General features: G+C 39.7%; 1 protein-coding gene across 1 annotated transcript; it reads left to right on the top strand.

Moving 5' to 3' along the window:
• Nucleotides 1-282: 282 nt before the first annotated feature.
• ELP2 (elongator acetyltransferase complex subunit 2) lies at nt 283-32362 on the top strand (the record flags this gene model as incomplete). Its single annotated transcript, XM_010075595.1, has 18 exons — nt 283-360; nt 4605-4669; nt 10006-10072; nt 10980-11114; nt 12031-12126; nt 13946-14046; nt 16009-16140; nt 16329-16478; nt 19708-19896; nt 21588-21657; nt 23116-23211; nt 23342-23399; nt 27357-27429; nt 27864-28050; nt 29643-29764; nt 30263-30405; nt 30938-31051; nt 32051-32362. Coding segments are annotated over 18 exons (2033 nt in total), but the record flags the coding sequence as incomplete, so codon positions are not given.
• Nucleotides 32363-67792: the final 35430 nt, after the last annotated feature.

Here is a 67792-nt window from a genome sequence, read left to right on the forward strand (position 1 = left end):
CAATGGGTTCAAGCTGGAACATAGGAGATGAATATGATATTCTCTTGAATATGAGAAAAAACTTCTTTATGGTGAGGGTGACAGAGCACTGGAACAGGCTGCCCAGAGAGGTTGTGGAGTCTCCTTCTCTGGAGACATTCAAAGCCCGCCTGGATGCGTTCCTGTGTGATCTGATCTAGGTGTCCTGCTCCGGCAGGGGGTTTGGACTAGATGATCTTTCGAGGTCCCTTCCAATCTCTAACATTCTGTGATTCTCTAACACAGTGTGTTCTTGTTTTCCAGCTAAATGCATTGAAGTTCTGCAGTTTGGAAATGGATTTGTTATGGATGTCTGCTTATCCTTCTTGCCTGGCAGCAATGGTAAGCACAGCTGCACATTTTGAATATCAAAGCAGGAAATGCTAAGAAATCCTCCAAATAGATTTTCATTTGACCGACTCCAGATTCTTGTGCCATATTTTTTTTCTGTGGTATCAGTCTAAGCTGCTGCTTGTATCTAAAGATTTTCACAGAACTCTTCTTAGCAATTAGAAAAATACTGGCTGATCACAGTGTCTTCAAAATTGTTCTCAAATGGAGTTCTTCAGTTGAACTCTTGAGACAGAGCTCAAAAATAGGGTAACGGGGCTATAAGTGAATGCAATAGGATGATGTTGGTTTCACCCACTCCTTGTGGTGCTGCTGCATATTTTTGTTCTTGTTGTTTGGACTGAAGGGCAAGATCCAGAAAAAGAATCTGCAGGCCTGCATCAAAAATTGAGAATCAACCAGCAGTGTTTAACACCTGTTCAGTCTTAAATGTGAAAAACTGAGATATTGAACATGTTTAACCTCCCTGTTCAGCATGTTTTGCATAGCTTTCTCAAAATAAATGTTCAGATTTTATAGCCTATCACAGAAACTTTCTTCTCTTGCAAATATGTGGAAGCTTTTATTTTAAAATTAAATGTATCCTCAAGTCAGACACACATGTTGAATTAGGTTTGTGTTTAGCATTAGAGCCTTTCACCTGGATGGAGGAGTGCCAGGCTTCCAAGAGAAAAAGTACTAAAGTTTCTTATTGTACCTAGAGTTTTCAGATATTTGCCGCATGTATTCCGTGCTAGTGTGTTGTTGGATTGTATGCCTCCAGAGCAGTTATACAGGAGCTTATTTTATTCTTTGGTTTGTGATAATTCTGGGAGATGCGAAAGCTCTGTGAAGATGTGTTGTCCCATTTGGAAATGCTAATGTCTGTTTCTAGAGTGTCTGTTGTCAAAAGCAGCATCTGCACTGCTAAAGAACTTTAAACCTCTCTATTTTTCCTATAAATATACTAACAGGTGGTTGTTGAGATGAAGTTAAAAGGCTTGAGGTAAATTAAAATCATTACCTCCAGTGTGATTTTTTTCTTTTTTTTTTGTTAGAAGAAGTGTCTGTGGTGCCAGTTAATGAGTATAAAATTCAGACTGCAAAGCACTAGATTATTTCTTCACTTATGATTCTGTAGAAGTAAGAAATTCTCACTGTAACACTCTGGAGTGGTGCATCTGTTTAATGTTGAAATCATTTTGTATGTAAGAGAAGTTACCGTCCATTTCAGAAAAACCTTAAATGAAGTTTATCATATTAATTCTTAAAACTAAATGCTTCTGAAGCCAAAATTGCATAGAGTCCTTGAAGCTTCTTTAAATGGTGGAATAGCAAGTATTTTGTTTTGCTGTGAAAATCTCCCAGAGTCCCCAAAACTCAGTGTTGCTTAAAGTTGCATTCAGAGCAGGACAACCCTTTATTATGGCCTCTTCCCATCCTAATTTAAGTTAGTTATCCTAAACAACACTGTGCTCATAACCTGAAAGAGAGTACTTTACTTTTCTGAAGAACTGAAATTATTTTCAAATGAGAAATTATTTGTGTAAGTTTTGTACAGAAATCTTTAAAAAATTCTGTACATGTGTTTTTAATGCCACTGCCAATAAGAATGATCTGTGCTGCTAAAATTGTCAAGAAACAGTTCAGATTTTGAACCATAGATGTATGGTTAGAAATGTTTCCCCTAGAAATCTATCAAGGGGCTTTTAATATAGCATAGCCATGGTCTGTGTTTCCTCCCTAAACCTGACATAGTAGTCCATACAACTGAACTGCTTTTGTTCACAGGGGTATGTTAATTCTGAAATCTAAATAAAGTAGCTTAAAATATATTATTAAAAATCTCACTGCTGATCACTTTGTCAGAAACATTAATCTGTAATGGCAATTTGGAATTTTAATGAGCTTCAGGGAAAAATGATCTACGATAACTTCAGCAGTTGCTCTGAAATCTTATCAATGCTATGTTGGCAGCTGTATTAAGATTTAAAGAAGCTTTTCTCTTGAGGACAATCTGCAGTTCTTAAGTCAGGAATTAAATACAGAATTACTTTTCTGAAAGTCAAAAACTACTCTCCTGAACTAGAAGCATTTACAGTAACCTCTAATTTCACCAAGCAAAGAAATTTAAAGCTTGCATGGAAAACTGATTCATACGTAATGGGTACTTTAACTTTCAAAAGACATTGAGTTTCATGAAGCCTAGTATTTTAACTGATTGTCCTTGAAAATAAATGATTTTTTTAAAATAAAAGTTGAACTATTTTTTTTGAAGATGTCAAATAGACTGCTCATAAAAACGTGAACAATCATTTGCAGCTGGAGTATGGCTTAAGCAGTTTACTGGCACACTCTTAGTAGTTAAGGAGTTTCTTTACAGTTGTTTTCTGAGTCTTGAATAAAAGCTCTGTACTGTTTTGTTTGGTTGCTTTTAGCCTTGCAGTGTCTGCAGAAACTCTGCTTCTAAAATGCTGGGAATATGATTTACTATTTTACAGATCTTGACCGCCTCTTTTGTTATATGCTGTGATTCCTCCTATCACCTGGATAATTGTGGTGTGCCATAGCTTGGCCCCTGACAAATAAGAATTATCACCTCTGAACTGAATTGCAACAGGTGAAAAAAAAAAAGAGCAAGCAAACTTGGAAAAGCTTCACTGTTCACACTGTCCCTGTTGCAGCTGGACCACAGTTTCCAACTCCTTTCTATTTCCTTTGCAGGACTTCATCTCAATTTATCCAAATTCTAATACTCTGGAGCATTTATGTGAAAAACTATGTACTAGCCTGGTTTTGCCAGTTATATACTTTTTGATAGAACTTTTTGAGTGAAAGCTTTTGCATTTGTTTGATACAGCAACTAGATCATAATTCTCTCCTTGTTTTTCTTAGTCAAACTTTTATTCTGTTGAATAAGTATGTGGTTACTGTAATGGCCCATAAAATCTATTTCTCAGAAAAGGATGATAAAGGCTCCAAGAACATGCATTGTATCATATTTTGTGGAAAAAAACCCCTCACTCTTTCAAAATTTCCATGGACCTCAATTGAAGACCAGGTCTTCTTTCAAAACAGCTCATTACTTTCAGTCTGAAGCAGTCTTTTTTGTCCCCATGTAAGGCAAGGAGGAGATGGAGGTGAAATGTGAGTTAAGAGGTTGGAGAGAAGAAGCAAGTGATGAAGGTGTACGAATGTGAAATGTAACTTAGAAGTGCAAGAGGCGCAGCAGATAACTAGGCACAAATTTGATACAGGCAGAAAGAGGAAATTAATGTAGAGCATAAACTTATGAATATTCAAGTTCATTTTTTGGTCTATTGGTAATAAAGATAAAATTGTCTCTTTAAAAGAATGGCATTTTGTTTTTTTTAAAGTGAAGTAGTTGATCTTAGTGAAATTTAGTATTTTGTTTTCTATCTAGACTTGAGAAATGCGAATGTCTAGCCCTGATAATGAATGAATTAGAAAATTATGAAGAAATGTTTTCATGTGCTGTTCAGTCCCTAGCAGTACTACTTCATCGTTAAGACCCAAAAAGAGTGGAGTAAGGGTTAACTATTTTTCCCCATCTTCTGTGGAAGAGATTTAACTAATACACTGCCTAACTTCTCTTGTTTTCCCTTAGTCATGACTTTGTCTGGTTTGATTCAATAGACTTGAATTGCGCAAAAGACTAATTTTTTGCACATTTTCTGGATAGCTCATGGAAGTAAACTACTACTCAGGACTTGAGTAGGTGTATAATTATGTTAATTGCTTACATTGAGTGGTCTGTCTTCCTTTTCTGGTCTGTGTTTTTATTTTCTATTTAACAGACTACCTCCGTCTATATCCTTATTTCAGTAGATTAAGGACTTGAACTGTATTACTTCCGAGTCATTTTGTTTTGCTGCTTGCTCCCTCTGTATTTAGAGCAAATGCCTGATGATATCAATAAAATAAACATAATTAATTAAAAATGTCTAATACTTGATCCTTCTAAACTTGAAGGATATTACTCTTTAGCATCTTCAGTATTTGTAGATATTATTTACATGCCAAAATAACTTGTAGGTTTTGTGTTCATTAATAGTACTTTATTTCAAACAGTATTAGGTGTCTAATTTACAAAACATAAAAAAGTGGTATCATGCTTGCCTTGTATTAATGTTTATTGATACTATATTAATTTTTGTACTATATAATTTTTCATATCTTAGAATATTAGATTTTGTAACTTGAATAATGAAAATGTTTTGTTTTTTCTTTTCTAGTGCCAATACTAGCTTGTGGTGGTGATGACTGCAAAATATATTTGTTTATACAGCAGAATAGCCAGGTAATTACAGTTTTTGTCTCTTGCTCAGAACATTACTCAGTTCTGCTTCTTTCTGTATGTACTGCTGGTTCTTTTTGAGGTTCTTCAATAATTACTATCTGTTTCTAGATAGCCATCATATTACAACTACCTCTGTTCAAACAGTCATCCGTTTTCATAGGTAGTTATGAAACATACATACAGAATTCTGAAGTTGGATTCAGTGCATAAAAGTGTTGGTTTTTCTCCTTTTTTTTTCCCCTGCGTGAAGACAGCCTGTGTTTCTGTTCTCGCTGACATAAAATAGATACAACTGTACTTTATTCTGTATCTATGTATTGAATAATTCATATGGAAATGATGTTACTTTCTGTCTATAAATTCTTATAAAACTGATATGACTTCTGTCTGTGGAATTGTATGTTGGTTGCTAAATATGCGTTTTGTGCTGAATGCTTCTGAATGTTGAAAGAAATATTTGAAGGAATGTCTGATTTTCTAAAAGCATTCACATTTTTCATGTATTATTTAGAAGCTATAGCTATTTTTAGTTTTTCATCCAGTTGAATGTTCCTTTGGAGCCCAACAAAGAAATTCTGTCCTCTCTTGCGTCTGGTCAGAAGTTTTCTTAGACTCTAAAGCATGTGTTAGATGACTGTTTTCCAAAACAGAAATCAATGTCTCTTCTTTCGTTCTGTCCCTCCCTTTAAAAAAACCCCTCAAACCATGAACACTGCTCCACAATGCCCCAATGAACCTACCATTCGGAAACCCCCATTGAAACTAACATATGTGGGAACTACTTTTCTGAATTTGTGGAGGCACAGTCCCCTTAGAAACTGAAGATTTAGATATTACTTTTTGCTTTTTTTGAGAGAGATAAAAGCTACTTTATAGATAATTTTGCCTGTTCATGCTGCAACATACAATAATAATTTTTTTTGTTGTTCATAAAATAAATATTTAATCCTTTATCTGCTATGTTCAATGGTTTCTTGACCACTAAGCAGGAAAAAAGGGTTGCTTTCTTCATTTTTGTGTTGGTTTTTTTTGGTGTGGGTTTTTTTTTTTTTTTGCCATGTAGGTCATGAATTAAATCAGTTTAACATTCTCTGGGAATTAGTGATGGCAGAATGCTACTTACGATTCTCAGTGTGCTAAAGAAAGACTTTTATGTCGGGGGTTGTGAAGTTGATTTTCCTCATTCAAAATCTGGAACTTGTTTTGTATGGTTCAGGTTAACAAATAATATGCAGTTTGACTGCCAAAAGCATTCAGAGATCTATAACGTATTTTGCCAGTTGTTGGCCGAGCTTTTGAATATAATAGCAGTCTTAGCCATTCCTAAATGCAGTCAGTCTGTGGAGGATAAAGGAAGGTAATTGGAATAAACAAGCTTCGTCTTTGGCTTCGTAAGCAAGTTTATGCTGCTGTCTTTTTTTGGAGGTAGGAAACTTTAATTGTACAAGGGATGAGTTTTCTCTTACTTTACATGTGTTATTTTTCACACATTTTTCTTCAATTTTAAGAAGTATTTTCACCAGCCGTTCTGGCAGAGTTGGGGTTCAGAGTCTGTCTTATTTTAAATGAGGTGGGACTTTTTTTAGTGTCTATCTTAACTTTACAGAACATCTCTTTTAACTAAGACTGTACAGACCTCAAAGAGAAGAGCCCAGATTTTATTCCCTGTGCAGTAAAAGTGCCCATGTGGTGCAGCACAGCTATTAACAGTATGAAAGCATCCTTGACAGTCTTCTGATTGTAAATTCCTTTATAACTACTAAAGGGAGGTTCTCCTGTTTAGTTGGGTTCTCTCAGATCTGCTGACACCTTTTTATGGCTTCAGTAACTCTACTTTTAGAGGCATTTGAAGGAAATGTTGGTGTCATCCTGATATTTTTCACAAGAACTTAGTGTAGAAAAGTGATTAGAATGTAAACTTCCCTAACTGGTAAGGGCCTGTAGCTGTGTCCTGTTAATTGTGACTCCTGGAAACCTCTTCTTTTAGTTAATGCCTTAAAAAAGACTGTATGAACCCCAAGGTAGAATGTAAGTTCCTAATGGGACATTCTAATGAAACTTGGAGGGCACTGTTACGCTCTGGGGGAGGATGCGGCGTCTTCAGTTAGCTGGTAAAGGATGCCTTTTGGTAAACTCATGAATTTTACGGTTTAAATGTATTTATTCATAAAAACTGCTTGGTTTTTAAAATGGAGTGGGCAGGCTTCAAATCCTTTAAGATTCTCTACCCAGAGATCCCTTACTGTGTTAAGCAGTAGAGAAAAGGGTTGCTTTGCTTTTTTGAGCTCTTAAAAGAGGGTATTGATTTATAGAAGTACCCAGGGAAAAAATCTTTCAGAAACCATTATATGACTTCCTGCTCAATATATTACAGGCCTGTGGAGGGGAAGTAAATAAACAAGAAGATCAAAATAGAGATGTGTTGTTTTAAAGTTCTATGTTGAGCTTGGCTTCTGTGAGAAGGTTTTGCTGTGCGTGTTTGAGTATGTTTCCTCCAAATAATCAGGCTTAACTGAAAAGTGGAATAAGAGACTGAAAGATAATTTGGGCTCTTTCTAATTCCACAAGACTAACAACTGGATGGAAGAGGGGTATTATGCCCAGTGGAGAAAAACTGAGAACAGTTCCTCTGTTACATTATGTGGCAGTTGCAAAATTTGCCAAACAATACTACCAGCTTGGTCCTGAAGGATATGTACTCAAAGAGCGGGCAGAGTTAGTTGTGCAGAGTGTGCTGGGCATGTCCACAAACAACCAGGATTTATCAGTTCTGCAACCTACAGAACAGCTTTGTTCTTTGCTTAGAAAAGAGACCAGATTGCTGCTATGTAAAAATGTTCAGAGGTTAGTTAAGAGGCATGGGGAAGCCTCTGAAGTAGGTGACTTGGACCATTACTTTTTGTTAGGTTCACTTGTTGGTACTGTAACTTCTAATAATCATTATGTATGCAGTAAGGACTAAGGGGAAAACTGAAATAGAGGAGAAATCTGAGACTATAGAAACAAAATCTGTAAAAATGAGAAGAATGACAGCTCAAAATGCTTGCAAATATAACCTAGGCAATAATAAAGACTTTGAATAACTTAAAAATAATGATCCCATGCATCTGCTAGAAGCTTTAAGTGGATGCAGTTTTAGAACAGAATACATGTGAAGAGACTGAATGTGTGATACCAAGAGATACTTCAAAGAAAACAGCAAAACCAACACAAAAAACCCAAGCAGAAGGCATAACAGCAACACTACTTGCTCTTACAGTGGACAATTTTTATTTTTATGGGAAACAATATCTTGAAAATTTTGAGTGAGTGCTCTTTCTATAGCACGAAAGAACTGTGTGCTTGACTAAAGGCTGAGTAGTGCCTAGAAGCCCAGTTGGGAAGTGAGTTAGAAACCTGGGATGGTATTAATAACCTCAAAGTAGTTTAGTTTTACTCTCTTTCTTTAAAGAGAAAGCAAATGTCTGCTTTTCTTAATGGTTCTCTTTGATGTGAGAAGATGAGGGAAATTAAAAAAAAAAAAACAAAACACCCAACACCTTGAAATGAAAAATTATTAGATGTGTGTTTAGATTAGTATTAAAGTCAAGTTTCAGGAAATATGCACACTGTTCAACATAAAAGGAACCGTAAAAGATAAGAATGTTAGCAAAAGTTCAGCCTGAACCAGTCTTTCAGTTGGGAATAATTTTACCACCTGATGTTGGTGAGTGTAAAATACAGAGCATTATGTCAAAGATCATATAAATGAATGAATAAATAGGTGTTTTATCTTAAATGTGAATTGTTAAAAAGTTTGTTTTTTGATGTGATGCCAGAGATATGAAGCCTTCAGAGGAACCTTTAGGTCACTGTTTGATCTCGCTTCCTGGGCTGTTCCTGCCTTTATTTACACATAAACAGTTGGATGTTTAACATAAAAATCTATCTCGAATGCTGCATCCAGAAGTGCCAGGGAGTGCAGAAGTGACAAGCCAAATGAGGCTTAGGTGGCTGTGAGAACACATTCTTAATCAAGACCAAAACTTTCTGACTTGGAAGTTTTTATTAAACTGTTCTGGTGATGTGTCTCATATACAGTTTGTTCTCTAACATAAAGAATGCAAATATAGAATGAGGAGAAGCTGAGTAATGTTTTTTGACGGGAAGGTGATTTTGGGGAATACCCTGGGAAGTATGGACAAAAGAGAAGAGGCACTGATTTCCAAGTATGTTCAGTTAGCTGTAAAATTGTTTGGATGAATTATTGTTGCTGTCTTCTCTGAAGCTGAAGACAAAGATTTTGAGAGAGCCTTTTTTATGGTGTCACTCTTTTAAAATGTTTTTAAAAATTATTTTTTCTTACAGATAGGGAAAGCAAACTCAGTTGCAGTCTTGTGCTGAGAGCAGACTGTTGTTTAATCTTAACTCATAGTAGGCTTAGGTAAGGGATTTAGCAGAATAGAATGCAAGAAATAATGTGATAGTTATTAATTTGTACTAAACTACAATAATGTTTGTACTGGTTATTTCAGACATTTTAAGTCAACTTGGGATCAAAAGTGTCATGGAAGTAGGGCTTTTTCTGGGCAAAGAAAAATATAAACTGTTTAAATGCTAATTAAGTAATAAACACTTCTGCCTTATTTGAATTGAAACAAAATGGTAATATTATATATGGTATGAATGAAAATATACTACTAATGAAGATTCTTACTAGGAAATCTGGACTGTTTGTGTTCCTGTGTTCTTGAGCCTGTGTTCATGAGAGGTTTCCATCAGCAGATACAGTTCTTCATGTATGCCTTCCTTAGAAACTTGGTCGTTAAACTTAAGAAACAGAGGAAATATTTCTGTTGCCATAAGTAATTAATTTGTAATATAATACTATTACTAAGAATTTTGAAATAATTTCAAAACATCTACCCTTTTTACATTTGATTTTACCTGTATTAATTTTCCACATCATCTGCAGCTGCACGTTATATAAATTGTTTACCACATCACACTTGCATTATGCTATTCTTTGTGTACCTGCTATAAGCCTGATAACCTTAAAATTTTTCATTTGTATCGTAGAGAGACTATAGTCTCTTGAAGGTGAGCACCTTAAATTCTTATTCTTTCCTGCTTGTATATGGGAAGTGCTATGATGTGACACATGCTTACCCAATGGTGGCAAAACTAAAAAGACCTATTTAGAATCTATCAGTAAATTACAATCCTTAGTAACAGTTTATTTTTCTAATTTCAAATAAGAGAAGCCGTAAACATAAGACTTGAAAATCCAAAGGTAATTTTCATATGTGCATGGTAATTAAGTTCATTTCTATGATATAACTGGAATTTTTATTCAGTTTCAGAAAACATTAATGCTCCCTGGCCATGAAGATTGGATAAGAGGTGTTGAATGGGCACTCTGTGGTCAGTATGAAAGATGAATAGTGGAATACTAGTTTAAAGGAAATACTACTGTTTTACCTCTCCAGCAGATCACTTTGATATACTGTAGTGCCTAAACTCTTGGGTTGTGAATTTTTTTCTGAGATAGTGCTATAAATATTAAAAATCAAGATAGAACTTTATGTCCTGTTAAAAGATAAGAATTGTTGAACCTGTAGTACAGTTATATTTTAGTTAGCAAAAGTACAGCTACAGTTGGTTTGGTACAGAACACTCATATCTCCTATTTGCATCCCTCATTTTGTCTTGCTTGCTTCGAGTATGTTTGCCTGAACTGGTAGCTAAATGCAAACAAATATGGGTTTTACCAGCTTGTCCTTTTCAATATGCAAATGTATGTGTCTGAGTGAGGAAGAGTTGGCTGCTTTTTCAGAGGAAGGGAAAGTGAGGGAAAATAGTACTTTTCTGCCTCTTTTTTTAACAGTAGGAGATTAAGAGGAGAGTCTATTCAGCCGTTAACTAATCAACTAGTTCTTGCAATGGCAAAAATAAAATAGAAAGAATTAGGATGATACAACCCTGAAGAAAGAAAAGGAAGAAGGAAGTTATTGAAGAGTATTGAGGCTGTCAGAATTTTGAGTGTGAAGGCCATAGGTATTAAGAAGTATATGTACAGTATTTACCATGTCTTCCATGTCTTACAAGCAGAAAAATGTTCATAGTGTGTTCTAAACTAGTGGAGATATTGAAATGGGAGAGTAAGTTGATGTTGAAATAAAGCAGTTTATGATACTGTGTACAGTATGAAAAATTAGGATAATGCTATAGTACATGTTTGGAAAGATGATAGGTTAGTCATGGTAGTGGTTGCAATGAAAACATGGCTCTATCTTTTTTTTTTTTTTAAAAAAAAAAACCAAACAAATAGGTGAAGACCTCTTCTTAGCAAGCTGTGCTCAGGATTGTTTGATAAGAATTTGGAAAGTGTGTACTAAATCAAAGCAACTTCCAGAAACTGAAGATGATTCCGTAAGACTGAAAGAGAATGTTTTTACTGTCAAAGGTAGGTAACAGCTGTAAAATTCTCTTGCAGAACTTCTCACTTAGGTGTGGTTTCAGTGTGGCTAACACGGTAGTTATCATCTAATTTGTTCTGTTTATTGTATTAAAAGATTCTGAGACCAGTTTCCTGCATTACTTTTATTCGCCTGTTAGAAAAAGTGGAGTTACTGTTTTAAAGCTCTAGCTATGTAAAGTTAATTATTTGTTAGAAAAAATGGTAAAGCAGTGAGAGAGCTTAATATCAACATGCATTGTTACACATAGTCCAAATGCAGTACATAGTCAAGAGATATATTCTTCTGTCGGAGGTAAACTGTTGTGCAGTTCTTCTCCAGTTTAATAATGTACCTTTAATTTTCTTTTGAATTCAGTGCATTAAGTTGTGCTACTATTATTTAAACCTTAGAAAAATACTGAAGGTAACAGATTTGAGGACTAATTTCAGAGGCTCGCAATGCTGACATTGTGGGGCACATTATTAGGCAACTTAGGTAATACAATGAAGTTTGCATGATGTTATGTGAAGAAAAAAAAGAAGTGCTCACGCTACTTGCTGCAAATCCTGATTCATTATTTGAAGTACCTTAATGCTGATATTTACAGTCGTTTGGAGATGTAAGTTAAGAGTATGGGTAGAGCCAGAGTCAAGAGAATGCATTTTGGAATTGCTTGAGGGTTCTCCAGGAATTCTGGATACCACTCTGAGGCAATAGGCTGACCTCTTAGTGTCAATCTAGTACTCAGCACTTGCAGCAAAGTAGGTTTTTGAGGAGATGTTCAATGTCAATAGGCTATTGAGATCTTGGTAGGTGATGAAAGCAGGGTTTGGTTTTTTTTTTTTTTACTGAAGGTGTCAGAAATGGCCTGGTCTTTCTTGTTTTTTAGAAAGAAATGTGCTTTTCTCTGATTTGTGGTAGATAATGATACAACATATGCAATTACTTTGGAGTCTGTGTTGGCTGGTCATGAAAACTGGGTGTATGCAGTTCACTGGCAACCTTCATTTTCCAAAGGTAAAAAGATACCAAACACTTAGCAGTTGTGTTAAGTGTTGTATGTGCGGAGAACAGTCACGTGTCTTTATATTGTGTTTGTGTTCACTTGTTACTGTAGACTATGAAAATGTTTAAATTCTGTAAATGGATGTTTTGGCTGAATGTGCCGCAATAGCACATCTTACAGTACAGGCTCTGTCTGTCATTGTGTATTGTGTGATGCTGTCTCTTACTCGTTTTTTGTTTAATGACTGAAGTAAAATAACTGAGCTGTACTGGCTTTATTGTAACTGATTTGCTGTGTGTAGAATAAAAATTAGTTTGTTTAATCAGTATGAATTAGTAGCTCTAATATTTTACCTTGATACACGTATTTGAGATGTCTGTTCTTTGAAAGGTCAGCATTGACTCAAGAGCACTCCTTTCTTTTTGTTGGACTAGAAAGGAACAAATAGCAACATTCAGAAGACTAATCTTCAGTCATCCATGCATTAATATAATGTGCTGGTGATTCTTTGATTTTCAGTTTTCTCTAGATAGTATGTAGCTTTAAGGCATTAATGGAGACTCTCATTAAAAAAGATGTAATTTACAGTTTCATTTTGCATTTTGTCCTAGTCTTTATTTTTCTTTTTAAATCCTTAAATTCTGACAGCCTTGTTTGTGGTTTGCTGTGATTTGCTGGTGCATGTCTACCTGGAGTGTAAGGGAAGGACATCCTTCATTTGACATGCTTGCACCATCAGTATGGTCTTGTGTATTTGTATTGGCAAAGATACTTTTTTTGTGAGATATTTTAGAGTTACTGATGGCAGGTGACTTCACCAGTACAAAGCACAGCTTTTTTTCCAGTATATATATAACACTTGAACAGTAGAGTACAATTAGAATGTCAAAATACCTGTAGTGAAAGACACAGGACTTAACTTCAGAAATACTGGCTTGATAATCTGTTCTTTCACTTTTTTTTAAACACCAATAAAAGACTTTGCCCATTAAAGCCATGTTTAGGCAAAATTTAGTCAATCTATCATGTTAGACCATTAAGTTTTCCATGTGTCTTACATCATGCTTCTGCATATAAGCAGCTACTTGCGGTCTGTGCTCTGCCCAGTCTTGCGTTCCCCAAACAGTTTTTCCTCTTCAGTAGAGGCAGACTGATCCGAGAGAGGCATTCTCAATGCAGAAGATAGAGGATTTAGTGTGACATAAGATATTGCCTCAAGAGATGCCCACCAATGTATCTATTCTCAAACGCTCTCCAGCAGTTCTAGGGGTTTCCCAACTGGGTGATGAACCAGTTCCATCTTCTCTGTTCTGGCTGTGTTGGGCGGTTTCTGGAGTGTTTCACTGGGTTTTGGGAAGCAGTCCTTACTGCTGCATGTGTTACAAGATCCTAGAGTCTATTGAAGTCTGTAGTGAATCTTAACACTTAATTTTGAAAAAAAATAGGGAATACTGGCATAGAGATTATAAACTCTCTGTAAAAACTATTTTGATTAATAGAGCTGAGAATTTCTCTGCAGTGTCTCTGTGGAGCTCTATCTTTTCATGCAAATTACATTTGTTTCAGTGTCAATTTAGAGTGGATAAACAGTAGAATATGTTTGTTCTCATGTACGTGTTTTATATTTCCTTTGAGAGATTATGTGTGAAAAAGACAATACCTCCTAATGAACGCCTAGTAAGAATGTAGAGCCGGTTAAGTCTTGCATTTAAGAGCTGCATTGCATGTCTCTGCTGAACAATTTTCTTAGTGTTTGGATTTCAGTATGACCAAATTCTTTTAGAATGTATTCTCATAGGTCGTAGGTTAATAATTTTCCTTGTACTGTAGATGGCAGCATGCGACAACCAATGAGGATATTGTCTGCATCAATGGACAAAACTGTGATTATCTGGGAACCTGATAAGGAATCTGGAGTCTGGCTAGAACAGGCAAGTGTCAGTCTTTCTCACAATATGTACTGTGTTCAAGTTGTGTTTCCAGCATCGTATGTGTACTGGAGGGAACAAAAACTCTATAAAATGCTGTGAGAGAAAGGCAAAAACATTTTCTTGCAAAAATGCTCCTTCTGATGCTGTGTTGCAAGTAAAATTATGTTTTTCAGAAATTGTGATGCAGTATGATTTTTATTGCTTGTTTGCTTTCTCATTACCATATTGGGGAGTTCTAAGGGGAGAACCTGGCATTCATGGTATAGCAAGCCAGGTGCTGCATAGTAACACCCTCTGTGTACTCCTGGTAAGAAGAGGAAGTAACCATCCTGAATTATTTGTAGTTAATCATTGTGGGAATGTGCACCCCAGCAGCTACTGCAGAGCAGCTGACTTGCAGTTCACAAGCCTGGTTTTAATCACAGGAACTTGTTCATGGGCTGTGTCATTAGGTTTTTCTTCCATTTGAGCTGGGTACTCATGTTTCACTACAGTATTTTTGAATGCTGTTCTAGTGGGGATCATCTTAAATAAACAAGTAGTACAACCAGAGTTATCTAGTCCTTTGGTAGATGTCTTTGTTTTCAGTTGACCTGCTTTTTCAAGTTTCAGTAGTTCAGATGAAATTGTTTGTGTTGGGTTGTGCCAACCATTGCTTATGTTTTTCCTGTCACAAAGAAAGTTTTAATCCTCTCTTGGGAGAAAAGAGATAATTACAGAAGGTAGATTTAATTTTTTCCCTGTTCCAATGAAAGGTTCTTGTGCCTTTCTACCCGAGGTAGAAATTATTCCATTATAGAATGATTACATAGAGATGCCGTTTGTTATTCTTAGTTTTAACACTTGGTGGTGGGTGGCTAAATTTACAACCTTCTAAAAATGGGTTGTGCAGTAAAGCTTGCTGCAAGTTGTTGCTCTTTCTTTGTACATTGTGTTTGTATTGGTTAGACCTCAGATGTGAAGCTTGCAGTTTGGGTCAGGCATTTTGACTGCAACGATCATTTTTGTGTTGAGGGAGGGAAACCTGAGCTGGAAGCCTACAGGAAGGAAGGGTGCAAGGTTTTCTCTTTCATTTTGGTATGATGAACAGGAAGTCTTCACAAAATCATTCCCTTGCTCAGAGGTGAGACTAGAATTCTGTCTCTAGCATGGCATATCAAAGTCACTTCCATATGAGCAGTATTTTTTGAGCTAAGTGCTAATAAAATGGGCATACTAGTCCGCATAGCCATTTAGAATGAGGTATAGATTAATTTCATTGTGATCTTGAAAGCATCTGTATAATAACGAGAGAATTGTTAAGAGTTTAGCTTGAAAGGAATTGTATTCTTCTCTCTTGAAAAATACTTGAAAATGTAACTTTAATAATTTTTTAATGTAAATAAAAACTTGGTAGAGTACTAGAGCAACTGTAAGCCATGCACAGATACATGCACAGTCACACATACAAGGGAGGCACCAAACAGGCCAAAATATGCCACAGAAGGAATGTGGAGTAAGTTGCAGGGCTTCATGGAGAAAGAGGGGAGTGGAAATATGGTAGTAAATCTTGGAAGTTAAGGGGGGAAAAAAAGTAATTGGAAATAGCTCTTCACCTTTTTCGCATTTTGTGCAACAGAGCAATAGGACAGCAACAGATGACAAGAAACTGTTGTGTCCAACAGACGGGACTGAAACAGAAAGATTGGGTTCTCATCTCATCTAGCATAGTGTTTTCTTTCCATGACTAGGCAAGATCCTATTCTGAGATGTTTGAGGGGAGGCTCCATTAAAGTGGCATGCTACTTTAATTCCCATGATATTTTAGTGCTTAGCTTTGCAATTAAAATATTCTTTAAATGTGTTTTTGTGTGTAATGTGAATTGTTGTCTATAGCTACATTTTCATCTCGTGGGATTAGGATGAGTTTATATGAATGGAGTGACCTTTTCATGGATATTTCACTTCTGATCATTAATTCAGGTGCGGGTAGGTGAAGTGGGTGGCAATACCCTTGGATTTTTTGACTGCCAGTTTAGTCCAGATGGCTCAATGATCATTGCTCATGCTTTTCATGGAGCACTACACCTTTGGAAACAGGCTACAGTTAATAAGGTATGTTGTTTTATTATTACTATTATTGCTTATAAGAATTACACTTGAGTTCTAATAGTTTGGTCTTTTCAAATGTTTTTGGGTTTGTTTTATTTTTTTTTCTTAATAAGGATGTTGATACTTTTTGGTTAGATTATGCCAATTAGTCAATTGAAAATGTCTTGCTTCTTTGGTGACTTTTTTGATAGAAAGAATGGACTCCAGAAGTTGTAATTTCAGGACATTTTAATAGTGTAGAAGATGTAAAGTGGGACCCAGAAGGAGAGTTTATCATCAGTGTTGGTTCTGATCAAACTACTAGACTCTTTACTCCATGGAAAAGAAAACAAGAGACAGAGGTACGATCTTCAAAGATTTTGTGAGCTTGGTAAAGAGGGCTTGTCTGTCCTGAGTTTGGAACAAGTCACCTGAATATAACTCATACCTTAATTTTCCCCAGTCCATGATCTGTTCAAAACTGCTTGTGTAAACACTTGGTTTGGTCATTCAGTATGTGCTGTTTTCACTTCAAAAATACTAGTGGTGGAGTTTTAGCAATCACATAGCATAAATGCTGTTTAATCCTGAGTTCACCTCTGGGTTACCTTCAGTAAGTGTTCTTCCAGGGTCTTAAAAACCAGGCTGTGTTGTAATTTAGGAGGAACACTTAGCTGATTTGAGTAACCATTTGTTGTCCTTGTTTAACTCTTGGCTAAGCACTGCTGCAGGTAATCATAAAGAAACTCAACTTTAGTTGTGGTTTTGTACACAAGCATAATCTAAGGAAAGCTCTCACTGTATTTTTTACACTCTTGTTTATGACTGACTGTTTTACTGTAATGGTTATCTGAACCGTCTGAGTGCAGTTGGTACCTGCGTAAGCAACTTTTCAGGAAGAATTATTCCTGAATAACGTTGTGTGTTCCAAAATAAGTCTAATTTTTGGTGTGGGAAACCCTGTCTAGGAATGCAAAAGTTCCTGTTTCTGGTTGCTTATGCATTTTCCTCATCTACAAGTACAGCTTTTTCTGGCAGAACAGTACTAATGTTCCATTCAGGAAACTGGCAGAAACTAGACTAATTGAAGTCATGGAAGGTCCTGTGCAAGCTGTGGTATTAGTTGTGGGAGGCAAAGGGCAGCTATTACAACTGTCTCATCAAAGCCTTCTGTAGGGCAGACCAGGACAGCATGGCTGATGTTTTTGAGAGTGAATTTGGCATCAGTTCCTTGATTTCCTTCTTCCAGGCCACATAGAAGTGGTGGCAGTCCCAGCTCAAGTGCTAAACTTTGCGTTGTGTTGTAGGAAGGGCATCTCCAGTTTCCTTCCCTGCCTCTTCCCCTAATCTCTAGTCTGCAGGGTACAACAGGTCTGTGGAAAAGATAGTATGTTGGATTTGACATATGGAAACAAAGTCCAGGACCAGCACATGATGTATGTTGGCAGCATTCAACAGAGTTGTCAATATCGTGTTCTCTGTGAGGTGCTGAAGTATTTACTCTTCATTATGTATGCTGCTTGCTAAATTTTTAGCCTGTTCTGATAGAACTGAGCTTTGTATGATTTACCTGTACTGCTGTTTCTGCTGTTCCTGAAACCTTTGAATTAATTGATTTAGCAGAGTGATTGCAGTCTTCATATCTAAGTTTGCCAACTGAATTATTACACTTCCTCTTCCTGTTCTGACAAAAAGCAGCCACTTGACTGGTTTGACCAGGTGTAAATCCAAGTAGCATCAGCACTTGTTGCTTCATTGGGTATGGGAGAAAGATATAGTGGGGTGAGGTGGAGGGTTGAGATAGAAATGAGTCACTTGAAGGCATGTGTTCAGGACTTCTGAATGCTGAAAACCAGGTAATTAGTTCTGCTTATGAACTTAGATAACGTAGGCTTTTAAAATGCCTTTTCTCTACCACACTGAGTTTAGCAACTGAAAAATTGCAACAGGTGATGTCTGATATTTGTCTTAACAAGACACAATGGATGGTTCAGGTATCTGTGGAAAGTTATTATAGCTCAGTATTCACATTTTTTCTCTATAAAAAGAGATCTAAGTGTTAAATGCAAATAATTGTCCCTTCTTAATATCAATTCTGATAACTGTACTGGGTTCAAATATCAGAAATAAGGGATAACAATCAACTTCAATTTGTCATGAAAATTTGTACCCTGATTTTTCTGGGAGAAGCTTATTGCGTGACTTATACAGCCCTCTCTTTGTCTGTTTTGGAGTTGGGGTTTTTTGGGGGTTGTTTTCGTTCATGTTTTGCAGTGGTTTTTCTTCAATCCTCTTATGTACTGTGTTCTAAAATATGCAGAGATGCAACTAGTAAAGGGTAAAAAGGGCTTATTGCACTGTTTTCTTAAGAATTAATTACTCTTATTATAAAATAATCAAGCTCTTGTGAAATCATGAAATTTTGTAGGATCTCTCAAGTATCCTGTTCAGGTTTTATCAGAAACTTTGACATTCAAAACTTAATTTAATTTTTAGTGTGATATATGTAGTCAATGTAATGACTTTCCTTAGGTTTGTGTAATATCTGGTACAATGTAAATTTTGTCTTGGCTGAAATTTTCCAGGCATTGTAATACTGAAATACTAGAATTTAGTAGAAATAAATTCTAATTGATTAAATTAGTTCTAATTCTGCTTGCAGTTAACTCAGATGGGCACACTGTATCTTTCCAACTGAAGTATCATGTAGGACTAGTAGCATATGATACTTAATAAAAATCTTTTAATGAAATGGTATTTGCTAGAAAACAAAGGGGGTTTTTGAAGAATCAATTTTTTAATTGAATAAATTAGATTTTTAGAAAAACAATTCCAATAATTTAATATCTTTATTTGCTAGTATTCTTTGCTTAGTGTGACTATAAAACTAACTTGTCTATCTAATTTCTGGTCAGCTGTTAATTCTGGTTTTCTTGGATTAATACTTGGAAGTGTGGATATGAATACTTCAGGAAACTAGAAAACAACTAATAGTACAAATGAAAACACTTCCAAAGTCATCAGTATTTTGCAGATGTTTTTCCTTTAAGAAGTTATTACAAATTTGTCCTTTTTTGCAAAGCTTCTATTAATGGTCACACTAAAATCAAGTATTTAAGGAAGGAGGGGAAGTAGGAACCTGTAGCCTGCTGACAGCAGTGCTGCCGTGCTTTGTGAAAGGCAGATGAAGGAAGCAAGGTAATTATCACTACCTGTCTTATGTCTTTCAGAACTGCAGTTTTGAAAGTAGTAAGTAGTGTAGAGTCCTCCTTTTGTTTAAGCAAATTATGTACTATTCCTGACTGTCTAGCTTGAAGAAGTCACAGTAAGTGCAGTGTGCCCTTAGTAACAAAGGTAAGCAAATGCCTAAAACATATCTGTACATTTACTAGCTACAGGAATTGTTTGATGGAAAAATAGGATTTAAGTGATGTATATGAGAATACATCAGTTTTATGAATGTCAGTAGAAGGTTGCTTTAACCTTTCTTTATGTTAATAAATTTGGCATGTGAAGTATTAGTACTTTTTTGGAACTCAGAGTCTTGCTGCGTCAATAAGAATTGGTTTAACTGCATGTCTGTTTGTTTAGGTAACCTGGCATGAAATTGCCAGGCCTCAAGTGCATGGATATGACATGCGTTGTCTGGCAATGATTGGCCGGTTTCAGTTTGTGTCAGGAGCAGATGAAAAAGTGCTTCGAGTTTTTTGTGCTCCCAAGAATTTTATAGAAAATTTCAGTAACATCACTGGTATTCCTATGGAGAAGCTGAGCTCCCACGTAAGTGTGCTAAACCAATGCTAAATGAATGCTTGGAAATACCTTAAAGCTTTCAGCACTGTTGTTAGTTGTTACATATAAATATTTATAAATATGTACTTGCTTGTGCTTTATTTCCTCATGGCATTGGAAATATTCTTGATGCCTTTACATTCCAATTCTTAATTGTCAATACATATGCTTTCCTGCTCTGTGGAAAGATAAGGCAGCGGAGTTGCTGTCCTTTGTTTGCTCCCCAGTTGCTTTAAGATATAGTTTTGGTTTTCTCTGCATTTTATAGAGCAGACCTCATTCAGGATAGTTGCCTCTCTACAGTGCCTTGCATGCTCTTTGCATTTCTGGCTCAAAAGTGGTGTTCTCTCTGTAGCTTCTCAGAGATCGATAAGCCTTTCCGTTTCATTTAAAAATTGAAATATCTGGGAAAGAAATCTATTCATTTTTTGATAGCAAGAGGTTATATAAGTAGCTGTTTAGCACTTTATTTTCATAAGACTTTGTAAGCATTTGCATTAATGACATTGTACAAATAACATTGTGCTTTTGTAATGCTGGCAGATGTCATTATTTTACTTCTATGTAGGCTTTCCTTATCAGCTCTTCCTCTGAGTGCTCTTTTTTGATTCATGATATCACAAAGTGTTTTGCACAGGCTTTGTTTAAAGAGGAAGGCTTTATGAGCTCTAATGATACAGCTACTCTTAAACAGCTTTATTGAAATTGTTTTCTATGAATGCTTTTTTTCATTAAAGTGGGTAAGCTTTTTCTTAGTTTAGCTCAAATGCCTTCCCAAAAAAGTCCTTAAAGCCAAAAAAACCAGCTTTATATTCAAAAAGGGTTGAATAGGATTATATTCAGTTCAAATCCATGGGATTGTGTTATACTTGGGGTTTTAATGAACAGCCATTTTCGTTTTAGAGACCTTAGACTGGTGTGTGTCTCATACATTTTCTCATCAAATTATGAACATTTAAATAAATAACATAGTATTTTAAGCTGTCACCTAAATTATTAATTCCATTCTGTAAAATAGTCTTTCTTTGAACTTTTCAGGTGCTGTAAGGAAGGGCTTTTACAACTACTGAATCTAATCTTTTTCCATCTCTGCACAAAGGGCCCCAAGTTAACTTACCCTTTCTAAATAGGCTTTTTACCCCATACCTTTATGGAAGTATTTTCTGTCTAATGATTTGTCTTTCCTCTGTGCTTCTCTAAGCAGACATGTACTTCAGCCACATCTCTGTGTGATGTACTGGATTGTATCTGAAGTTGTGGGCATGGACACTCATCCTCTGTCCCCTTTTCCAAAATGCTGCTTTATTATTTCATCTCAGAACAGAGATCCTGATCCTATTGTTTTAAAAACTGCAGTGCTCTCGGTTGAGTAATTATCATTTATATCCTAGAATAAATAAAATTGTGTAAGAAAACCTGTAATTAGGGAGGAAGATGCATGCTTTACAGCGAACCCCTTGAGCTGAGGCCTTAAAGCTTTTTCTTTTCTGGCAGAGTACTGGTCTTTGTTTTGTCCAGGGGTATGTTCTGGATGAGTTGGGAGTTTTTCCAAGTGCCCCCTTTCACTTCTCTAGAAAAGTCACTCTTCTTGTCACAGGGATTCCTTAAACTGTGGCCTTTGAAGTGTGAACCTACATGGCAATCTGTGTGTAACCTTCCTTTTTTTTCTTTTCCTTCAGCAATCCTCTGATCTTCCAGAAGGTGCAACTGTGCCAGCTTTGGGATTATCCAATAAAGCTGTTTTTGAAGGTACAGCTAATGAGAAATAATGCTGATGGTGTTTCATGTGGAAACTTTTTTAAATTATTGTTATAGCATATATCTTTTTGTTAGGTCTGTCATGGTAAGCTTGACTGCAGGTTTAGAATCTAGAAAAAAAATTGTGCAAAGTGTTTATTTCTCTAGTAGCACCTAAATATAGTGCTTAAAAATGAGGAAAAAAAAAAAGCAGAAGTGAGACTCTTTCCTTCCTTCCTCTGCCTTTGTTTTCTCCTCTAGGTATCCCCAAATGTCTTGTGCAAACCCAAAATGCTCTTTCCTTGCCTCCCATACTGTATTCCACACCCCTGTAGGGAGTAGCCCCACTCTGCAAAGTGCTCCCAAGAGCCTCTCCTGTTGACTGATCTTGATGAATTTCACAGGGATGCTGGGGCTTATTGCTCTCCTGTGATGGGGCTGGGAGTAGCCAGGGCAGGATATTATTCAAATTCCTCTGCCTGCTGTTGTTCCTCTGTTTTCTTCATGCTCAATACCTGTGCCCCTTGCCCTGAAAAACTGATGTATTTTAGCCAAAAAAAAAAGTGTTGAATTAGTGAGCATACTGTGGAAACTAGGATTGGAGCTGTTAAAGCAGGACTTGTGGTTTCTCTGTAAAACACCTTGACCTCAGAAACTATATTCTGGAGTCCTTTTTACACTCTCCTCAAACGTTAGCATTCTTGTAGAGGCTTATAGAAGTAATGCTGCTTTGAGGGGGATTAGTCATGTTTTCTGTTCCAGTGAAAATAGGCATAAACCTTCTCCAGGTAGAGGATGTTTTGTGTAACTATTTGGTAAAGAAGAATTAGTTAGCCAACAGTAACTAATGTTCTGTTGGTAAAGGCTTGTGAGGCACTAAATGAATTTCTTGGAGATGTGGTGGGTGTTGCATTGTGGGGCGACCAGGAAGGAGGGACAAACATCTGTCTAGAGTGCTAAAAATAACTGAGTGTCTTGAGACTGGGGATGGAACTGGCAGTCTGGTGTTTAATCAAGTCTGTGGTGAAAATGCACTTACACTGGAATCTACAAATTAGGTTGGACCTGGTTTTTCTCTGCTTAAGGCTTCATCAGAGGGTGTGAATTAAAGAAGGAAGCATTTTAATAAGCTGTGTCTCCAGCGTCTTCAATGGCAATACAACCAAATTGTCCTAAGTCTTCTGTGAGAGAAAAGTAGCTCTGCTGGGCTTGAAGTAACTCATTAAAATATATTTTGGCAAAAACCTTTTTCTGCTTTCTCATGAGTCCTTTCACTGAGAGAGGGAGCAAAACTTCCTTAAAATAACTAGATTCTGATCGTATTATTGTAACTCTGGAAGCAGATAAACCTAATTTCAATTACTTATATTGTGAGAACAGTAGATATATTTTACTTGTGTAATAAGTGCTCATATTTTCTCTCCTGTCAAGTATGTTATTTCTAGCTAATGAAGTTCTTACTTTGAATAGGAGATGTGGCTGTTCAACCATCTGAGGATGAAGAAACATTTAATACTATTTCGAATCAGTATCCTGAGGTTTATTTTCAACCCTTGATCCTTACAGGTATGAGATTCTTTTGTGTTGTAGAAAGTAGAGAATTAAGTTCATTGGGTAGAAACTTGAAGCATTATGTAGCTGATTTTTTAGATTATTTAGTACCAAATTTGAATATGTTGTACCAAACATCTTTCAGAACCTCCTCCAGAGGATCACTTGCTGCAGAATACCTTATGGCCTGAAATTCAGAAATTGTAAGTTTTCTTTTTCTTTTTTTTATTTAATTTACAAAATTTCCAGAAAGCTATTACAACATATTAATGTAGTCTGGTCTTATTTTATTAGCTGATTTGACTTTGTGTGCAGTGTATTGCTTGTAAAATAAATAAATTATACGTATATAAATTATGAAACATTGAGAAAATAGCAGTTAGAATTGATATGTCACAGAACTTTATTTCACTAGTTGTTTCTGTACTAGTGGAATACTACATTTTTTTTTAGCAGAAAGATATTCTTTTGAACTTGTAGTGATCAAATTTTCATTGTCCCTTTGGATGTTTGTCTTTTGAAGGTCTGTTTAGGGCACCAGTACCTGCTTGGTCTTTTTACCCTCTTTGTTCCAAGAGAATAGTAAGGTTTCTGGCCTGCTGTAAGAAGCTGTGGCACCTTTTCATGGTCTTACCGGTGCTCTGGAATGTGATAGGCCTCTCTTTCCGTGCTGCACCCTTTGTTTATCTGCTCAGCAGATCTGCTTAAAACCTTGCCTGTACTGAAGGTCTCTCTGTGTAAGGATTTTTCTGCTTCTTTCCTCTTCATGGCACAGCCTTGCAGATCAGATTTGTCTTTCTGGTATGAAAGTAAACGCTGAGTCTTTGAAGAAGAAGCTTCTTCCTAAAGCCTAACAGAGTTGTAAGATGGAATAGATGGAAGCAGCAGCCAAAGTAGTATTTGTCTAGTGGTAGAGCAAAGTAATGAATGTTAAGATGGTTACTAACCCAGTTGAACGCTGACAGAGAGGGTTGTGGATTGCAAAGATAATAGGGTTACGTGGTCATGACAATAATGGTTTTAAGGTTGCAGTGTTACAGAATTCTTCAGGTGTTTTGTTCCTTCTTTTCTGAGATTGACAACAATTAACGAATGAAGGTTGTCATGTTATTTGTTCCCTAAGAATCCCAGTGACATTAGGCTATACTTTCACTGTCTTCAAAGCTTTAGTATCAATCTTCGAAGTATAGCACAAAGAAATGAGTCATCTCAAGCTCTTATGGATTTATTTATCTGACTATACTCAGAGTGGTATCAGGCAGAAACAAGAAGAATGTTGAACCTTTGCTGATGATTACAGCTACCTTTATATATTACCGGTTTTGTTACTTCAGTTGAGGGGGGGCAGGAAATAAAAAAACTTCAGGAAAACAGTTTGCAGGTTGCTTTCATTTGACTAAGTGGGAGGTTTTGTGGGAGCTCATCTTTAGTTTCAGCTGGGCAGTTAATCATTTTTCTATGCTGTCAAGTTCTTTTACAGTGTACTGAAAAGTGCTTCTAAGAGGGAAACTGGTAGGTATTAGACCATATCTGCACATTTTGTAATTTCTAGCAGTTATGTTAAATGCTTTTTCTGTGCATGTTATGGCTGCTAATGCACCCACTCACATAAGTAAATTGATGAAGGATCTCTAAGGTAGTGAAAAGGAACCAAGGCCAAAATTTTTCTTTGTTTGGCTTTGTTTCTCAGAGTCTAGCAAGACATTCATCTTTGATATTCTGATACAGGAGTACCGCCTATCTGCTTTTATATCCTGCATTCATTAAAATAACTGCATTTTATGATGGTCTTCAGGTGACTTATCTGAACATTTTTTTTCCTGTTTTTAGAGACATTGCTAATGACAGGGGTTCTTCAATGCAAGGGCAACAAGATGTAAAGCGTTCATAGACTTTCAGGTTTTTAGCTCAGGATAGTGTTGAAAGAAGTAACATGAAATTGCATAATATAGGCTTCTAGTTGCCATAGCAGCAGAAAAACAGTGTGAAGAACTGACTTGCTAAAAATAGCTTGTTTGTCATTGACATTTGTGTATTCCTAGCTCTAACTCTACACAAAATTTTGAAGGATTAGTGTTGGGTTTTGAAAAATGTTTACTTGAGTAGGTTTTAGCGTGAAGAACTTGCTGAAATTTTTACATAATCTAATAATTTTAAAATAAAAATATGGTAAATCCTGTGAAAGTATGCTGATCTTTATCCTCTTGGAAAATTGCCATAGAGAGTTTATATGCAGCAGGCTGAGATTAAAGCCTGAGTGTTGACATATATGTTTATATGTATGTACATTTCATGTAATAAACATGGAAATCTTGAGATGTCCTTTTCAACACTAGAAAAATAGTGTAATTGTTTGTCTGGAGACTTTGAAAGTCCAATCAGTTTGCCTGTGCATAAAAATTGCTATGAATTGCACATTGCTGAGGCAAAATCACTTGTGGTTGTAGTTCAACTTGTGGTTGAAAATGTAATTTTATTATTCATTCATGCAGTTGCTTCTGTCCATTGTGATCTTTTTTTGGTACTGTGCTACATAATGAAGGGATCAGATGGGGAAAGGGGTTGTACTGGAGCTTCTGTACTTGCAAGGATCATACGCTCTTGTAAACAGCATCTCCTATTGCCACTAACTTTGTTCTCTTTACTGCAGACAGCACTGGGCTATATAGGCTGTCAGTCTGACCTATGATAGTGCTGCTCATGGGACTGTGCAAAAGACAGTATTCTAGGTTTTATTTTAAGTTAAAGAGAAAGATTAAATTTTAATGCTTCTATTTAGTAAGAAAGTTGCATGCAGAAGCTCAATGTTTCTGTCAAGTGCTCCTCAGTACTACATTTAGGAGAGGAGATAAAACCAAAGTAACTGAGGACTTGTTGCACATATTGTTCCACAGGCTATTTTTCCTTCATTGAATTTCAGGAAATTTATACTTCTAATTAAATAGATACTCTTGAGTTTTGGAAACTTGGCTTTCTATGGTTTTCACTACAAAATAGTCTCTGGGAATGTGCTTTAGAAGTAAGCTTTATGATAAAACTCCTGCTGGTGGCAGAGTAAGGGGAAGACATGTATCTTAATCATTATAAGATACAATAAAGTTTGCAATTAACATTCCAATTAAGCACGACCACCAGTCCCTCTCCCCCCTGAAGGCCCAGCCACAGTTACTCTTCTTGAAAAGCCATTGCATCCCGCATCTTCAGGCATGAGTGTTGGAGTCTGTGTATGGGGTATGCCCAACAGCGACTCTTCTGGACTCCATTCAGCAGATGCAGGAAGTAATTTGTCATTTAAACAGATGTCTGTTTTGGTTGCAAGTGAAATCCCATTAACGTAAATCACATATAAGAACTTCCTTGCAACACTGCTAACCAAAGAAGTTTAATAGGAGAACTGCACATCTCTTCAGAGCTAGGAATCAAAGGAAAGCACCCCACAACTGGTATTTAGCTGATATTTGTCCATAGATTGTTATAGATTGTATCTCCAATTTTATTCCTAGTCTTTGTGACCGATTTTAATTTGTGTTAGTCTATGTGGGGTTTCTTCTTATTAGTTAAAGCCCCATCTGGATATGTGAGCTTGAATTCCAGCAGAACTTATGCAAAAACTGAATAAAAATGTATTTATGGAGGCAGCTAGAAGTTTTGGGTTTTTTTTTCCACAGTGATGTTTTCCTTTTTTGACAAGATTCTTATCCTGTAATTCAGAAATCTTCTTTCAGTATTTCACAGAACAGGCATCCTCTGGCTGGGTGTTTGCGATGTATTTCTTCGGTGATCTTCAAATATGTGGCTTCAGATTTTTATTGGTAGTGTTAAAAGTGCTTTACAAGAAAATAAGAATGCATTAAATGCTGCTTTAATCTGCTTTGTCAATCGTTAGTGTAACTTCTGCAGTGCTGATGCTTTAGGAGTATGGTATGGGCTGGAAAGATTGTTCTCTAAATAGTTCCTAAATGTGAAAGAATTTATGCAGATGTTTAAATTGAATTCTGAATTTAATGGGAATTATTTGGGGCGTAATACTGAAACAGTGGTGAGAAGTTGCTGACAGGTGCCTTTAATTTTTGTAAAGGGATTTAAATTAACATAAGAACCTAGATAAATAGTGCAAAAATGATGATGACATGTTAAATATCTTTTCACATTTATTTCAGGTATGGACATGGATACGAAATCTTTTGTGTTGCTTGCAATAATTCAAACACTATTATTGCCTCAGCATGTAAGGTAAGAAAAGATTCTAGCACCATCTAGTGAAAAGTGCCACCAGATTTCTAGGGCTGACAGAGCAGGAGTCAGAATTCAGTTTGAGCTGAATTCTGTTCTTTCACTTAAATGTGAAAGATTTTATGTAGATGGCAGTTGCCTTGCAAAGGTGACGGTGAATGCAGATAAGCTATTATTCCTAAATTATGTATGATTCATTTGAAGATATTAGCAAGATAAATTCGAACAAATATAAATGTAAAACGCTTTCTTACTGATACATTGTCAGCATTAGTAGAAAGTAGTGAAACAGTCTTGAAACTTCCCAGAGGAAAGCTGACTCTAACTTTATTGCAAGCCTTAAAACAAGCCCACTAACATCTTAGTATTTTGAAACGTGGGACTTTTGCATTTGCTTTCATTAATTCTTACTGATATTTTTTCCATCCATACAGGCTTCCAAAAAAGAACATGCAGCAATTATTTTGTGGAGCACGACATCTTGGAAGAAACTGCAGAGTTTGTCATTTCACAATCTGACTGTTACTCAGCTGGCATTTTCTCCTAATGACAATTTTTTATTAGCAGTTTCTAGAGACAGGAATTGGTCACTGTGGGGGAAACAAGACTCATCAGAGTCAGGTAAGATGTGTAAAGTGGATACACACATTTGAAGACTTAGTGGTTTGTTCTATATTCTTGCCTTCAAAATATTTGAAAGAGAATTGGTAAAATATTTTAGTGGCCATTTTCCTTACAACTTTTAAGAATTAATAATGTTGTAGGCTCCTGTGGCTTTAAGAAGTTCAATTAATGGTGTACAGGAAACCTAGAAAGGGTGTTAAAATCTGGAGAAGAATATAATCAGGCCTTAATGCTGTTCAATTGATGGATGTGATGAAGTCTGCTATTTGTCCTTCTGCTTGTATGTTTCAAATTTTCTGAATCAAGTATATGTGCTGGAGTGTAATGCCTGAACTTCAAACTGGTATTCTCTCTAGGAGGGCCTTAATCTCAGTGATCTGTGCAGGCTAGGCTGGAAGGTTCATGGCTACACCCATGTCCTGCATAGAGCTGCCTTGTCCTTCTTTGCAGGGCATGACTCTTGACAGGATTAATTTCTGACTTTGATGTGGCTTTCTGATGATCCTACAAAATTGACTAATTTGACTGAGACTGGCTCTGTCTGGAAAAACAGCTGATAGTAAAGATTCAGTTGAATTTCTCATTAAGACTTTGAGCCTTGCAAAATCATGAGGAGATTGCTAGCAGAACCCACTTTAATGGGTTCCTAGAACAGATGTTTGTGCTGAAAGTTATTATCATTGCACTGTTGGCTTAATATTACAAAAATGCTACTGGGCTCTATAGGTTTTTCCTAGAGACTTGGCAGTGAGTTTTGGCCCCTTCAGACAGTGTCAAGTTTTATCTTGGCTTGAGATTTCTGTTCTGTTCAGGCTTCTATTCTGAAACCTGGCGTAGTGTCCACAGTAGTTACACAATGTGTCAGGATAAGGACTATGAATTCCCATAGGAAGTAGAGGAAATCCTCTTTCATCTGTTCATCAATAACTTCTCTGTCTACAGGGAACATCATTACCAGCAGGCTTGCTTTACACTGATATTGATGTCCCAAGAAATGGGTATTCCAAGTCTATGCTCCAAAATGACAGCCTTTTCTGCTTAGGAAAAGGATTCCCATTTTCTGCTCTGCTGATCAGATTTATTGTGTGCTTGTATGCATATTGAAATGGCAGCCTGTCCCTTTGGGATCAGATTAATCTTTACAATTAGATGATTATGATTTGAGCTTTTGGGGCTTTAGTGATAAATAGGAACTGTAGTGTATTTGAGGTACACGTACACATGGTAAATGTTGCACTGTACTAAAACTTTTGATGTCAAGTGTTCTTATGAAAAATTTGTGTAGAAAGAACCTGAAGGTTTTATACTTGGACCTAAATTCTTCTGAAACAGATGTGTGTAAAAAATCAAACTGTTCCTATTGTTCTAGTGCCAGAAGGGCTGGCTGCTATGGAACAGGTGCTAATTATCAATTTGATATGTATTGGAAAAAAATGTTTGTGGTGCTAAGTATTGCCAATTGCTTTAAAGATGAGTGGAATAATGTCTGAGTATTCCTGCAGCTGTTACATAGAGTTAAGTAAGAGTAACAATTAGTTTTAATATAGAAAGTAATTGAAGCAAGGATTTTCTTCTCTGTTTTATTCCAGGACCAGTCTTTAGTTGCTGTGCATACACAGACAAAAATACAGCTGTTCACAGTAGAATCATTTGGTCTTGTGACTGGATGCCAGATAGCAAGTATTTTATTACTGGCAGTCGGGACAAAAAGGTAATTAATATACTAGGAATTTAAAAAGCCCAGAATTATTTAAAATATGTTTTAAATTAGCAAATCTTATGTTCTAATGAGCCTATATTCTATAAATACACAAAAAGCTTATTGTGTGTATTACCACAGAAATCAGTGAGACTTTCGTATATAAAGTGCTTCAATATGTATGTACAAGACTGTACTGTGGTCTGCCAGCTGGACTTCCTACCTTTTTTCATACAGTTAGACAAGCATATGTCACATAACTCTTATGGGTCTCTAACTTTCATAACAAAATCTGTTTTTGTTGTGAGTATCTTGAATGCAATCACACAGACTGTCTAAAAAGCTGAATCTTTGTAGACAGAAATTTCTTGCTATTTTTGGGGTCATCCACTTCGTTCTGTGCCCTGGGAATATTTTAACTAAGTTATTCCTTTTTTTTTGTAAATGCATTTTGTAGATGCATTTACAAAAACAAATGTGAAAATTCCTCAATGATTCTCTTTCTTGCAGGTCATTATCTGGGGCCAGTGCAATTTATCAGTGACTGCCGAAGGGAATATGTTGGATTCAATCAAGCCTTGTTCAACAGTACTGGATGCTGGGGATTCTGTTACTGCTGTTAGTGTCAGCCACATGCTTACTCCTGATAGAAGGTATTGCTGGTTTTCTATAATGCCATTCTGCATTTAATTTGAAATTAGTGGGTTTTTTTCCTTTTAGTCATTTTTCTGTGGTTAAATGGCTCCTAAAATAAATATCAAATATTTTGACCATTCTTTGGCTGGATGAACTTGACTTTTTTCTTTCCTAGCCTTCTTTTTGTGTGTATGGTGACTTCTCCAAACAGTGTAACAAGAAAAAAAAATAAAGGTGAGGGGAAGAGGGAGGTATGAACAGACCTGAAACACATTAATTCTTCCAACAATATTGACTGATCTGATGTTGTAATAACCTCCTTATTTTTTTCCTAACCAAATATATTTTGCAGGTTTCTGCTTGGTCATTTTTTATGAATAGCTTTGATTTAAGTTGTATTTTTCTTTGATGGAAAAGTAAGTATTGATTTGAAGGGCAAGCTGCAACACAGTGTTTGAGTGCTAGTTCTTTCTAGCTTGCATTAGAGCTGGCTTCACTGGGCTGCCTACTGTAATCTCTTCAGAACTAATGCAGTTGTTCTCTTCATAGATACATTGTTGCAGTAGGCTTAGAGAATGGGAAGATTATCTTGTACACATGGAAGCAGAGTGGGCAAGAACCAGAACGAACTGATTGGACCACATGTGTTGAGATGGATAATAGGTATGTCTTTTGAAGTAAGTTAGGAGCAAGAAAATATTATTCTTGAGACTAATAGTGCTGGAGTTCTGTTATTGTAGTATTAAAATACATGAAACTGGTTTGTTTATATATCAAAAAATGTTATCCTTTTAGGAAAAGGCTGATTTCAGAAAGTCTAACAATGTCTGTAAGCAAAACGTGGAAATAAAAATATTGATTATTTAGATTTATTTAAAAAAAAAAAAAAAACAAACAAATCCCAGTGAAAACCAAGGGGGAGGATTAAAGCCCAAAATACTTCATGCTATGAGTATGCTTTTAGAATTAGTACCCTTTGGCTCTACTTAAACCTGCTTTTTTTTTTTTAATTACCTTTAGTAGTAAGATAAGGTGATAGAAAACACTGAAGGGGGTGGGCTGGGGTGGGAAGAATCATTGTCCATATACATCAGCAAAATATTTTGGAGTGGATGACAGCAAGCTTTCAAGAGCAGCTTCTAGCAGAAATCAAAGGAATGACAAGCTATATGTGGTGCTGCTGCCGTGGCAGCTAGAGAAACTCTCTGTAGAGAGACTCTGAATATTTCATTTGAAGCATCCTCCTAGATTGTTCCTTCATGTACTTGCATTGGTAGTACCAGAAATGAAAGTTGATGGTGACTTTGGCCTGTGTGTGCTTGAAGTGAATTGGAAAGACACTGGGTAACAGGAAATCGCAGGCTGAAAGCCATAAATCTGTCATATCTCAGTAACTGAGATGCTAGACCTGCAGCTTAATGTGGTAAAACTTGAAATCAATAGCTGTTTAAGTTATTGATGAGTGAGAGGATAAACTGTCATTACTGTTAATGGTCCTACTTATTTTAAGAACTTAATATCTGCTGGTTGTCACAACTGAATTTTTCCTCAGTTGGTAGTGTTAAAAGAAGGGTACTAATTATATAAATGTTGATGTTTACACTCACGTGCCCCACTGTGTTTGACATTTTGCAGTTATGTATGGATTTCTTTTTGTTGCAGCCTAAGTCATGCTCTTGCTGTGAAACGTTTATGTTGGAGACATCATGCGGGCAGAGCTGGACATAATGATCAGAACAGCAGCGAGTGGCTGCAGCTTGCAAGTTGTGGAGCCGATCACTGTGTTAAGATATTCAACGTCAACAGATTTGCTCTTTAGTAAAGGCAGCAGGCCTGTCTGTGCAAAACAGAGTCACACTATTTTATTTCAGCTTTTAGCCATTTTGATTGAACTTCCTGTTTTCTGCCGTGGAAGGCGAAACATCTGACATGTAACTTATTAAAGCAACTTTTGTAGTAGTTTGAAATGTCAAATATTTTTCTAATTCTCCAGTTCCAGGAATATTAAGTATTTTGTACATTTTGTTTGGTGACTATCCTGGAACTAAGGGATGGGAAGTGGGGTAGGGTGTGGGAGAAGGATAACGAGACAGCTTTGTTCACTGTGATGCAAGGGGGTGGGTGGGAACCTGCCAGTACTTGGGTTCTTCTGTGCTTGGGATTGTGTGTGGAGTACTGAATTGTTTTGAACTCCATGTTGCTATTAAATTCAACTGTCAGTTGACCTGTCGGTGCTGACACTGCGTGTTTAAGCATGTGCAGTTAACCAGAGATCAGAGTTAAATATACAGCTTTCTCTGATTGCCTTCTGAATGTATATTGCAGCCCTGGTCTAAGTCTTACACTGCCTTACTTTAGAAGGAGTAGTTTGTGTCTGCGTGCTTGGACAGACTTGCTTGGTGTTTTTTTTTTTTTCTTTCTATATTCCTCTTCCAGCACTCTTCACAGAAGGAGGGCTCATGCTTCTTGGTCATGTGGGGCTTAAAGTCTAACTTACAGACCACTTAAATCTTCTGGGGTCTGGCCTGCGAGTCCTTTCTGAGCAGAGTGCTATAGAAGAGCCGTGTCTTACTCTGCTTGAGGGCTATCCTCTGCAGTTTGGGCTGGAATATGAGTAGTCAGGAGCTGAAAGGTGGCAGCCATTCCTTATACTGCCTTTGGACTCTTCATGACTTTTGAATGCTCTTTATTCTGGTGAGAAGTTGAACCAGTGAACTTATTTATATGATTGTCTTGTAATTTAAGTAGAATAATAGACCTCAAGGGTCTGTCTCCTATTCCAAAATATAATTAGAAATCAGTTAAACTTTGGGAGTGAAATTATTTTTGTTCCAAAACCACTTGCTACCTGAACTGGGGTTAGTGCAGAAATAATTGGAATTGTGCTTAACTTTTTACTGTGTTGCATCTCTAGATAAAGAACAAATCTTTCAGAGCGGGTCAAACTCTTTTTAGAATAATCATAGTTTATGTTGTAAAGGTTTTTATATTTTAGCTTTTTATTTTCAATGCTGTTTTTCAGCATTAAAAAAAAATAATTCTTTAAAATGACTTAGGGGAATAAAAAGCTGACTTCCTACTAAAGATGCTTTGCTATGTTTTACTTGTAGTAAAACATGTGTGCTTTGAGCATTTGAGTAGTGTATTTTACTTGTCCAGGAATTTTTAAACAACCGTGGACTATCCTGGCAAAAGAAAGACATAACTTATCGCTCATGAGGCTTCAAAAGGTTGCCAGAAGTGGAAATTCATTCTGTGTTGCAATTGTAACTTGGTACCTCACCTGCAATTTGATAATAATACTGGATAATACTTTCCAGTACTAATACATCTTGCCTTGCAGCCCCTCTTGCCTGTAGGCAAAAGTGAAACGTCTTATTGTCCCTCTTATTTTGTGAAATGCTGTAATTAAACAAGCATCAGCTATTTTGAGGTTTTAGCAATCCATTCCTTTACCCCTGGGATTTTTGTGACTGAATCACACTGAAGAATATACCTCATTGTTCCATCTTTAAATGCATCAGATTAGTCTGTTGGTCTCCCAAGTCTAAATGCTTGTAATAGACACTTTATTTTCAATTAAGTTAGAGGTTGTCCAGAGACACCTTAACATGATTAATATTTTTTACGCACTATATTACCTTTGTTCGCATATCACTTTACTGTGCTTTAGTTGGTGTGAATTTTACATACACCTTTATCTTCTCAGTAAATCCACTAAAGTCTTTTCAGACCAGCATGTAAATTAGCATTGGGGTAGCAAGTCAGATATTGATTTAATTATCTTGACTAATATCAGAAAATTATTTGGATCAACGTAAGTGTGATACTAAGAAAAAATCAGTATGGTTATAGCATTGTCTGCCTGATGAAGAACAGAGTTCTTTAAACAGCAAAGTAGTACCCTTTATTGTAAGAGTCCCTAGAAAATTTGTTTTCTCTTTTGTTTGTTTTCTTTATTTTAAACAGTGGAGAAAAGCAAACATTTGCCAGGCATTTACTATATTCATTCTATTTCATTATTCTTGTTTTATTGGTTTCATAAATACTGCTGTAATCCCCAAACCTGTCTTAATTAGGTTTTTATTTCAAAGAATCTGCTGTTGCTTTTGTCCACTGAACAGCTATGGCTTTTATTTTCTTCCATGTGCTTTTCTTTTGGATATACTTAGACTCTATTTAATTCATTAAAAGTAGTGCATACATTCATGTACCAATGCAAAAATTTAAAAAAAAATAACCCCAAACCATAGCTTCAGTGACTTGACTGACCTGATCATAGTCCTGTTTACATACCAAGATGTGTAACTGCTATATGTATCCATTTTTATTTCTACCTTTTCATCTACACTTCCCTGGTGCTCTGTTACTGCTGTTCTCTCTTGTGAAGTACCATGCCTCTTTCCATTGCTACCCATTCTTTTTTTCTAAAAAAGTGATTTATTGTTTTTCATGGCCTCCCTTAAATGAACACACTCAGTTCTGCTCAGGTGTATTTTGGAAGGTGGAGTTAGCCTCTGTGCTTTGCAAGTTGCCTGTATCACCCTCTTTATAGCAGATAGTTCAATATCATACAATAAAAACAAAATTGAGGTAAGTGTAATCTTGTCTATTTCTTCATATTTATCTTCAAGATTATCAATCCAGTGGAGGGTGTCCCTGCCCATGGCAGGGGGTTGGAACGTGATGATCCTCCAGGTTCTTTCCAACCCAAACCATTCTATGATTCTATGATAAATAAGCCCTGCCAACTCCCCATCTTAGGAAGCTCCAACTTTTCAGCACAGCCATCGATATTACATTTGTTTTCCCTTAATGTGATGCAAGATCATGTCTGATGGTAAACTTGCTGTCTGGAATCATGGGGGTCCCAGCTTTGCTCTTTCCTGCCAAGTCCTAAGGTAAGCCATAGGACACTATTCCAGTGATGAAAGCCTAGAGGTAACACGTCAAAATGCAGCTGTCTATAGCAGCTTAATCCTCTGCATGAATTTCTGACTCTAGTAGTATTACGTATTTCTGAGTTTCTGCCTTCATTTCTGTTACCAGTTAGGACAAGGGCAGTGTGTTTATTTTGAACTTCTGTGATCTAGCAGGATGCAAAGCTGATGCAGCATCCCCTCCAAGCTGAGGCTCTCTGTAATGCTATTTACTGTCCAGTGTTTTTTAACTAACCTTTGCATCTGAAATTTGCAGAACTGGGTCTATGCAGATTTAGAGAGTTAAGCAGTTTATCGCTTCCACAGCCCTCAAGTGCTACTTTCTGAAGTACTGTGGGCTGATGATGTATGTGCTCGTGTACCTTACCACTAAATAAAATGTTGCTATAAGCAGTGATGCAGATGAGGCCTTAGATTTGGGCCCTTTGCTGATTGTGAGTTTTCATTAGTTTTCTGTGATTAGTTACTTTTTACAGCTTTCATGTGTGGATTTTCATCTCCAGCATGTGAGCTCAAGGTGCAACTTCTTGTCTAGACAGTGATGGAATTCTTTTCTTCTATCTCAAGCCTATAAAAATCGGTGGATTTTTACCTTTGAACACTCTACCATTCAGACAGACCTGGCTTGAAATGATCCAGTTAATTAAAATAACACGTAGTGATGTGTGTCCATGTTTGTAAACTGAGAAACAAGATTTGGTGTATTCTTAAAGAAACCAGGGTAAAAACACAGATCTACTTTTAAAACCAGTTAATTGTTTTGTCTATGTGGTTGCTATTGGAAAATACCACAATAGTGGTATCAGCTTTTATCCCAAAATCTCAATTCCAGTAAGCAAATTGCTTCTTACTCTGCAGTTGATGAGTAAGTATCCATTTTTTTTTTTTAATATGAGCTGTTACATCTTTCTGCATCAACTATAGACACAAAAATATTTCAAAAGCCTGTAGTTATCCCAGGCTGAATCTCAGTGGCATCTGCTTTCAAATACTCCACACCATAGTGTTTATTCCTACTCAAATTTTCATTCTGAAGTTATATTGCTGCTTCATCTCCCCCTCCCTGATTCAAAGTCAGTGTAAATAAGCAGCTGTCATTAGCCTCACCAAGGTGTCTCATTAAGGACCGTGTCGAAAGCACACCACTGGAGAGTGTTGTGTTCTGCAGGGGGAAATCTTGATTCTGGCATCTTTTCATGGAGAAAAATAAAGTCCTTTTATTGCAGGGCAAAGTTGTTTAAAGACTTCTTTAAACTTAGAAATTAAAGAGCTACAGGAAAGACATGGAGAAAGAAGTTTGTGGTTTCTCTGAGGCTTTTTTCCTTTGTTTTAGTGAACATGTAAGAGCCCTTATGCATGTTATGTTACTGAAAGTGAAGCTCTAGAATTATTTAGAGATTGAAGCTTAAAAGACTTGAGACTAGTCAAGTACGTAACTGAAAATGAAAATTATTTTTACTGATTCTAAAATGTTATGCTCTAGACGAAAGTGTAATAAACGAGTTCTCTGGACTAGTCTGAAATACTTTAAGAAATGTGGTGTTGGCAATGGACACAGTGGTCTGAAATTCCCTGCTTGTTCTGCAGCGCCATTGAGAATGGAGCTGAAAAAATTGATAGGCTAAACTACAGTTTTGCAAAGGATATTCTAATGCCTTGTGATATATTTGAGGTAAAGCCATCCCATCAATATTTTGATACACACTATCAAAAGTATTTTACTGGCTCTGTGCTGCTTTGAAGAGACCTCATGGCCAAGGATATTAACTGTTTTAGGTAGTCAGACTTAAAGGAGTAGGATTGTCTTGTCCTACAGTAAAGATCTCTCTGCAAAAGAAAGCAAGAAATTATGTGGGTCTTGTTTTTAATCTGAGATCTATAGTCAAAATCAAATGTTTATTGAGATTATTCAAAGCCATCTTAAATCTGTGAATCTGAAATACAAGCATCCTCAAGTCTGTGTTGGACCCAAAAGGTGGGTTAACACTGGCTTTAGTAGCGAGGGTGCTGTGGAGTGCACTGGGGCCTGGAGGGCAGGATGAGCTGCTTGTGTAAACTGGGAAGATGAAAGATGCTGACATCCCGCCCTAGGACACCTGCCTGGCCTCCACGTGGCAGGCTCTCTAAACACTGCTGTCAGCAGTGAGCTATCAATTCTTCAGTTATGAAATGGGAAAGAAGGAGCAGGTTCCATGTCATCCTAAGCCTTAACAAAAAAGGAGAAAAAAAAAAAAGTATATTCTGTTGTTATCAGTCTTGTGGGCTGGGACTCCAGAAGTAACTAGAAGCAGGTGAAAATTTCAAGGAAGACAATTATTGAGCTCTCAGCTATTGAAAACATCACTTTGGTGACTCTGAGTAATCTGTTTTCCCAAATATTTAGCGGGAAGAAATGAGAAAGCTGCAATCAGCAGTGAGCCTCAGAGCAATTGCAGAGATGAGAGAAGAGGAGGAAACAGCTGTGTCCTCATTTAGACTCAAATCTCACTTTAAAGAAGTGGCTGTTGCAAATAAAAAAAACTTTAAAATAACTGAAATGGACAGCAAAAATTTTGCTTGCTCTGTTTTGAGGAGCATCTGGAGCTGTGCAAAGGATGAGACAAGATCTTTGACAGTACAAAGATCAGAATTTGCCGTTAGTGCATTAGGAAGTTGCTGGAGGTGGGAGCTGCTGAGCACAGTTTAGCGATACTGTGCTACTGCTGCTTTACCAGCAGTTTTTTTATCAGGATCTGCAGCAGTAATTCTGAGGTGGCAAGGCAGCGTGTTTACCCCATGACTTTCCCAGCCCTTGAGCCTCCAACCATTCCTACCTTTGCCCTATGTACTGACATATTGTTGTACAGTTGTGGGACCTTCCTTCAGGCACTCCTTTTCCCCAGCCAGGGGCTGCCTTTGTGCCCATGCCAACCACCAGATTCCCCTTATTCTGCTTCTGTCTTTTCTGGTAGAAAGCCTGGAGGGCTCTGGGCTCCCTTTGCCAGTCCCTGATACTCACACTCAAGCACAGCTCCTGCTCTTGCCTTGTGTGACTGGCTCTGGTGTCTGTATTTGAGTAGTTTGTATTCAATGACATTTTCAAACTTTGTTAGCATCATTGTTTTATTTTCTGCAGTAACTCATCTATGCTGTAATGCAGTGATGAAACTAAAAATGATCTCTTGCTCTTTCTGGAAAGCATTTAGTGTAGACCATATGAGAAAGCCCTATGCCATACTGCAAAATAGGGCCATCTCCAGTACCCTGGGCTAGCTGTACCAACCGAGCATGACCTGGACTTGAAGTTCTCTAAGACAGCTGCTCCACGTAATTGGTGTTTGCGTGATTCAGCCAACATTACTGCTGTGCAGATGAGAGGAGAGGAGGTGTTATGCCTGAGGTAATTGCCATGTTATGGTAGCATCACCCTTATATGGAATCCAGCTTATCCCAACTGAAATCACACAGGATGCAGCAAACAGAATTTTTACTACACAGGAGCTATTTCCCCTTGAATCAAGAGTTTGTGGGAACAGGGACACCTGCTCTTGTGGTGTTTTTCTAAGCCTTTTCTCTCTTTACTCACCCACTCTTCGAAGAAGGTGGCATTTTTGCCTTCTTAGTCCCCTCTCCATTCTTGCAGGCCCCTAAATCCTCGTATAATCAGTCCTTGTTTTCTCAGCATCCTCTTCTCTCTTCCTATTGTTCTTGTAAGATAATCCTATGCTTTTTAATACGTGGTCCAAAGAGAGTTTATATGTATTGAGTAGAACATCCTCTTGGTATTTTCTCTTCTGCCTTCTACGTCTCTGTCTGACTCTTCCTTTGCTGGGTTTTGGGCTTTAGGTATTTACACAGGCTGTCCAGTCTCATTACCTCTTTTTTTCCCTGACAGCAAATAACTGGCATATGTGTGAGCAGCATACCTTCCCTCCTTTGCTAAAGCATAAGTTGTCTACCCGTCACTGGGGGGGAATTCTTCTCATCTACAAAAATGGACTGCAGTCTCCCTAAGGGAAGCTCTCCTAGCACTTTTGAAGATAAAGCATTCATTATGTTTGCCTTTCCTTTTCATAATCTTAGTCTCCATCCTAGCAGTTTTCATATAAAGATGTACCTCTCTGAGAGAATCTGTACTCTGCAGACACTCCTTTTAGAGCATAGGAACTTTCTGCTGTTTAAGCTCTTTGTTTTGACGTGGCAGGTATGGGGCAGTTGCATATCTATTCTCTGGATGCTCCAAGCCTTCACCACTGTCTGCAGAGAGCACCAAGCTGCACCATGCGTTTCTCTTTCTCTGCAGAAGAGGTTCAGCCAGGGAGGTTGAAAAAGCTGCAGTGCAGGGAAGCACCTGAGATGCCTGTAGGTTGCTTGGCATAGGTCTTCAGGGTGGGTCTGTCTGACCTACACAGGCACTAGAGGTGCAATATAGGCAGCTACCATGGATGTTTTGGTCAAACTTCTGCTTCTTTGGTATGTGTGTACATTCTCTCTGTATTGCAAATGTTGCTTTGCCTTCAGTAACAGTTCTTGTTCTCTAAGCCCATTGGGATTAGTCAAGGTGGGAGCCCCTCTACAGCTGGTGAGTGTTGATTCAGGCTGGTAGACTGCCTCTATGGTGATAGTTACACGAAATATAGTCTGGTAAAGCCAATAAAAAGGTGTAAGTGCTGGTTGTGGTTAGCTATAACTAGGCAGACTAGGCAAGCTTCAACTTTTTCTACCCATCAAAAAGAATTTGGGTATGTTTTATCATGTAGAAAGTATTATTGTAGCTCAAAATGGGAGTTTATGTCTGGGATGAAAAATTCTGCAATTCCACTTAACTGCTCAAGTGTGCATTTCCCTAGGTTAGTAGTACTGAAGATTGTTAGCATGGAGCTTTTGTTAACTGAAATAAAAACAGATTGTGGTTCACAGAGCAATAGGAATTAAAATGGGAAGGGAGCTCACGAGTCTCTTGTGCAAACTTCTGCTCCAGGCAGGGTCAGCTATGAGATCAGACCAGCCTCCTCAGAGCTTCATCCAGTCTGGTCTTGAAAATCTCAAAGAATGGAGACTGCACAGCCTCTTTGAGTAACCTGTTTCACTGATGACTGTCTTTGTGGTGAAAGACCTGCTTTTTGTATCAGCTCTGAACCACTCTTGTTTCAGCTTATGTCCTCTCTCTCATCTTCATGCAGCTCACCACTGTGAAGAGCTGGGCTCCTTCTTCTTCACGGCCTCCTCCTAGGTATCAGAAGGTTGCTATCAGGTGCCCCCAAAGCCCTCTCTTCCCTGGACTGAACCAGCCTCAACCCTCTGCCCCCGTCCCAGGGCAACAGCTCCAGCTCCCTCACTGCCTTAGTGGCCCCTTGCTGCACTTGCTCCGGTTTAGCAGCATCTTTCCTGTACTGGGGGACCCAGAACTGTACCAGTACATGTGGTTGTGTTATGACAGACCAGTCTAAAGCCTATTGTACAGTCTCCTCTCCTATGAAGTCCAATTCTATAATGCTTTCCTCTTCAAACTAGCCTTATAATGTCCCTTTCGTGCAATATTCTTTTGTGTGCACTTGACTGTGTGGTGGCAATGCAAGCCTGAGACTGAGGGCTGCAGATTTTAACACCTTCCCTGTACCCACTCTGACATCTCTGCGAGATGTGAACTTTGACATCACTCCAACCCTGTAGATATGCTGCTTCTGGGAACCAAAGAGCCCCTTTCATACTAGTGAACTATCCTTGAAGTGTTTCCACTGTTGGTGGGGTGGAAAGGACAGAGGAAAGAAAGGATGATATGGCTTTGGCTGGAAGCTCTGCTCTCCTCCTGTCCTCCATCCGGCACCCAGGCCAAGTGGTGTCCGGAGCCCACAGAAGAGCTGCACTCTCTATTAACCATTTCCCTGTCACCTGGGGTAGCCAGCGCAGACATTTATTTAGATAACCAAGAGCTGACTACGCTACATGTACAAACTATCGTATTGGTGGTAAAACCGGACAGCCCCTCACCCCTACACATTCTGTATTAAAAAAGTGGTTGTCTTGTATTTCAGATGAAAAGAAAATGCTGTTATCTAAAATGCTTAAAATGTGGTAATTTTACTGAAAAATGGGTGAGTTTATTGCTTCCATATGCCTAGGACCAGCAGGTGGCAATATAAGAAAAAGGATAAGTATGTGTCTTCAGCACCTGTCATGAATACCTGAAAGTTCAAAACAAATTATAAATCTATTCAAAGACAGGTATTTTGTCTCCTCTGAGTTGTTTAAATACAGTGTTTTGGTGATAAGCATTTCTCATCATGAAATGCAGATTTTGAAAGCATTGTTTCTTCTATTTTGATCCTGCAGTTGGGAAACTGTACAAATTCAGAAAATTATGAGCACCTCCTAATTACACAGGACCTTATTGTCTGTTCTGTACATTCTCTCTCACCCCAACATCTCCTTCTGAATAAGATATAAAAAAAATTGTAATTTTCTTGCTTTTAAGTTGTTAAACTTAAAAGTGTCATATTGTCACCATATTGTTATATAGTGAAACTCTCCCAAACTCCAGTGACTTATGTTTCAGGAACATCTTAAATCAGAGGAAGCATCCTTGTGCCTATTAACTGTTGAATTTCCTTTTCCTTCCATGGGCTTGTCCAGTTGCTTTTTGAATACATGCAAACACATAATTTCCCCAGCAGTTAGTGGGAAAGAATTCCCCAGGCTAGAAGATGCATCTCTGTTTGGAACACTTAATGCCTGCTTATTATTGTACTAGCAAAGAATAGGATTTGTTGTTTTTCCTCTCTGTGTCATTCCTGATTTTGTAGACCTCTAGCATATTCCCCACTCATGGATTTCTTTTCCAATCTGAAGGGTTCTGCTGTAAGTGTCCCTTTTATGGCAGCTATACTTTTCCTTTCATCAAACTTATTGCCTCTTTCCCAGCATTACAATATTTCTACCAATAAAGAAGTATTTGTTACTCTTTTTACACCTTTTCATTTATTAATGTTTGTCTGGGAGTGCCTAGTAAACCAAACTGCTAATTTGAAGTACTGGCAATTTTTTTTCATTTTGTTATTTGAAGAATTTAAAGCATGCAATATAATTCAATTCTGTCTTTTGGGTATTTGTGGCAGACTGCAGCTTCTTGTCTTTGGACTGTTTTATTCTTTCCTCATTTAAGTCATAAATTGATTTTTCTAATATCGCTCTGATCTGCTGTGACAAGTGTCAGGGGCCTCAAAATCGCTGCATGGTGTGGAACGATTAGCACTTGCTGTTAAAGGATAAACCTAATACTAAAATAACAGGGTAGCTGCAACCCAAGACTGAAGCTACTGGCAGCATATGTTTGGGAAGTCTGTGCAGCAGCTGATATTATGCCTCCTGCGTCTTTGCAGCTCCGTCAAAGAATCAGTCAGTCACGGTGGTGAGAATTTCCTTTATTGACTCAGTAAAAATAGAGGAGGCTGGGGAGTGGCTTCTGTGGTTCTGTGAGAGCCTTTCCAGACATGTCAGGAGAGGGGTTTTCACACCATGTAGAATGCCTCCCAACAGACGTGACAGAGGCCAGAAACCTTTTCCAGTTGACTTTGCCAACAAAATTAGTGGAGAGAAAAAAGTCTCCATAGGATCTTACAGATTTAAAACCAAACAAATAATTGATTTTTTTAAGTCCAGAGGAAAGTGCTGCAGTTTTTCAGCTTGTCCTTTTGCATAACATAAGAGGGAATTATTGCACTCTGCTGAGTGACTGAGCAGTCCAGTGACTTGTGGTTTGTTTGGTTTTTTTGTGTGTGTGGCAGCACTCAATGTTAGCCAGGAAGATCTTTTAAAAGACAAATGAAGTTTGAAACATCTCTTCGCTCCTCCACAACTCACTATAACGCAGCTAAAAGAGGTACTCCAAAAACAAGGAAGGGCTTACGAGATTGTGCTGTTGGTCTTAGAGACTTGTTCTGTCATGGTGGTCTTGGCGTTTACTGGTCATCATCGATAAGACACCAAAATGTGGTCTACTAACCAGTAGAAGTCATGTAAAAAGGCAGTACCCACTTATCTCCACAAGTCTCAAGGAAGCAAATGAAAGTTTTGTTTTGATTTGCCTCTAAAAGGAAAAAATATTAGAAAAATGTTGCATGGAGTTGTCCCTGTCCCTCCTCCCTGATGGCAGTTTGAGGGTGAGAACCGGTATCCCAGGCACAGAAAAAGGGCCAACCCCGACCAGGCAAAATTGCCTGATTTCAGCCCAAGCACAGCTTTAGTGTGGCAGAACCGCAACAACTGAAGATGTCACAGAGTTCTGAGATTTGCCCAGAAGCTCAGCAGTTGCAAACCCAGCTCCCTGCCTGGGAGCAGACCATACTCTGCTGTGGCAGTGATGATGGTGTGCGTGTGGAGCCTGTTCTGCACCTTGTGCTTCTGCGTAGGTGCGGGAGAAAGGTGAACATATGCTTTTGAAGAAGCTCTTGTGTCCCTGTTTTCTTCTGAAGGTGCCATATGTGCTCTCTGAGTCACTGGGACATAGTTTACCCTGTGAGAGGAGCAGCTCTTGACAGGGCTGCTGGTGCAGCAGGCTCAGAGGTTAATATGGAGGTTGACGTGCTTTTGGATATGAGATTCATATTCTGCACCCTCAGCTAGTGGCGGTGACAAGCCTAGTCTTCCTACAGCTGGGCTGCAGGGGCTTGGGGTCATTCTTCTGTGGGGTCTTTTTCTTAGAGAAATCTTCCCACCTTGTACCATAGCTGCTTACTCACCATTCTGACCAGTGAAAACCCTTTTTTAGGCACGTACAATATTTTGTCAGCAAGGTGGCATCTGAAACTGGCCAGTCATGACTTCAACTGTGACGCCATTCCCATGTTCGAATCTCAAAGCAATTTGACATGTCTCATAGCAGTGTGTCTGCAGACAGCCAATTCACCTCAGCTCCAGAAAGCACACCATGTCCTAGGCAAACGTCCTCTTTTATGTCATCAGCTGTTGGCTAATGTAAACAATATTTGCTTCCTAAGTGGCACAGATATGCAAATCAACCTTTCATAGGATAATGGCTGTATGAAGCTTTGCTAGCAGGCATTCACAACATGTGGAGGCACGTTGGTGCCAGATGCTTGCAGGGTTTTGGCTGTGCTATTCTCTTTTCCAGTAGGATAGTCAGTACCAGGCTATTTTGGGAGATCCACTGTGGGGCCAGATCAATGATTGGTGCCTCTTTAAAGGCATCAGGCAATAGCACTCTCCAGGTTGTCACAGGATTAGCTGGCCCCTACACAGTGTCATTCTGTTTCCTAAAGCCCTTGGCTTGTCTAGCTGCTCTGGAGTCTTTTGCAAACACTGAACCAACGTCACGTTGCAGCATCTCCAAGATGTGATAGTCTTTCATGACACAAACAGAATAATGCATCATTCTTAGTGAAACCTTCTGGGGAATCATGTTGTGATGGGATGAGCAAAGCTCTAAGAAAATAATCAGATTCTTTTGTCTTTTCAAACTAGGGTAAAAGCTTGTATCACTGTATGTAGTCTTTTATAATGAGGTAGAAGCTAGTCATACTGATACTCATGGAACTGTACAATTTTTGTTTCTTTATTTGTCAGGTTAGAAGACTGCCTGATATATTGAGGTCTGTTGCTTTATCAAATGTAGGAAAACATCAAACCGCTTTCCCTTTTGAGCCCTGTGAGGCTGAATTCAGTTTATAGCTTAGTTTGGTTTATAGCAGCAGTTGTACAAATGAGACAGTTTTGGAGCTGGTGACCAAGCCAAACTCACAGTTTTTGCTTGCATTCATGTCACTTCAAAAAGTGTCAAGGTCCTACCCTAACCATGGAAACCCAGCACTTCCATCCTACCCACCATAGACGTTGTGGGGCAGCAGCCATGGCAGGATGAGACAGCTCATTGCTTTGGGGGACTAGAAACAGGAACTGAACTCAGATGCCTGTTGTACAGAAGGTCTTCCCCTAATGCCCATGATTGTGTATTTGGAGGGGGAAAGCAGTAGCAATTGCAACACACTGTGGTGCATACAGACTTCCTTGGAGGAGGGATGCCTCCCAAGATATCTTTGACTTTCAGCAAGTTTGTTGTCAGGAGGACAGGTACAGCCCTTCTCATCAACTGTTTTACTATCTAAGGGACCACAAATGAGCTGTCCTGGGTTTCACCTTAACATTTTGCTCTGAGCAAAATGGAATTAAAAGAGGCAATGGGAACAGCAGGGCAGCCAAAATGTGTCATGGATAGCACAGTGGTTTTCAGTGTGCAAAACTATCTGGAACTTTGGACTCTTCTTTATTCTGCTCACTGCAGAGCTAAGGCTTGCAGGATAAGGCGGACAAAATTCTTTCGTACATTGGGAAGAAATCTGTGCTACATCACCCTCTCACTGGAAAGATTCCTGTCCTACCTCCTCTACCCACAAAGCTGGAGGACCAGTGTTTTGCCTGTTTTTATGCAGGGTTGTTAGGGGGAAAGGAGAGCCCTGAGTGGTCTCTTCTCTCCCTAATCCACTGCATGTCCTGCTGTTGGGCAGCCAGCCTGCTACTGCTTGTCCGGCTGTTGGGTCTTTCAGAAGTGCATTGCTAACACCAGCTTTTTTTGTTATTACTGTTACCTGTTTATGCCTTGCAGTGCTGCTTTTCACTAGATTGTGTTTGCTCTGTAGACATCTATTTTAAATAGACCAGAGTTGACTTTAAGTAGATTAAATGTTTGAAGGGCCTTTACTTGTATTTCTGACAATGCATGCAATTATTCCAGCACCAGCATGACTGTTTTGTTTGCCAAATGCTGATGTGATTTATCTCTGCATTAGTCTGAAAAGTGGCATAGCTAATGACAGTCATCTCCAACGTTTTTTTCCTGATTGCCTATTATTGCTCTGAACCAGATTCATTTTCAGTTTTCTTTGTTAAAAATGTAGAAGAGGAAAAAAAGAGGTTGTTTTACTGATCAATATTGGACTATTGAGCATAGCCAGAATTAAATCTGCCATCAGGAAGGCAGAACTACAGCCTTGGTTTTTGGTAGTGACTCACTACATAAATTAAGCAAGATTGTCCCCAAGGCTTAGACTCTTCATGCACTCTGCGTCATGTTAGAAACATTAAAATATTAACAAACTTTGATCCCAGTGCAGCTGGATGTTCACTCAGCTCTGTTTTCAAGCTAGAATGCACTCCATTTTGGAGTTTGTAGTAAACTTCAGAAAACTTAGATGGAAAGCCAAAGCATCATCATTCAGCAGCATCTAAACTCCCTCTTCAATTATTTAAAAGCTGTTCTGTGAGCCTCTTTGGAGTTGTGTTACAGATATGTGTTGGTATTATATTTTTTTTCATTAAAAGACACATCTCTGGCCATCACCAGTTTTTGTGAATGAGATCGGTACCGCTCCTATGCAGCAATCCCACCACCTCCTTCTCCTTAACACCCTGAAACTATCAGTGTCCTCCTTCTGTTTACGTCACAAGGATGGTTAAATATCTTAAAGGCATTACTAGGTAGCTAGTGGTTCTCATACATGAAAACCACTGAGATCAAGTTTCAGGACACCAAAGAGAAGAGGCAGTTGAAGGAATATACCTTTTTCTTTCCCTGAATATTTCAGCAGGAGCATTAGGCACTGGCCAGAGAGCAAAACCTTCCTCTTTCTCCCACACACTTCTCCCTCATAGCCCGCTTCCAGTGACCTTGGTGGTGGCTGCAGCAAGGAAGCACCTCTGTGAGGAAGACAAATTAAATCACTGCCGGCTCTGCCTCCTGCCTCAGCATTGACGGTGTTTTCTTCACAGGCTCCCGCAGCTTCGTTGCGTAAGGCTGTCATCCCAGCCAGACTGGGAGGGCCTAGAGAAAACTGTAGGCTCGCAATAGCAGCAGCCTTAGTGTTGCTGTTACCTGACAAGTGGGTAGTGACAAGCTAAAAAGCAAAGGGAGAGGTACTGGCCTGTGTTCCATTATTTTTTTTTAATCTTCCCCTTCTGATCTCCCTGCTCGAGGCTGACTGAGCTGTACCTAAAGAAGTTTGGAGCAGTTCCGAAACTTACTTCATTTTGAAAAGGTTTTCGGAAAACTTTCTGCCAGTTATGGCTGTGTGAAATCACACATCAGAAAGAGCTCTGGTGTTGCAAAATGACATGCCCATCATCTTCACATTTCTCTCTCTGAATGTCTTCCAGCATTTCTCCTTTAAACTTCAGCAACACCCTCACCCAGTTTTAATTGTTGCTTCTCTTTGATCTTTGCACAGCAAATATTTTTTCAGACAGCTCCACCAGAGGAAGCTGAAGTATCACCTAAGGGTGACAGAGAAGGGGCTGAGGTATAAGTGTCTGGGACAGGCACGTAGGAGGAAATAGCTCCTGATGGTGTTTGGGAGTCCTCAAGTGACCAGTAGCTCCGGACTTGTACTTCCCCCTGAGGGGCAGCTGTTTTCACTCACTGGTGTGAATTTCCAGATCATCAGACAGATATTAAGAAGCCCTTCTCACTATGGAGTGGCTGTGAATTTAACGAAGATGAAACAATAATCAAAACAGGTAATTCTGGATCTGTTGTTGTCATTGGCAACCAGGTTACTAGCAAGTGGCTTTGGTGACCCTGAGACTGAGAGCCTCTAAAGCTGGTGAGATACTTACAGAGGGAAGGAAATGTATAGGATAACACATGCAGACCTCTGGTAGGCTGAATCAAATACAGATCATAACTTTGCTTTATTTGTCTTCCTTTCCAACAGAAATTTTCAGTGTGTCATTAAACTTCTGTTCCTCAGTTTCCTTCAGACAATGTCCCCATTCCTCCACCAGAACTCTGCTTGAGTAGAGGGACTAGCTGATTGCAGTTTCAAAACACTTTATATATTTATTTTCTAAGTGATTGCAAGGTGTTTTATTTAAAAATTATGACTTCCATACTTTTGGTCTTACAAACAGGCTTGATTGTATTCACAAAGGACACCTCCTGCCTACAGAGGCATGAACAAGCAAGTTAAAACTGCCTGAACAAACCAAGTGACATTAATTAAAATATAAAACAGAACTTAGCAATTAGGCTAAGGAAAAAGCACCTGAAAGAATAAAATAGCTTTCTTGCTGGTTAAGCAGCTAGTCTCCATTCTATTTCCAGCCATGTGGAAAAGTGCATTTTCCAGACTGGCTTGGTTTTATTAGTAACTAAAATCTAAGACTGATCACAAAAACGTAGATGACAAGATCACATTCCTGACACAGGCAGAATAATGCTAGTGGCAGGAAATGAATGAAAACCAGGGGACGGTAGTTCACCTGACCCAGGCTGGCAGCACAGCTTGCTACACACACACCATGATTTGCTGAGGAGGGTCCTTGACATGTGGGATAACCACACAAAGGGCCAGGTGTACTTGCCCAATGGATGAGTAGTATGTGGAGAACATCAGACATTTAAATGCAGCATGAGGCTGATCAGGAAAGGGATAAAAACCTGCAAAGCAGAACATGCATAAGAGAAGGTGTGGCTCAGGTGCTTGGGAGTCTGGCTGCGAGGGTGCCATCCACTGCTGGTCTGTGTTTGGCCAGCAACGTACCTGCCCCTCTGCCACCCAGGTGAAGAAAACCTGAGGATGATTCAGGTACTGAGCTGAAATCAGCAGGTCTGAGGATCCCTGGCTAGGGGGTGGGACAGACCGCAGAGCAAAGACAACAGATGTAGCTGCAACAAACCCGAAGCCATGGTTTAAACATCTTCTCCAGGCTCAGCTTTTCACGGTACTTTCCTCATAGTGCCTCCCTCTCTGGTGAAGTCGAGTTGCTTCTGCTCCCTGGGAGATGGCAAGTGTCTGTGGTTTAATGAGTTGCACCTGCTGCTAAAATTAAGCTGTAATTATCCTGCATTGCTATGCAGAGTTGGGTTACCTGTCTGCAGGGTGGCTGTGTTCCTTTCCTGGGGAGGCTCTGGAGGCTGCTGCAAGCTTTGAAAGAGGAAAAGTCTTGTTTATCCACAGGGTAAAGCTACCAGAGGGCAGGTGAAAATCTATGTGTTTTTTAGGAGTACAGAACATGTGTAGGGTGTTCTTGGTAAATGGTTTTCTGTGCTTAAGCATCATCTGGAAAGTCACTCATACATCTAAGAAACCCAATGGAAACTGTGAAATGGGATTTTGAAAAGAATGAAATTTGGATGTCAATGAATTTGTATAATTCAGTGATTTTGAAATGGCAGAAGTGGACAAAAAGAATACATCTTGGTACTGCTGTCTTATTTGTTCTGAAATTAGGATAGTTGTGTGAAGTCCCTTCCTAATATAGGGGGACAGACAGCAAAGATAACGGAATTTGGTATGGGAGTGCATTAGCAAATAATATGAAAAACCAATGTAGTGTACCTTTCTAAAACATCTTTTATGCAAACAGTTGCCCAAATTGTTTAAAAAAGTCAATATAACTGCAAAATTAAGTACCAAAGAAAGTTTACTGCTAGGAGAGTGTCCTATTTTTGGCTTAAAAGTTGATCCACTCTGATTGCTGCTGCTGTGTAAATGTTTAAGTTGTGCTTCAAACACAGCAGATGAATGAGTGTTTCTGGAGACTCTGTTAACTGTTTCATAACCTCAATATTCAGCTTCTCTCCTCAATTAACACTTTTGTAGGAAAGTACAAAAATGTTTCCATTTGGAGGATGAAACAAGTATATGGAGTTTATTTGACATACGCAGCCGTATTAGGTGTGCGCTCACAAGTTCCTAGTAACTGGTGTTCAATGTGAAGCTGACGTCCTGGGTGTGAGAAGCATTGGATGCATTTTCAAGCTGCTCAGGAGACATCATCTCTGCTTCTTCCCTCATGTCCAGAGAGAGAGGAGGATCTGTCCTGGATCCTGGCTCAGGAGGAAGGGTGAGGAAAGGGAAAGAAACCCTCCCATTGCAGGGACAGCTGGCGTTGGGAGAGGGGAGCTGCAGGAGCAGCCTGTGCATGAGAGCTTCTGTGTGAAGGGGGAAGGTGGAGTGGAGGCAGAGGTTCATTGACGATGAGGAACTGGCTGGGATCTTCTCTGAATCCCTCTACTTGTGGTGAGACTGGGGGTGATGATAGAAATCAGCTCAAGGTGAGGCTTTAAGACACCTGAATCTGACCTCTGCAGGTTGGCATAAAGCTGAGCCATCCAGGTGAGGAGGGCAGAAGCAGTGTGGTGAGGGATCAGGTCTGGGACTGATAATTGCAGCCCTTACTTTTCAAAACAAGGCTTTCCTGACAAGACTTTTTTCTATGTAGTTTAAATGCTTTACCTGAGAATGGGCCCTGATGGTTATTGTGGATGTACTGAGTCTAACCATCAGCTGATCTGGGCTATCTTTGTGCTTCGTGGCCCATGCTGTTGCCCAAGCACATGGCTAAGCAGAAGTATGGATGCAACGTGAACCTGCTGTGCTATTAGCAATTCCCTCCCTCAGCAGTCCTTCTTGGCAATTAAATTGCTGACAACAAAATCGATCTGCAGGCTCCTCTGGGGCCTCATCACCACCTTGCTGCTTACGCTACAAAACCTAATTTTTAAATATTCTTACTTCTTTAATCTGTTTTGCTGCATCATATATAACAGTTCTGGTTAGTACCGAAAATGAAGAAGCAAGGAAGTAAGATGCTTTTACAGACCACCTGGACAGCTACAGAATCACCTATGAGCCCACTTCCCCTCCCACCAGCTCTGCCACAGTAAAAGTCCTTGACAATCAGTGTGAAATCACATCAAGATTATCATCCAGCTGGCAAACCTGTGACCATCTAGGCTGAAACAAGGCTTTTCCTGAGAGACTGTAGAAATGCAGATTAGATTCCATTATCTGAAATACCAGATAAACACCAAATAAATTGTTTTGTTTTTCCTTAAAAACATATAAACAGGTAAAGTACACCAGGAATCTTGCTTCTGTAGTCATGGATTGGAGCTGGCGATGGCTGTACCTTTGGTACAAGTGAATGAGAAGCACAGCAATTAAATTTTATTTGGGTCACTTGTAATATTTCATTTTCACAGCCAGTTTGGTTGGCAGAATATTTGATTATATATTTTTTGCATGATGAAGCAATGGAAATCCACAGCAGTCCTCCTCGATAAGAGGCAGTGGGATGATACATATTTAAAAAGTGTACATGGGCTTTCCTGTAAGCATGAGGCTCAGGAAGGGAAGATTTTTCTCCTGTCCAAGCCACCAGAGTGGAGCTAGGCCTTTCCAAAACTGTAACAGCCCTCTAAGGAAGGAGGGAGATGTAAGACAGAATGACATGAGGCAGGCAGAAAAAAACCCAGCCCACCCTAAAATGCAAGTGTGTAAAGGCACATGAGAATTGGTCCTCCGAAACAGGGAGCAGGCAGAATCCATCCTCCTTTTCTGGTGGAACAAGAACAGGTTTATATCTCATTTGTGTGATCCTCCGGGGCAGGAATCAGAGCTAAAGAAAGGCATCTTCTGCACAACAGAGGAAATCACCAGTGTTTTATGTAACAGCTAATTTTTGTTCTTTGGTGCAGAGGACTTGACTGCACTGTGCCACCAGCCAATGGCCCAGTCAGTCCAGGCTGCTCAGTACTGGAGATGCAGCACCCGACGCCGGTGTGCCTCGGTGGCTGCAGTTGGCCACCAGCATCAGCCAAAAGCATCTTGCTTGACTCTCTGAGTCTCTGGGGTGGGGGAAGCAGAGAGTATGCAGGTTGTATAAATTCACAACAAAATGAGTATGCTGAAATTGCAGCACTTCTATTTCTTCTTGCTGAACGTGGGCATAAAAAAATACATTTTCAGTAGGCAGGGAGTGGGTGTGTGAGAGAGCGGAGTGTTTGCTTTCCATTCCTACCATCTGGAAAAGGGTGGACGTTTCAGGGGAAAGGATCCTGACAGCAAAGTTCATATTTGATTAGCACATCATAGAGGAGTTACACATTGAGTTGCCTGGTCTCAAGTGACTGCAGAAGAGATTATAGAAGGAAGAGACAAAATGAGTATTACCAGATCACCAGGACTCAAAGATATCCACCCCATTCTCCTAAAGGAGCATGTAAGGGTGCAAGAGCTGATCTGCATGCAGCAGCATGCAACCTCTTGTCTAAAACCAGTTTGCTGTTATAAGGCTGTTACAAGAATTATGACAGTTTTTTAAAAAGGTTTCCAGGGGAGAGAGGGGAAATTGTGGGCTGGTAAATTTGACACTTGTGCTGGGAAAACTAATAGAAACTATAAAAGTAAGAGAATTAGTGGACAGGCAGTAAAAATGACAAACAGAAATGTTAGTGTGACATGCCGAGGTCCTGTCATAAATGTATCAAGAGTTCCCTGAAGGTGAGTAAGGTTGCACTACTCACTATAATCCTCCTAGATTTCCTGAAGACTTGTGAGGACCTGGAGTCTCCCAGTCTTGTCTGTGAGTAAGGATAACTTCACCTCTGTTTTCCCTGAACAGTTGGTAAGAGATGATGGGGCTGATGCCAGGGTGCAGCTAGTAAAAGGAGAAGAGACCATGCAGAGGAGTGAGTGGTAGGGTGTGGGGAGGAAGGCATAGCAGAGCAGGGACAGGCACTGAGCTGGAATAATCCAGGCAAAAGGACAAGGAAGGAGACCAGGGGAGGGAAAAACAGATGTCGGGAGGGAGCTGGTTACAGGCATTTTTCTTTCTAATTAAGAGAAGCTGAAAATGCAGGGGGCCAATACGAGTGGTGCTGACAGAGGCAGCCTACAGAGTCTGCTGGGGACTGTGTGCAGGTGTAACTCTCCAGGACACGGTCCCCTGCAATGACTCAAGCAAGTACCCTTGGCAAAGCAGCGGCCTTGACTCAACGTGATCTCCGGAGGGAGGATGCTGGTTCCCAGTAGAAGGATGAGAGGCAATGGGCACAAACTGAAATATGGGAAATTCCATTTATACATCAGAAGGATCTTCTTTACGGTAAGAGTGGTCAAACACAGGCACAGGAGGACTGCGGGAGCTTGTGAAGTCTCCCTCCTCGGAGGTATTCAAAAGCCATCTGGACATAGTCCTGGGCAACTGGCTGTACGTGTCCCTGCTTGAGCAGGAGGGTTAGACCAGATGACCTCCAGAGGCCCCTTCCTACCTCAGTTGTTCTGTGAAGAGGATGATGGGGCTACCGATTGCTTGTTGAGCAATATGAAGAAGACAGCAATGACGAGGGTAGGACCCTGCTTTTTCTCCATCTGCCAATGTCTTTTTTTCAGGGGGCAGGACAGAGAAACCAGGGACAGCAAATCCACTCTCTGCAGGCGTGAGCAACTTTCACTGTAGTAAGGTCCTTGGAGTCCTTTGCTTTACCATGTCTGTGGCTTAAGTATGTATGAAAAAAAGGGACAGGTGGTGGCAAAGGCCATGATGGTGACAATGAAGGAGAACAGGAAGTTGGCAATGGGTACAATGGAGATGGGGTTACTGCTCTCCCAGTGCTGAGGGGACTGGTGAGGTAGGGGGTGCAGCAACCCCCACCCACAGAAACAGAGTGGGGTGCTGGCCCTGCCCCGCTGAGAGACCAGGTCCTGGGGGAGGCAGATGGCAGACTGGTACCCTGAGGCTATTTTAAGTCGTTATTTCCATGAGGGAGATCGCAAAATCCTGATGTTCTTGTGAGTGTTTTCATTTATTCAGATACTGAGTATGTACATGTCCTCTTCCAGTTTGGGCTTGAGTTGGCAACTGGTGTCTAATCCAACAATCAGGCAAAAGTGGTAATGAAAGAAGAAGAAAATACCCTTCTCTGTTAGACAAAGAGAGATGAGGGAAGAGATGGAGAGGGACTGTGGAGGTCCTGGACGAGGAAGATGGAAACCATACCTGGCTAGTCTGTACAGCTTCACCAGGTGTCAGCAGGGGCAGGGTGTGTAGGGGTCAGAAGCTTGATAGGGCTGACCTTAGCAGTTTTCCTTTATACATGGGTAGAAGAATGTACCTGTGTTATTAAGTGGTAAGTGGCCTCCTGTTTCCATGTGGGAAGCACTCATAAGAGAAGCCACTTTGGCAGGGTCTCTCTTCGGTGAGGAAGGGAAACTGAACCCGGGTAGGTCGTCCTCCCACAGCTGGGAGAGCTACGTGGGCTTTGGGGGGAAAGCTAAACATGTGAGCAGTAACCTGGCTCTTCTCACTCCTTGCAGAGTCCAAACCCTTTCTGGGTATCACCTCTCCCCTCTGTTCTGGGGTCTTTGCCTAGGAGTCTCAGGGCTGTTTGGGCCAGAGACGGCAGAGGTCTGTGTCCCCTGTTCGAGTCACTCTTAAGGCTGGGGTGTGCCTGGAGGTGGGCTAGGGCCCAGTGCTCTTCCAGTCAGTGACAGCAACCTGCTTGCCTGGGAGAAGAAGCTGCAGAAAAAGAAATCTCTGAGAGGGATCTTTCCTTTTTTGAAAGGAAGAGAGAGTTTGCGCTCAGAGTCTCTGTGGCTTTCACAAGGAGGACAGAACAACCCATCTAAGGAACCACCTGGGACTGCTGTCAGTGGTGCCCTGGCAAGGCAGAGCAGCAGAAGTAACTGAAGTGCAAGATTTGTAGCACAAACACTCCATAATAGTATCAGCAGGTGTGTCCAAAGTAATCCTAGCTAGTGATGGACAGATGAGCTGGGTCATCAAGATTAGCAGCCTGGAGCACCAACTCTGATAAGGTTTCCTTACCTAGTTGGGAAAGGCAATATTTCCTTTGGGCAATAGATTGTTTTGTCCCTTATGTGGATTTCTTCGTGCTTAGGCATCAAAGCGAGAGTGTGATACCACCAGGAACAGGGCTGAAAGAGGACATGGTCAAGGCTCTTACTGCTGTCCTCTGAGATACAAATGCTCTGGTTTTTGAGACTGATTCGGGTTTTATGTACTGACCTGTTGTCTCCCCTGTTCTCCCTTTCTGATTTTTTAAAGCTCATTTCTATAACACCACTTCTGCATTCAGCTTGTTCTTGAGCCCCCAGAAAGCACAATTTAACTTCCAGATTTCTAGGTGGAAGCTTTTAGTGAAGACCTCTCAGAACTGAACCAGACCTATTTCTGCCAATCAGTACCCAATACAAGAGTTTTAGTCTTTATAAAAGTCACAATTTACCTTGTTTTTCCAAATGTGCTGTTTTTCCTTGTGTGAACGAGCCCATCAGTTAAACTGTGATTAACCCCATGTTCTGCATTACATATTGACCTTGAGTTCATTTCTTCTTGTTGCAAATTGAAGTACTCCAGAAAGCCGTTAAAGTTCTCAGATATCTTAAAGGCCAACTTTCTCTTGAGTCATTTGGTGACAACTACAATTGCCCGAAGCATTAAAGCCGACATCTCACAGCTTAACTGAAGGAAGCTGAGACATACGGTATTTTCAACAGAAGAGACCTTCTTTCACCTTGGAAATAGCTTTTACATTTGTTCTTCAGGGACTGTGTATTTGTGCATCTGAAGGTTTTGCTGCAAAATTTCCTGGGTGAGAAGAGTGGGATAGATCAGGAGAGGCTGATAGGTGAGATTTAGCGGGGTTCATGAATGGTTGATGATGATGATGACTTTAGCATATCCATGGTTATTTTCTTCTTTTAATATATTTTACCTTTGAGCCCAGAAGTTTGGATGACTTTTTCAATACCTATTTTATGTTTAAAAGCAGGCAACTTTCTCAGTAAACTGTTTAGCTAGAAACTTTCTTGAACTCCCTCATTAAAGACATCATGTGGTGTCTTGTTAGAAAGCCTAAACAGTGTGGATAAGAGCTAGGTGGGACTGCCAACATCAAAGAGAACTTATTTTCCTAAATTAGAAAGTTGTCTAGACACAGCACATCCTCCTTTTCTTGAGAGGGAGACCTCCTGCCTTAAGTTTTTAGACATGATTGGTGATTTTTAGATACCTTTGTTTTGCATGTCTGGTTACAGACTACTCTAAGGGTTAAGGGGTTTTGAAAATGGAAATCCCTTAAATACGTTTTGGGCAGTCAACCCCTTCGACTGGTTTTCTCATAGCTGTTAGCTTTTGTCTTGTACTGAATAAGTCATTTTCTCTAGGTATGTGCTCTGTTCTTTGTTGCTAATTCTGTCTATGATTTTACAGGGGAGTAGTTCACTTTTTACCAGTTTCAAAAGTATCCAAATGAAAGGTGACCCCTGAAAGTTTGCAAAAGCTAGCTTGCTGCCTCCAGAAAGCTACCTCTCTAAAGGCTCAAGCAATCTGTTATGCAGTCACCAGTGAAATAACAGTGTAGACATAATCTAATAAAATAGATTGCCTGTCCTCCTGCTAATGCAGCCTCTTGCTTTGAGGATGCCTAGCACTGCCAGAGCACCCTCATGCATGTATGCTCCAACAGTGTCACAGTTACACGGAGAAAGTGTTGGCGGTGAAGACATCACCTGAGCATCTCCTGCTAGCTAGTACTTCTTGATTTGAAGGTGGGTGAGGCTGAGGGGAAATGTTTTGGAAAACAGAGGGTATGAGGCACCAATTGACCTCTAAATCCCTCTCCCACTTGATGTTTCAGTATTTTCTCTGGCTATTTCTCATCATCTCCAACAAAACTTTATGAAATCATTGCACACTTCACCAGCAGCTGTTGAAGGAGTTAACATATACACTGTTATATCTATTGCGGTAAGAGTTCTTCCGAAATATAGCAGGAAGAGACATCTGGGCTCACATATACCACAGTAAACATTAATGGATATCTAAGGAAAAACTCCTTCAGGAATTCATTCAGCTTTCACTGTGCAGTCAGCCTGCTTGATGGGGTCTGCCATCATGTAGAGCCCTCCCATCTGGCTCATCCTTTTGGTGTAGACTTCTGCTCTGTTCTCTGGATTTGGCCGCTCTAAGTATCTGTAGTGACAGAACCTAAAACTGGTATTTTCATGTAATTTAGAAACCTTCCAGCTGTCTGACAGACAGACTGTTACAGAGGTAAGGATATGTTATAGACCTATAAATATACAGTACTCTTGTAATAACAACAGAAAACCTATGTCAATTTTCTTCTTCCATTTGGCAAGACTCCAAGTATCTGCTGTCTAAGAATATCAACCTTTTGCAGCAAATTGCTATACTGAAAAGCAGATTAGGTCCAATTTTCCCATTCACTTAGTGACTGGAAAAAGCCCAGAAAAATTGCTACCAGACAACAGAAGATAATGAGAACTATGGGGTCAGATTTGTGTTCCTTATAATATGTCTCTGGTAATAATACAGACATCACATTAGGTTTTACCAAAAATAACAAAAAACTAAATCCCTATTTGTTTTTTCTTCCTTTAAAGTAAGTGAGAAGAGGGACAGGCAGGGAACAGACCACCCATCTTGCATTCCGGGACATGTTTGCTGAGTTATCCACACTCACTAGAGAAACTTGTTGTACCAGGTGTTGGCACTGGAAAGGTCTTGAGCTTCAAAGAAGCCTTAAAACTCTTTGGGCAGATGTAGCTGTAGTCAACATCTAATCACCTGGCCTCTGGTCCTGAGGCAAGTTACCTCTGCTTACTCCTGTCTCCCCAGATTTTCCTGATGCTGGGAAGCAGGAAGGGATCTGTGCCCCACCACTGAGCTAGGAGGTCTGCTCTCCAGCCATTAGGATAGCAGGCAGAGGCACTGGCGAGGTGACTGGCTCCTAGTGGCACATTGCCTTCTGGGTGCTATAGCAATCTCTTGAGTTCATTGAAGTGATTTGCCAGAAGGCTTCAGCAGTCGAGGGAAAACAAATCAAGATGGAAGCCAGCTAGTGGGGCAGAGGAAGAAAAGGGGCAGAGGAACATAAATTATGTGAATTCTCCATGTGGCAGCACCTAAGTAGTTAAGGATGAAGAGTACCGAACTATGGCTGGTGGCTTAAGTTGTGCCTTTTGGGGACTGCAGCTGAGGCCAATGACCTAGGTGAACACCAGGCTTCAGAAAGCAGATAGTAACAGCAGATGCAAGTCTCACTGCTTCTGCCAGGGCAGCCAAGTGGCAGAGTGACCTACCTGCTGGACTAGCAGGTGCTGCTGCTGAGGACTCTGATCTTGCAGCAGCAGCAAGGTGTCCTGTTGACCCTTCTTTGAAGAAATTATGTGGGAAGTTCTTTGTACCCTTCAGCTGCAAGCGGGTGGGGGGAAATTATTAGGAGCAGCCAGATCTGGTAGCCAGACAGAGACAGGGCTGCTGCAGCTCCATATCCCCTGCTCCAGCCAGCAGCAAGGCTGAGCAGGTGTGGGCACACAGGACATGGATACCTACGGCTGCCTGCACAGATTAGCAGGGACAGAAAACACTGCGCTCACAAAAACACAGACAGCACCAGTGGCCTTATCCTGTTTCCCTTTCTGCCTGGTCAGGATGAAAATGCTTTAGTGGAAAAATACATCTACATATACGCAATATGAACCCGCCAGTAGCTGCGCTCAGACAGTCTGTCCAGACCTGGACACCCAGGTGTCCCCAGCTGCTGGCACCCAGACACATGGGCCCCTGAGACCCACAGCCCCACTCCAGCTGGCGGTCCTCAGGCACACAGACAGATGCTGTGGGTCTCTCCAGCCACTGGCTTTAGACCCTCAGCCTACCCAGTAGCTGGCCGTTGGGTCCGCTGGTCTCCAGGTGTCTCAGGCACAGACACACACATGCAAAAGGGTCTCCTGGTTGCCCCCCAGGCCCTACAGCATCTCCCAAAGCTTGTTTTGGCTTCCTGGTCCCTCCAGCAGCCAGCTCTCAGGCCCTCTGGTCTCTCTGCTATCTGGCCCAAACTTCTGGTTGCTGCAAAACCTGGCTCCCAGGCCTCTTACCATATCCAACACCTGGTTTGGCTCCATGTTTACTAGTGATTACACGGCAATATACACACCCATGCAGGCATACCAGTTCCTCCAGTTACTGGCATCACAAACACATGGGCTCTGTGACTCATGACCCCCTGCTACAGTTGCTGGCACTTAGACCTCCTTACACGCACGTGCCCAGAATAACAAGCCCTCAGCCAGGAAAATAGTTAGAAATTGAGTTTAATGAGAAGACAGGACAGGCCGAAGCAACCAGGCATAGGGCATGGCCAGAGAAGTGTACTGACCAATAACCTGTTTGCACATAATCCGTTGCTTTTACTCCCCTCTCTTTTTTTTCCATGTTTATTCCTTCCAAACCACCTTGATCCCTCACTGCCCTTGCCTCTGGTCCTGCCTCTCCTGTAGTAAGTCTTGCACAATCCCCAGATACTCTCCCCTTGCATCCCATGATGAATCACACACACCTTAATGTAGGAAACCCCTCAGTTTGTAAGGTGATCCAGAGAGCCTCTCCCACCAAAACTCCATGGGTTTCCTACCAAGACAGCAGGCTGAGCATCTTCCTGCGCTGCACCTGGGAGCAGCCAGGTCAGGGTGCTCTTCTCTATCTGATTAGAATATTGGGATTTGCCTGCCTGTCATCGCTCCTCTGTGCTCCTTTGTGTTGGTGGAGATGGACCTTTGCTGACCTGACTGCTCTTCTGTGGTGCCTGGGCAGTAACAAAGTCAGGATGCTCTGTTTCCATGACTGGGTTATTGGGGTTTCCCTGCCTGTCGTTGTGGGGATGGTTCTTTAATTGCATAATCGAACAGAAATGACACAAGTACAGCCTTGCTTCTGGCAAATCAGTTGCAAAACTGAGTTTTAATAGTAAAAAAATTAAATCTAGAGAAGAGAACTTGCAGAACTCTACTTTCTGTAGGAAGGCTGCACAACCACAGCTATCCTTGCAAGAAAGGGGAGGTGAAGCTAATTAAAATTGCTCGAGGTTATTGCCAGCAAAATTACATGGAAGTACTGTATTCATTATTTAGTAAGCTATGTACTCTAAACTTTACCACATAACCTCACCATTATAAATCGTAGTACATTCAAAGAGCAGCTAAAAGGGCTTGGGTTTTGCCATATGCTCATTTCTCATTAGTTTAATTCTTGACTCATGAAGCTATTTTTGTTTCTCACTCCTAAATTAAAAATGAATTGGCCCAAGGATGTCAATTTGAAGTTAAAGATTAAAAAACCAACAACAACAGAGTGAGGAAAATGTATAAAGGCAGGACAATGAAAGCTATTGACGAAGTCAGCTATAAATCTTGGCATGCCACGTAGTAACAATAAAGGAAATGGCAACTACTTGCTGGCGTTGTTCACTCTACATTTCTGCTTTACCAAAATAGCAACAATTTATGAAAAATTTATAAGCCCAGAACATCCTGTCAAAGATTTCTTACATGATAAATCAGAATCATATTTATGTAATACTTTTTATCAGCTCATGAATATGGGTTATATTAACTCTGCATATAGGACTTCAATGTTCCGAATTTGGGAGCAGGGAGGTTTAATTCTGCAGTATAAAGTCAATGTGCTTGTACGTATGCAACTTGTCAATACATCCAGTTTCTAATATAAAACTTTGGTTGGAAAAAAATGTGGAAACTTATGCTATATTTCCTTCTAATTTTCTGGAGGACTAACTGGTGTTCTAAAACTGCTTTTAGTATATGCACCCATACATATGTTTTCCCCCTTCTCCAGACTCTGTTTTGTTTTGCAGTAAACCCTCACCCTGCTTTATGGTTTTCCATTTGGGAAACCATATAAAATAACCATGGTTCAATATTGAGTCTTCTTCTCCATCTGCAAGTATATTTTCTGCCTGGTGACTGGTTTGACCAGCATAACAACTGGGGAGGGAGCGGTAAGCAAGTGGTGGAAAATTCACTGTTACCTTCTTTTTTTTGTAGGTGTTAAATTTTTGGTTTTGTTTTCACTGTTTTTGAGATGTTACTCAGGTTGATCTGAAAACTGAATATAAAAATGTTTTCTCCCAAGGAGAAGGAAGGGGGAAAGCATTGTTATTCCTTCTTTGTGTATTCCCTGGTTGTCTTTTTAAAAAAAAAAAAATTTCCAGATACTTGCCTATGTTGAGAGTGTTGATTAAAAAATTATCATAATAAGTGTCATAAATACTAGAAATAATGGTGAGTGCTGAGGCAGAAGCAGGAAAGTACTTCTCATTGTTGTCAGCCTTTTTTATGACGATTTCAGGGAGCATTGAATCATTCCGTTTATGTAACTCTAATGATATAGACTTGTTAGTACAGAAAATACCTTTCATCTCACATGAGCTAGTCAAGTCCGTGCTGTCTCGCTCTCTGGTGCTAATGCTGGGGGGTGGGAGAAGAGCTGCAGACACGTGTTTTGTTTAGGTGATTGAATTACTTAAGGTGAAAGAAATTTCACTTTTGTTGCACTAGACCCCATGAAATTTTTGTGGGCTTTTGTGCTCACCTTTCCTGTGCCCTTCTGGGCCCTAAAAGTCAACAGTGCCAGATTTCCTTTAGAAGAAAGGGTTCATAGTGGTTGTTGGTCACCAAAATCCTTCACCAGGAGGAGTTTAGTGGTGGGAGCAGGCTCCCTTCCTCTAGTCCTGGGTTAGCTTAGGGGGAGTAATCTTTGTATATTCCTAAACAGTCTGTTTGGCCACTCTTTCATGTTGGCGAGCTAGCTAGTTACATGACGATCACTGTGTTTTCTTAGACTTTTAACTGTGTACAGTTAAACCTTACCATTGCAGTCAGCTTCAGGCTGAAGAAAAGAAGTTAAGCACTAGTGCCCAACCCTTTAGTGGTTCTGCAGCCACAGTGAAACCAAGCTCAGAGCTGCCCAAAATACAACCCAGTAATTCTTGATAGCAGAGTCATCACTCAATAAATGCAGATAACGTAGCCCACTGCTAGCAACAGTGACACTGATCTACTGGTTTATGTCTTCGACAGAGGTTTTGTTCTTAGGATTCATGCCATTTCACCTGCTCAGTCAGTAGTAGTCTAGCAAACTTCTTAGGCAGCCAGCTCTGCTTTGCCATTGTGAGGAGCAGTTTTGGCCACCAAAGAAACCCAAAGAGATGAAAACAAATAGTCAAAGAAATGCAAAGGAGACTTCTTAGAGTTTAAAGCCAGAAATTCTCATAAATAGGTCTGAAGAAAAACGAGGAGGATGTTAGGTAGGGCAAGAAGGAATAATGTAATTTATGGGTAGCCAAATGACTGCTTGACAAGTGCAAAAGCAAGTTAGCAGATTGTGGAATGTTTTTATGCAGAAAGGTCTGTCTTTGGGGAAGTGCAACTCTGCCCACAGCTATTGCATCAGGAAGAGTGCCAGAATGAAGGTATACATGACAGAGGACTGTCATCAGCAAAGAGGCATCCATTGTATGCTAGGCCAGTGCTCTGTGTGTTAAAAACAAGGAAAACTACAGTTCACAAAGCAGTGTGTTGCTTGATGTATCACAAATGTCCAAATAAATCTTTGCCAATTAGGTAAATACCTCCCTGAAAACCATGTGATGGGCTACTCTACCCATCTCATGGGATAATGCTGTCTTACTGTGATGTACAAGCTACCAATAAGAAGTTTCTCTGTCACAGATGCAGGAACAGACACCTATTTTAGACCATCACCGTTTACATGGCGCAGCTTACAACATCTCATGTAAGTGAAGAAATATGCAGATGCATCCCAAAGAGTGGGGGAAGTTCCATAACCAATAAAATCCCCCGGGCCATTCAGCACAGGGACCCTGAGGGGTAAAACCAGCTTCAACATCTCACTGTGCCAGCTATGTCAGGAAAGAAGAGAGCAGTCTCATGCATTGTAGTAGAAGAATCTCATGACCAGAGTCAAGTGAGGTGGTAGAGTCTGAGGAAAGTGCTTTTAAAATAATAAGCTGGTGATTTGGATTAACAAGGGTAAAAGATGGCCTGAAGCTTTGGGATGAGGATCACTGATGACCCCTTCATGCAATGAACTTCATACCCCACGGAGAGGATGATCCTTTCCAAAGGGCCAGTTCAAGACTGGAACGGACTTTTGGAGGAACTAATGATCTCGATAAATCTCTTTGCCTTTCTTATGGTGTTAAACACATTTTTTGAACTTCCACGATAAGCATTACGTTTGTAGTGTAAGTAAAAAATAAGCAGCTCCTTTCTTCACTCCACCTTAGTTTTTCTTAGTGCAAATAGTATCCTGTAAACACCATTCCCCTGTAGGAACAGAAAAGGGGAAAAATAAGATGAAGAGTCCTTATTTGCATCACTGGTGTAGTGTAATGTAATCATAATGAAGGTAATATAACATCTATTTAGATCAGAGTAAAAGGACTGAGTATCAGTAAAAGGAAAGCATTATTCTTGAAAGAGAGAGAAATTAATGAGAAACATCTTTTCATCATTTTGAATATACCCCATTAAATTAATTGGAGCAAGGTTGTCTAAATTCTGATATGTTCTTATATGTTTTTATGCGTACCAAGCTGAACAAGGTCCTGAGAGAAAGAAAAGTGCCTTCCTAGACTCTTTTTGTGTATACAGCCAGAGCAGCAGGGTATTCATCAAAGCCATAAGCAAAGTGCATAACCAGAGATTTAATTCTTGAAATTGCATTTGGCTACAAAACTTTCAAAACCATGTGGAGAAGGCCTTTATGTAGAGTGTCTTACTGTAGTTATAGAACATGATGAACTAAATTAATTCAAGGAATTTATTATTGCTTGCAGTTTGCCTATGGTGAGGGCTGTGACTGCATTTTCTTTTTCGAGCTTGGATTTTAATCTATGTTAATATTCACATCAACAGGGCAAGTTAATGAAGCCTAAGCTCATTTTATTATCTTTTATCTGACTGAAGCTCTAAGCTTCTGCCTGCACAGCCCAGGATACACACTTTGCATGCTGGATGAGGAAAAGCAGTTTATACTTGAGCATTTGTGCTGCACATACGTGAGTGCACTCTGGTTGGTGTTCTCCATATGGGAAAGTTCATTTTGTTTCTGTCTTGCCTGAAAACAAACAAACAAAAAATCAGCAACATGACCATAAAAAAAAGGCAGAAAAAAAGGGGTATGAAAAAATAATGCAAACACGCTTATGAGGTCTGAAACAGAGCTGGGTGGGCACTTCTTTGTAGAAGACAATGAGTGGTTGATGATTGCTGACGTACACTGGGAAAAAATAGATTTAAAAAAGCTTATTTAAAAGGAGGCCCTATTAAAATAGGCACTTTTTAATTCTTGAAACGATTTTTGTCACATTTGTGACTCTTAAAGTAATTGTTTGCTTCAAATGATTTCTCAAATTGCATTGCAGGGAAATGTTGTTTGCAGAGGGTCTGCCTGGTTGCTGAATGTCCCAACTGCTCTGCCTGCGGGCAGGCGCATAGCGTGCAGTGGCAGAAGCAGGCAGGTGCAGGAGGATGGAGGAGAGGTTTCACCTTCTTGGAATATTTAAAATGACTCAGCCAGGAGGGTTTGAAGTTTGGAAGCAGAGACGAGGGTAGTGAGTCTTGCTGCCCTGGGATCAAGTTAGAATAAAATGCAGAGAAAACTTCTCATGAGAGGAATTGATGGACATCTGATGCAACTGATGCTATCCCGTGACAAAACAACCTAATGCTCAGTGGGGGGAGGTGCCATTCAATTCATCAGTTTACCACTCCAAATACTGAAATGCTGTGCTGCAGAACAATTAAATGGATGTCTTTATATGTCTTTCCACCCTCATTACAATTTCTCTTGTCCCTAATAGGAGTAGTTTTATATCAAATGGCAGTATTGTAAAGCGCATAACGGGATGGGAGGAGCGGCAGGCTAACACAGAGCAAGAAAAGGTCTATGGAGAATTCACATGTTAATTTCACAGTTAGTTCACTCACCTTCAAAAACTTACAAGCTAGTTGTTGTGGAGGTGAGGGCAGCTTTAATAAGCAATAAGCAAACAGGCCCCTGTGGGTGGAGCAGTCAGGTTTGATCCCAGGTTGTGGCAACCTGAATCAGCTGCTCAAGGATAACTGAGAACTGACTTTGTCCTCTAATTCAATGGTCAATTTAACCTGGGATACATTTACTTGATTTTGTTTTGAAATTATTTTCATTTGACCCAGTGAAATACCTCTGAAGGGTTTGAACTGTACCAACTACTGTTCTTAATTGTTTACATGGATTACTCTGGAACAACTCATGCATTTTTTTCCACTTTGCTGAGCTTCACTCTCATGATAAATTGCTTATTTAAGTTCATATGTCAGTTAATTAATTCTTAGGTAAATAAATTACTGGGTTTTAAAACTAAAACAAAGCAGTAAATATAGAATATTAGCTGGGAGGAGAAGGAGGGAAAAGACTGAAAGGTCCTCAAAGAATGGGAGTGCTTATAAAAGAAATATTCCTTATTACAACAGCAGTACTGCAGCTTTACAGCTGTAGGTTCAGCTTGAAGGTGGAGAATATATAATCTCAAATGGAAATTCTGTGGAGGCCTCAGTAGGATGTGTATACATAGGGAGAATAGTGAAATATGTCCTCTCCCTGCACCCTGATTGAGGCAGTCCACTTAAAAAACATTTGTGTGTGTGTGTAAGAACCAGTTTCTGTAAAATTTTCATAAGGATTGGTGATTTGCAAACTTCATGCTCCTGTAGCCCTCCAGTAATAATGGAAACTTGGAATCAGCCTAGACTATTGAGGTACTGAATTGAATTTCAAACTTAGAGCCTACTAAAAGCTGAGGTCAAAATTTGGAGGAAAGTTGCTCCCATTTTAGTTACTAGCAACACCGAGGCAGTCAGTGGTGGTGTTGGCTTCAGTTCTGACAATTTTAACAGCTTCATTTGTACAGCTAGCTTTGTGGGATGACAGCGACTATCTTTTGCTGGGGGTGCTTGTATCTGGTGCTGACACTGATGTCTCTTCCTCAGAAGTGATTGCAGCTGAGCCCCTTGTTCATTTGCATCTTTATGACTCTCAAGCCATCTTCTCCTATGTGTGTTGGTTGTTTTAATATTTTTTTCTTTTCTCCCATTAGCTCCATTACTTTGTTCAAATAGTGTCTTCCAGTGACCTAAGTATGGGCCAAGCCAAACCTAAGAGGATTTATTTCCAGTATTGGGAAAGTTGTGGGACTTATGGAATTGTTAACTTAAAGCCTTTAACCTTTAATCTTGTCTCCCTCTCTCTGAAGTTCTAGTGTGATGCTGGTCTCCTGGCCCCCCTGTCATTGTCCTTTTCCAGGTGCCCTCTCTCCCCCTGCCAGTCATTACAGGGAGGGTCAATGTCTTTGGAAACTGTTTTTGAGATGATCTATTATTCCTTTTACCTTTCTTAAGAAAAGCTGATCTATGCTCAACAATTTGCTTTTTGGCGGTGGGTCTTTTAGTGACATCTACCTCTGCAAGTGCTCCACAGACCACCCTCAGGCAGGTGGTCCTGGAAGCATTGCCTCACTTGGCTTTATCTCCTGAACTGCCTGAGAGATGGCTTTTGTTTCTGCTGCTTTGCCTGTGGCTCTCTGCTTCAGAGGCATCAGCTGTGGGGCACAGCTCTAGTAGGGGATAAAAGGGTGGAGGAATGGCTTTGTTCTCTGGGGTAGCAAGAGCTGTGCTGGTGCTGTGTTGTACAGAGGTGTCCAAAGAAACAGGACCACGAGGTTTCCTGAAGAGACATGTTTGTATGCTGGAGAGGAATACTTTCTTTCGTCTTGTAAGGCTTGTGCTGGTTTGTATCTCCAGCTGATAGCCTACTTAATAACATGGAGTAATTATTATGTCAATGAGCTTATCTGGTGAGGATGTGAGGTTCCTGCCTCCTGGAGAACTGATGTCCTTGTTCCTCTGTCTGCTGGGTGGGGTCCCTGCTGTTTGGAAGTACTGGAGTACTAAGGAGAAAGGGCACTTGTAGGAGCCACAAGTTCAGTTATGTGTTTAAATGCTTGTGTGATGCTTAGCTCTGATGGCACTAGTGGCAGTCACTGTTTTGGGGGCAGTGAAGAATATGCTCTATGTGCTCAGTGATTTGAGATTCCTCTCCCTCCTTTCTTCTCCTGCCTACCCTTCAGTCTTTCCCTTCATTTGTCCCACTGCAGCACCTCATCACCAGAGGGGAGGACTGACACCCCTGGCAGTTTGCAAAGCTGGGGGCTCAAAATGTCTGCAGGTAAGAGAGGTCTGTGGCAACACTGAGGTAATGGCACTGCCACCCAGGGTTGCCCTTGCCAGCAGCCCAACATGGGCTCCAGCCGTCTCCTCCCCACCTCTTCCAGTGTAGCCCTAGACCCTCTATCGCTCCTCTGGAATGTTGCTCAGTGAGTAGTGACAGGCACAGGAGTGCACTGGCAGAATCCTGATCGGCTCAAGAGGCAGAGCGCTTTGGCAAGTGTACTCGTGAATAATATTCATGCATATTAAAGCAATGGCCATAAGTACTATTCACCATCTCAAGAGATGAAAAAGGCAGTCAGTAAATATGAGAACTGAACTCAGATAAAAATCATGATGATTAAGCCACTGTAATAAACCTGTCAGTCTTAGGCAGTGAAAAGAAAATCCTTGTTAAACCAGTCAGTAACAGGGAGAGTCAGTTCACTGAATGAGCAGACTGGCTCATCCTTCAGGCTGTGGTATGAGAGCACAGAAGAGCCCTACTGATATCCACAGGGTGCTGGTAGCCTTTTATGAGGGCATTGCCAGGTGGATAGATGATGGTAAAG

Source organism: Pterocles gutturalis, unplaced genomic scaffold (genome assembly GCF_000699245.1).
Source record: "Pterocles gutturalis isolate BGI_N339 unplaced genomic scaffold, ASM69924v1 scaffold35232, whole genome shotgun sequence".
Classification (NCBI taxonomy): domain Eukaryota; kingdom Metazoa; phylum Chordata; class Aves; order Pterocliformes; family Pteroclidae; genus Pterocles; species Pterocles gutturalis.